General features: G+C 33.5%; 12 protein-coding genes and 1 pseudogene across 16 annotated transcripts in view; 6 read left to right on the top strand and 7 right to left on the bottom strand.

Moving 5' to 3' along the window:
• Positions 1–312, top strand: part of LOC110410702 (zinc protease PQQL-like) — a 9,617-nt gene extending 9,305 nt beyond the window's left edge. Inside the window, exon 21 of the mRNA XM_021420556.2 lies at positions 70–312. Coding sequence (XP_021276231.1) covers positions 70–138 — 69 coding nt within the window. The 3' untranslated portion in view covers positions 139–312. The remainder of the gene's footprint in view (positions 1–69) is intronic.
• A 962-nt stretch (positions 313–1,274) lies between these two features.
• LOC110410700 (Insulinase (Peptidase family M16) protein) lies at positions 1,275–8,521 on the top strand. Of its 2 annotated transcripts, none has more exons than XM_021420552.2 (21): positions 1,275–1,638; positions 1,831–2,077; positions 2,191–2,316; positions 2,696–2,833; positions 2,936–3,070; positions 3,166–3,423; positions 3,526–3,663; positions 3,761–3,830; positions 3,919–4,132; positions 4,450–4,555; positions 4,752–4,985; positions 5,388–5,552; positions 5,637–5,786; positions 5,867–5,958; positions 6,203–6,284; positions 6,398–6,481; positions 6,563–6,679; positions 6,773–6,883; positions 7,159–7,239; positions 7,625–7,813; positions 8,122–8,521. In XM_021420552.2, exons 1-21 carry the CDS (start codon positions 1,430–1,432, stop codon positions 8,188–8,190), a joined length of 3,015 nt encoding a protein of 1,004 aa, XP_021276227.1. In that variant the 5' UTR covers positions 1,275–1,429; the 3' UTR covers positions 8,191–8,521. The 2 variants fall into 2 exon arrangements, with proteins under 2 accessions (XP_021276227.1, XP_021276228.1); XM_021420553.1 differs by having other exon boundaries at positions 1,498–1,638; positions 1,836–2,077.
• Positions 8,522–9,350: 829 nt separating this feature from the next.
• Positions 9,351–11,051, top strand: LOC110410875 (large ribosomal subunit protein eL31). Its single transcript, XM_021420784.2, has 3 exons — positions 9,351–9,500; positions 9,694–9,803; positions 10,552–11,051. Exons 2-3 carry the CDS (start codon positions 9,721–9,723, stop codon positions 10,835–10,837), a joined length of 369 nt encoding a protein of 122 aa, XP_021276459.1. The 5' UTR covers positions 9,351–9,500; positions 9,694–9,720; the 3' UTR covers positions 10,838–11,051.
• A 330-nt stretch (positions 11,052–11,381) lies between these two features.
• On the bottom strand, positions 11,382–14,002 carry LOC110410970 (histone-lysine N-methyltransferase). The gene is made up of 7 exons (XM_021420938.2): positions 13,556–14,002; positions 13,380–13,441; positions 13,183–13,266; positions 12,865–12,919; positions 12,445–12,580; positions 11,914–11,964; positions 11,382–11,844 (listed from the first exon to the last, which is right to left on the bottom strand). Exons 1-7 carry the CDS (start codon positions 13,644–13,646, stop codon positions 11,745–11,747), a joined length of 579 nt encoding a protein of 192 aa, XP_021276613.1. The 5' UTR covers positions 13,647–14,002; the 3' UTR covers positions 11,382–11,744.
• A 153-nt stretch (positions 14,003–14,155) lies between these two features.
• SYNC1 (Class II aminoacyl-tRNA and biotin synthetases superfamily protein) lies at positions 14,156–16,921 on the bottom strand. Its single transcript, XM_021420935.2, has 6 exons — positions 16,344–16,921; positions 15,449–16,039; positions 15,098–15,354; positions 14,896–15,025; positions 14,735–14,793; positions 14,156–14,568 (listed from the first exon to the last, which is right to left on the bottom strand). The coding sequence occupies exons 1-6, from the start codon at positions 16,830–16,832 to the stop codon at positions 14,385–14,387; spliced, it is 1,710 nt and encodes a 569-aa protein (XP_021276610.1). The 5' UTR covers positions 16,833–16,921; the 3' UTR covers positions 14,156–14,384.
• A 1,299-nt stretch (positions 16,922–18,220) lies between these two features.
• Positions 18,221–19,165, top strand: LOC110411256 (small ribosomal subunit protein eS30z/eS30y/eS30x). The gene is made up of 3 exons (XM_021421323.2): positions 18,221–18,352; positions 18,450–18,587; positions 18,931–19,165. Exons 1-3 carry the CDS (start codon positions 18,349–18,351, stop codon positions 18,975–18,977), a joined length of 189 nt encoding a protein of 62 aa, XP_021276998.1. The 5' UTR covers positions 18,221–18,348; the 3' UTR covers positions 18,978–19,165.
• A 2,730-nt stretch (positions 19,166–21,895) lies between these two features.
• Positions 21,896–25,392, bottom strand: LOC110410568 (IAA-amino acid hydrolase ILR1-like 4). The gene is given in 7 exon segments (XM_021420329.1): positions 21,896–22,586; positions 22,849–22,977; positions 23,583–23,698; positions 23,701–23,853; positions 23,856–23,895; positions 24,278–24,403; positions 24,920–25,392. Coding segments are annotated over 7 exon segments (1,329 nt in total). The 5' UTR covers positions 25,280–25,392; the 3' UTR covers positions 21,896–22,181.
• A 6,404-nt stretch (positions 25,393–31,796) lies between these two features.
• SNF7.1 (SNF7 family protein) lies at positions 31,797–35,167 on the top strand. 2 transcript variants are annotated; one of them, XM_021420668.2, is made up of 8 exons: positions 31,797–31,954; positions 32,110–32,213; positions 33,057–33,156; positions 33,864–33,949; positions 34,063–34,154; positions 34,367–34,481; positions 34,595–34,787; positions 34,915–35,167. In XM_021420668.2, exons 2-7 carry the CDS (start codon positions 32,142–32,144, stop codon positions 34,784–34,786), a joined length of 657 nt encoding a protein of 218 aa, XP_021276343.1. In that variant the 5' UTR covers positions 31,797–31,954; positions 32,110–32,141; the 3' UTR covers position 34,787; positions 34,915–35,167. The 2 variants fall into 2 exon arrangements, with proteins under 2 accessions (XP_021276343.1, XP_021276344.1); XM_021420669.2 differs by having other exon boundaries at positions 31,811–31,954; positions 32,113–32,213.
• Positions 35,168–36,907: 1,740 nt separating this feature from the next.
• ATMND1 (Mnd1 family protein) lies at positions 36,908–39,468 on the bottom strand. 3 transcript variants are annotated; one of them, XM_021421150.1, is made up of 10 exons: positions 39,367–39,468; positions 39,077–39,157; positions 38,870–38,986; positions 38,735–38,773; positions 38,552–38,659; positions 38,396–38,458; positions 38,256–38,307; positions 38,071–38,115; positions 37,822–37,901; positions 36,908–37,318 (listed from the first exon to the last, which is right to left on the bottom strand). In XM_021421150.1, the coding sequence occupies exons 1-10, from the start codon at positions 39,367–39,369 to the stop codon at positions 37,211–37,213; spliced, it is 696 nt and encodes a 231-aa protein (XP_021276825.1). In that variant the 5' UTR covers positions 39,370–39,468; the 3' UTR covers positions 36,908–37,210. The 3 variants fall into 3 exon arrangements, with proteins under 3 accessions (XP_021276825.1, XP_021276828.1, XP_021276826.1); XM_021421153.1 differs by having other exon boundaries at positions 37,822–37,878; XM_021421151.2 differs by having other exon boundaries at positions 39,290–39,388.
• Positions 39,469–40,892: 1,424 nt separating this feature from the next.
• Positions 40,893–46,368, top strand: LOC110411171 (putative LRR receptor-like serine/threonine-protein kinase At4g29180). The gene is given in 15 exon segments (XM_089782679.1): positions 40,893–41,013; positions 41,563–41,853; positions 41,856–41,968; positions 41,970–42,600; positions 42,966–43,104; positions 43,181–43,252; positions 43,408–43,479; positions 43,561–43,641; positions 43,827–43,970; positions 44,088–44,310; positions 44,541–44,667; positions 44,770–44,832; positions 45,123–45,312; positions 45,511–46,101; positions 46,268–46,368. Coding segments are annotated over 14 exon segments (2,679 nt in total). The 5' UTR covers positions 40,893–40,937; the 3' UTR covers positions 45,968–46,101; positions 46,268–46,368.
• Positions 46,369–50,833: 4,465 nt separating this feature from the next.
• LOC110411245 (transcription factor MYB36-like) lies at positions 50,834–52,655 on the bottom strand. Its single transcript, XM_021421311.1, has 3 exons — positions 52,229–52,655; positions 51,887–52,016; positions 50,834–51,801 (listed from the first exon to the last, which is right to left on the bottom strand). Exons 1-3 carry the CDS (start codon positions 52,362–52,364, stop codon positions 51,165–51,167), a joined length of 903 nt encoding a protein of 300 aa, XP_021276986.1. The 5' UTR covers positions 52,365–52,655; the 3' UTR covers positions 50,834–51,164.
• Positions 52,656–62,443: 9,788 nt separating this feature from the next.
• LOC110411587 (zinc finger CCCH domain-containing protein 20 pseudogene) lies at positions 62,444–63,492 on the bottom strand (annotated as a pseudogene).
• On the bottom strand, positions 63,428–64,150 carry LOC149527539 (zinc finger CCCH domain-containing protein 20-like). The gene is given in 4 exon segments (XM_089782755.1): positions 63,428–63,502; positions 63,504–63,574; positions 63,577–63,969; positions 63,972–64,150. Coding segments are annotated over 4 exon segments (669 nt in total). The 5' UTR covers positions 64,102–64,150.
• Positions 64,151–68,580: the final 4,430 nt, after the last annotated feature.

Genomic DNA, 68,580 nt, shown 5'->3' with positions numbered 1-68,580 from the left:
GTTTGAGAATTAATGATTGTTTTGATTGCAACTGCTGCAAAATCTGATTTATTCTCTCTTAAATGGCAGATTCTAGCAGGCATTGCTGGTTTCACAGCTTTGGCTCTCGCTTTCCGGAGGTATTCACATAGATCTTAGGAAGCTTTTACTTGGGACCAAAGACCAGCAACATATTTATGTTCATGTAGAGCTCCTATTGGAGCTCAAAAAGTCTATGTTCAATTCTCCATTCCTATAACATCTATGTTTTTTCTACTTAACAAAAATTAAGATAATAAAAAATATACACCCGAACATTTTATTTATTGATTGGTACATGATTTTCATCTTTTCCTTCAATTAAAAAATAATAATAAAAAATGAACATATTCATTTCATAGAAGAAATCAATAAGCATTCTAGTAGTATTACAACCTTTTTTTCCCTTTTTTTTATTTTATTTGCTTTTGTTTGTAATATTTAACATAGAGGACAATTTATTTGAAATCAAAAAGAGTTTAGAAAACATACTATTGCAATAACCAAATCATTTTGCAAACATACTTTGTATTAGTTCAAACTTGCAATTATATGTCTTTTGATCACTTCAAATTTGTAGCTGCAAATGGACCAAATAAATATAATTAAAAAGAACATAAAGTCCAAGTCTAAAGACCACAAGGAAGGAAGAAATGCTTAGTGTTGTTTATTGCATAATGACATAATGTCATTATCTAATATAATAAAATATCATTCAACATCTTATAATAGTTAGTTGTAGATAGTTCATATAATGGAAAGAGGTTTTAACTATGACATTCAACTTGCACGGAACCGAATAAATAAATTTCCTCGCAAAAAAAAAAATATATTTTAAAAATATTTAATAAATTTAAATTAATTTTTATTTTTCAATTATATTCAGTCAAAAAATTTTATTTTTATTTTAAATTAAATAAACTTTTATAATTAATAATTAATTATCATTAATTAAACATTATTTATTATTTTTAAGATGTAAAAAATAAAAATATTTTATAATTATACCATAATGCTATTATAATATATTAATATATTATATTAGTATAATATAAATATAATAAAAAATATTTTAATTAATAAAAATTAACGTTCCAAAGTTAGTGGGCGGAAAATAAAAATCTTTCAACAGCCACAAAATCTACTTAGATTTCACGTGGGCTCCATGCGATGATCGATCAGGCCCATCTTCAAAATGAAGAAAATTTTCTCCACTAGAATTGCAGCTACTAAAACCGAATGCCGTTGGGTTAATAAAGTTTATAATACGGTACCCAGAAAAGATAAAACTGAGTTCGTAAGAAGAAAAAAAAGGAAAAATAAAGAAAAGGGACCTAGAAGTGAACATCGAACATTTTCTTCTCCAATTTCATTGTGTAATTAACGGTTCGGGCGAGAGCGAGAGGGAGAGATGGATTTGCTGCCGACAGAGAACTCGCAGATCGCAAAGAAGCACGGGTTCAGGTCCTTAAAGCTGGTAAACGTGGAGCTGGACCAAGAGTTCCAACACGAACCCTTCGGAGTGGACTACGGCAGACTCGACAATGGACTCGTTTACTATGTTCGTTGTAATTCCAAGCCCCGAATGAGAGCCGCTCTTGCTCTCGCGGTCAAAGTCGGGTCAGTCCCCCTTTTTTTCCTTTCATTATTCGCTTTGTTTTAAAATTTCAATAAACATAATTAGCTTATTGAAGACCTAGTTCTTCTTTAGGGATTTTAGGAATTTTGTTGCTTAAGCCCGGATCATATATTAGTATACTTGTTTACATAGCAAACTCTTAAGGAAGCTGATTTAAATGAGGTTCATGGCAGCTCAGTTTTGGAAGAGGAAGATGAGCGTGGAGTTGCTCACATAGTTGAGCATCTTGCTTTCAGTGCCACTAAAAGATACACAAATCATGATATTGTCAAGTTCCTTGAAAGTATTGGAGCCGAATTCGGTGCTTGTCAGAATGCAGTAACGTCCGCTGATGAGACAGTGTACGAGCTGTTTGTTCCTGTTGATAAGCCTGAGCTGTTGTCTCAGGCCATTTCAGTCTTGGCGGAGTTCAGTTCAGAGGTAAATAACTAACCCTCTTTTTGTTGTTTTGGTGCTTTTTTTTTTTTTTGTTTTTTTATGAAGTTATCTCATTTCTAGTTTTTACCTGTTTTTATCTCTTACATATTGTGCAGATTCGAGTCTCGAAAGATGATTTGGAAAAGGAAAGAGGGGCTGTAATGGAAGAGTATAGAGGAAACAGAAATGCCAGTGGAAGGATGCAGGATGCACATTGGGCTCTGTTGATGGAAGGTTCCAAGGTACTAATAGTTGCTTCTTTATCTACTTTTGTACACTTATATTTGTTGAATTAATTGATTGATGAGGCCCTTCGAGTGGAGATATTTGGCATATTCATAGCTATGATGGGATCTATTTATTAATTACCGATCTTTAGCACTAGTAACATTTGAAATGGAGCTCAGCGAATGCCATATCAGCATGCAATGGGGAAAAGAGTATTGCTCCCATGTATGGTCCTTTTTGAAGTCCTTTCATTCTTCTTATTGTTGAGACTTGAGAGTAAGCTAGCTGGGGCATGGGTTTGAAGTTTTAACAATGATATCACCAATAAGTTTTGATTGGGCTTATGACTAGTTGATCCTAATTTTGAGTTGCTTTCACCCTGGTTGATTGCAGTATGCCATGCGCTTACCAATTGGATTGGAAAAAGTAATTCGAACTGTGTCTTCTGAAACAGTGAAGCGATTTTATAAAAAATGGTACCATCTGCACAATATGGCAGTGATAGCTGTTGGAGATTTTTCTGATACGAAGGTTTGTACTTGTTGACATGCAAGTTCTACTATTCTGAGTTATAAGTCTGTTTATTAGTCAAGATTGCTTAAAAATTTCTGTCATGCTTTCTCTCTTCTGTAGAGTGTTGTTGAGTTGATAAGGACTCATTTTGGGGAGAAAAACTCAGCACCTGACCCTCCAATTATACCATTATTTCCTGTTCCTTCTCACGAGGGGCCACGTTTTTCATGTTTTGTGGAATCTGAAGCTGCTGGGGTAAGTTCATTTCAAGTCTTGCACTTTTTTGTGCATATGGCTTTGTGGTTATTGACAATTCTTAACTCTGTTTTCTTGTCATTGCCTTGTAAAAGTCTGCAGTGATGATTAGCTATAAGATGCCAGCAGATGAGCTAAAGACAGTGAAAGACTATAGGGACATGCTTGCAGAGTCCATGTTCCTACATGCTCTAAATCAGAGGTTCTTTAAAATCTCCCGTAGGAGAGATCCACCCTATTTCTCATGCTCTGCTGCTGCAGATGCTCTTGTTCGCCCCTTAAAGGCTTATATTATAAGCTCATCTTGTAAGGAAAAAGGGACGTTAGAGGCCCTAGAATCAATGCTTATTGAGGTTTGCTAGCCATTTTTTTTCTTCTTGACACGCTTATATATATGTTGCTTTTGGCGTCCTTTCATTTCCTTCATAACAATTTTCTGGTGTACTGTGCTTCAGGTTGCGAGGGTGCGACTTCATGGGTTTTCAGAACGTGAAATATCAGTTGTCCGAGCTTTGTTGATGTCAGAGGTTGAATCTGCCTATTTGGAGCGCGATCAAATGCAATCAACTAGCTTGCGGGATGAATACATTCAGGTATATCAGAACAGTGGCTACTATCTTTTCCATTTATCTAATTTGAGGTTTTGAGAATCTAGAAAGATCCTTTATCTTCACCATTTTCATTTTGCAGCACTTTATCCATAATGAACCTGTTATTGGTATTGAGTATGAAGCTCAACTGCAAAAATCTATTCTGCCTTGTAAGTGAAGATTTTTTTTTCTTGGTATATAGCGATAAACCAGGTGCGATGTTATGTATTTACACTAATTATGAATTTATTTTCATAGATATATCTGCATCAGAGGTGTCCAAGTATGCAGAGAAATTACAAACATCATGTAGCTTTGTCCTAAAGACAATTGAACCTCAAGCCTCTGCTACAATTGATGACCTAAAAAATATTATGTTGAAGATCAATAATCTTGAGACGGAAGGGAGCATTTCCCCATGGGATGATGAGTACATTCCAGAAGAAATTGTTAATATAAAGCCGAGTCCAGGGTAAAGTTGGGCTTTTCTCTACTTTGATGTATCCATGTATTTTATATCTGCAACTATTTCTACCTTGCTATGTATATCTTTCTCTTCTTTTTTAAACTTTGTTTTCTGTTAGTCATAAATGTAATTCATGTTATTAGGTATAACAGAACTTTAGATCATATTATTAAATGTGATGGTTACATTTGTTTTCTAGCTGCATTTCAACTTGCCCTCTGTTGACAATTTCGTTTGACTGTTTTGGATGTTCTCAGTCATGACAAGATTGACTATCTGCTTTAATTGTTTAATCCTAAGCCCAATCAAATCACTCAATTCAGGTACATTGTAGAGCAGATAGAGTACTCAAATATTGGAGCTACTGAATTAACTCTATCAAATGGCATGCGGGTTTGCTATAAGTGTACAGACTTTTTTGATGATCAGGTATAATATCTTTTATTGTTGCTGTATCTATTTTGTGTTCGTTTTCCTGGCTGAGACGACATTCAATTTGTATCTTAATTCTAGTAAAGTAGCCCTAACACTGCTTTATGTGTCTTTTCTTAATTTCAAGGCATGGTAGTCTTTCTAGAGCACTAGTTCATGATAAAAATATGCCTCTTATGTAGCATTTCAACAGGTTCTTTTTACAGGGTTCTCGTATGGGGGTTTATCTGAACTTCCTGAAAATGAGTACTTTTCATGTTCAATGGGATCAACCATTGCTGGAGAAATCGGTGTATTTGGTCATAGACCATCAGTGCTCATGGACATGCTTGCTGGCAAGAGAGTAGAAGTTGGTACAAAGCTTGGGGCCTATATGAGAACTTTCTCTGGTGATTGTTCACCTTCAGACTTGGAAACTGCCTTGCAGGTTTGTTTCACTGGATTTTAAATATAAAATTGTCAAGTATTAGCACTGTTCTAAATTTTTTTCTGCACATGTCATACTGCAATTTATCCACATGCATCTGTTTTATGACCTTGCTTATGGCTATAATCCCAAATAAGATCATAGGACGTAGAAGCACCCAACTTGATTGAAGTAACCATATGTTTGAAACTAGGCTCCCAAATGTTTTATGAAAATTGTCCTTGTGTACATTGTTCATACCTGCTTAGAGCTGAGGATTAGCTTTCTGTCTGGCAGATAAAATTCTGCCCTGATTTACCAAATATTCAATGTGCTAAATATTTGCTATTTTGCCCATCTTTCTGATTTTACTCTTAAGGGTGTCTCAATCATTTAGTTTCTCACTAAAACCTGTTCTGGCAGCTTGTCTATCAACTATTTACGACAAATGTGACTCCAGGAGAAGAAGAAGTCAAAATAGTGATGCAAATGGCAGAAGAAGCAGTTCATGCTCAAGAGAGGGATCCTTATACTGCATTTGCAAACCGGGTGAAAGAACTCAACTATGGAAACTCTTACTTTTTCCGGGTATGTATGATCTAACGTTTTTTATGTCACTCAGTTTCTAGGATGTGCCTTCTTTTAACGTTGTTTTGGTGTCTTCTTTTGCAGCCTATTAGAATAAGTGACCTCAAAAAAGTTGATCCAGTAAAAGCGTGTGAATATTTCAACAGCTGTTTTAAGGACCCATCAACTTTTACTGTTGTAATAGCAGGGAATATTGATCCCACAATTGCACTACCTTTAATATTGCAGTATTTGGTAAGTTAGGATTCTTTTAAGCTGCCAAGTTGTGCATTCATCTTTCCTTTTGTTAACAAAGGTTGCAATTATCCATGCAGGGTGGAATACCAAAGTCTCCTGAACCTATATTCCATTATAACCGCGATGATCTCAAAGGATTACCATTTAAATTTCCAACAACCATAATTAGGTAGGTGCTTCTATGTCTGGTGGTAATAGACAAAGTCAAGATGTTTGACCCTGAGATTTAGGTGGATTCAGTTGTGCTGTCAATGGATTGCCCTTGACTTCAAATTTTAGCATTCTCTGTGACACATACGGACGGATGCAATTTTGCATTAATGTGTGTGCTTATCAATGACTTTTGACATAGGCGAGCATGTAATTTCTATTAGCATTCTACAACCTTCTTGATGCATTTGCTGTGCTTGTAGAGAGGTGGTACGCAGCCCCATGGTAGAAGCACAATGCTCAGTCCAGCTATGCTTTCCTGTGGAGCTGAAGAATGGAACAATGGTTTGTTGTTCTTTGTCATAAATCCATACAAATCTGGGAAAGAAATAAATCAGTATCTTTATCGAGGTTTTCTTTTAAATGATGCGCCTTTCTATTGGAAAATTAAATGGCAGGTAGAAGAGATTCACTGTGTTGGGTTCCTGAGCAAACTTCTTGAAACAAAAATATTGCAGGTTCTTCGTTTCAAGCATGGGCAGGTATGCACTTCTCCTGGAATTTATGTTTATCCGTTTAATTACTCTTTAACTAACGTTCTATAATTTCCCTTCATGTACCAGATCTACTCTGCAGGTGTTTCTGTATTTCTTGGTGGCAACAAACCTTCTAGAACTGGTGATGTTCGTGGAGATATGAGCATAAATTTTTCTTGTGATCCAGAAATCTCCTCAAAGCTGGTAGGCATTATACGTTATGTATTTGCCTTTCTATCTTCCCCTGGTTGTAGTGACTAAGTGGCCAGTCATCTCACAGTTTCAGTTGTGGAACAGGTGGATCTTGCGTTGGATGAAGTAGTGCGTCTTCAAGAAGAAGGGCCTTCAGATCAGGATGTTGCAACCATACTTGAAATTGAACAGAGAGCGCATGAAAATGGACTGCAGGTTAAATTTCTTTACGAACTTTGTGTGTTAAGATTTTTTGCAGAGTCCTTTCTGTTTCAAGATTAAGGATGGTAGCTTACATCTTTTTCCAACTCAAGTGCTAAGTTATAGCAGAACTCCTTATCATCTTCAGTATTTGACTGCTTTGGTGTTCACTGTAGATAAAGATCTATGAATAAGAAAAATGATAGAATATAGTGTATCATTCAATTCTGAATGCTTTTTCTTTGTAAGCATTCAATTCTGAATGCTAATTTGCAATCTCTCTCCTTCAGGAGAATTATTACTGGCTGGAGAGAATTTTACGGAGCTACCAGTCAAGGATCTATTCTGGTGATGCTGGCACTTCATTTAAGGTCGGTTGGCCTGTCTCTTTACCTGAAGTTTGTTTTTAAATGTTTAATTTGTGACTTTCTTATGTCACATTTAGTCTGAGTGTTTGGTTTTTTGATGTTGTCTGAAGCCTAAGGGTACAAGTGTATCCCCAAGTAACAATTTACCTCATATAATGACATTGGCCATAAAGTGAAAACTATTTTTGAAGAAAAGGAGAAGATGATATGTTTTAATATCATGTGGATGACTGTTAGCTATTGTCTTGGCTAATTGCTACTCAAGCATGCCATCCTAGCATTCATTTTTTATTAGCCACTCAAGCATGCCATCCTAGCATTCATTTTTTCTTTCTCTTAAATAGAATAGAGTAAGTATTTACTCGGTTTGATTCTATTTCTGGCGCAGATTCAAGAGGAAGGACGGTCCAGGGTTAGAGAATCTCTGACACCTTCAACAGCTCAGTCGGCATTGCAAAGGATAATGCCTTACCCTTGCAAAAATCAATACACTGTTGTGATTCTTATGCCACAAGCATCTCGGTTTAAGTTGCTGAGATCACTTTTTCAACATACTGCTCATGGGAGTGATGCAAAGGTCAGCTATCTTCGCATTTACTTATTTTTGTGTTTCTGTAATGTATTCAAATGCAATGTCATTATTTGGATTTCTAAAGCCATCCAATGTTTGTGCAAGTTTTTCTTCTAGATTTCTGTTTACTTGTATATTTTAAAAAAAGAAGTGTTTCTGAAAAAGGTCTTCACAGAACTATTTAACCTGCTTGTTAAATGTTTCTTTTCACACAGCTGATGCATTTTTAATCTCCAGTCAAATTTTCCCCATGATCAATTTTTCAGGTTGTTTAGTTCAGAAGTAATACTAACAAAGTTTTCTTTGGGACACAGATTTTAGCCGGCATTGCTGGTTTGACAGTTCTGGCTGCCTGCTTATGGAAATATTCACGGAAGTCTTAAGACACCTTTATGTGTAAACTTCTTTTGCTGGGGAAGCATGAACCTTCCAGCAAGAATTAGGATTGGATTATTTGTTCATTGATGTTCAAGATACAGCCATACAGGTTGCTCGGAGTCATCATGGGAAGCAGCCACTAAACTTACCTCTGGGTTTCAGTATATGCTTAAAACAAACGTATACTCATTTTTATCACCTGCCAATATTACTGTATCATTGAATACTTTTTCCTTTTCATTTGTAACTCAACAATTTTTTGATGGTGTAAGATTAGTCTTGCTGAGGATGTTAAGACCTCAAAACACAGAAATGAAATCATTAGACAATTTAAAATCTCTTCTCCATGGTTACTGCACACTTTACAATATATAGAGCCACCATGCCAGTGGTGAAGTTTTGCTGGAAAGGGTAGGAACATTGAATGTTTTGATCTCATTTTGGTTTTGTTGAATCATTTTCTTCTGCAAAGAGAGAATTGTTTATCCGCTTAAGTTGAATTCAGAATTTAAATCCATTATAGGTTTGCACATAAATAAAACAAATTAAATTTTATATGGATTTTTATTTTTTGGTTTATTAAAATTCCAATTGGTTAATATTTTATATTCTGTTCCTTTTTTACAAAAAAAAAAGAGCAGAAAGAAGAAAATTAATAAATAATTAGCAATTAATAAAAATTAAAAAGTATAATGTTTTAAAAAGTTCTTAAAATATTTAAATAATTTTTTATTCTTTTATTATCAATATCATATTGAAGTGAAATGTGAAAAATCTTATATTGTTATGTTATCAGTAAACATGTCATTATCTATTATGATATGTAAACATTATATATATATTTTTATAAATAATAAAAAATATATATATAAAATGATAAGTAATGTTTTGATTAATAACAGTTAATAATAAAAAATACTTAATTAAATGTAATAAAAAATAAAAAATTATTTAAATTTGCTTAAATAATTTAGGAGTGTTTTTTAACTATTATGTCAAATTAAAAATTACACAAATTTATTTCCTGATAATCTTTTTTCAATCGGCACCTTGATGCTAATAAAATAGAATTTCAGATCTTTGACAATGGATATGGATTTCATAGTTAAGGGCCCAATCTAAGTGGCTGTCCACGGTCCATTAATATTCCTCAACAACACTGCTCTCATCGATTATACACGAAACGGCGGATTTTAATAGAGCTTTGTTAGGGTGTGCAAACTAGGGTTTTGTGTTTCATTTTTATCTCCGCTCCCTTCCCTTCTTTAGCCTCCTTTCTTTTCTGTGGCTTCTGCTTTCCTTCGAGCCAAACCAGGTTTGTCTCTCTTTTGCTTTCTTTCTGTCACCGTTCCCTCTGATTGGTTTCCGAGAAAGCCAACAAGAAACTGGGAAATAAAGAAAAAAAAAACTATACTATCGTTTCCCCTGTTTCTGATTTACTTTTTTTTGATTAATTTTCTATTGATTAAGAGTCGGTTTTGACGTGACAAGTGGGTAAATGAATGCAGGTAAGGGCTACGTCAGAGAGAGTGAAAATGGTTGAGAAAACAAGGGGAAGAAAGGAAGAAGTGGTGACGAGAGAGTACACCATCAACCTTCACAAGCGCCTCCATGGCTGGTAACTTAACCATTCAACTCCTTTTTTTTTTTAATTTCCATTGCTTCGCATTCGTTTTTCCTTCTGTCCTTATTATTGTGCTCTTTGCTTGGTGGGTCTTTTTTGGTTTGGTTTTAAATTAGCTTATTGCTTTCATAGTTCTTTGCTTGCTTTATTATTCTCTTCAATATTCAATGATGTATATCAATCTTATTGTTAATTTGACCTTGAGTGTTTGTGGTATTCACGTTGTTTGTGATAAGTGGGCTAGCTATTATAATCATGAATTTAGTTGGCTAAGGGTTTTTCATGGGGATAAGAAATTGAACTTTAGAGGAGGGTGTGTAAGCAATCGTGAGATTCACGACGCTTGGATCGAAAGGTTTTCTTATTGTTGGGAAATGGGTATTAGTGAAAAGAGATGCCTCAAGGTGGTGCCGCTGTGTGTAAGGCTGATTTTGTGCTTGGTTTTAATTATAGGAAAACAATGCTGAACTGGATGACCATGGCTAGAAATTACTAGTATTTTTATGGCATTGTCATAATTTCAAGTATCTCATATTATAGGATGATATTCTTGTCTTGTCGACAGCAGTAGCTATATGGAATAATCTAACTATACTCCTGTATCGGGTGGAATTAGAAGTTACTTCTGCAGCACAGTATCAATATTTTTGGAAGTAGGTTTAATCATGTACAAACTAATGATGTCTATCAAAAGGTCGAGTAAATTTATTTTTAACTATCTTCTTGTTTATCTTGGAAACAGCACATTCAAGAAGAAGGCTCCCAATGCTATAAAGGAGATCAGGAAGTTTGCACAAAAAGCCATGGGAACAAAGGATGTGAGAGTTGATGTCAAGCTGAACAAGCACATTTGGAGCAGAGGGATCCGAAGTGTCCCAAGAAGGGTTAGGGTTCGCATTGCTCGCAAGAGAAATGATGATGAAGATGCAAAGGAGGAGCTCTACTCTCTAGTCACTGTAGCTGAAATCCCAGCTGAAGGACTGAAGGGTTTGGGTACCAAGGTCATTGATGATGATGATGATGAGTGATTTATTCATCTTTAGTTTATGAAAACTTTCATTTTGTTGCCCAACAAGTTTACATCAGAGTTTTGGCTAGTGTGACTTGTGAGACATTATTTTTCTTTTATATTTGGTGTATTGTTGTTTAGACATTTAAGTTTGGTGCTTCTTACGTTTGGTTGTAGTGGAGATGGGTACTCTAGAGCTTTATAAATAGATTCAAAACTATCTTTAAAATGGATGAATGGTTTTTGGATTCAGGTTCATAAATTTTATGAACATAGGGTGGCCACGTGCCAAGCCAGAGGAAAATTTTATGTATTAACTTGGAGTTAGGTCTTCCTGCAATTATAAGTTTCCCGCAGATTAAGAGTAATGGTTTTCAGCTAAGCTACTATTGTCGTTGAATTGAACTCAGCCAATCCTGTTAGACGTCTTGATATAACCGAGTGAATACCTAGTTGCCTACGACTTACGTGAATTAAGTTAAGCCTACCTGATTATTATGCTCAATGAGGCTTGAATAATGCCCCCCATGGGAGAAAGGAATTGCTCCTGGCACCATTCTCAATGGTACAAAAAGGTTAGAACTGCTTTCAATTTAAACCAGGAGGGTAGAATCTGCGAGGGAACATTGAGGCCAATGAAGATAGCGTGCACACATTTATCTTTATGGTACACTAGCATATCAAATTGGTAAGTCTATAGACTGTTGAAACTTTATGGTAAACTCAACTAGTAAACACCCCAAAACGTTATAAAAAGAACAAGAATCCTCCAACTCTGGTTTTTGTCCCTGTTTGTCCAGTGAGAATTACCGGAGGATGACATTGTACATCCATTCTCCAACCCATTTGACTCACAGTAGCTGCTTCTAAATCCCAATCCTGCAGCCATTATCTTGTGCTGTCTGATACCCAGTTGAAACAGACTTCTAGCCAGCCTTGAAAGCATACATATAACTTCTGAGTTTTCTTACTTCCTCTGATGACTCGGAAATGAGATGGTCCACAAAGAGGCATACCCCAGATCCACTGCAAGTTCATTGCATAAGTAAGAATTTGAGATGCATAGATAAAGAAAGGCAGGAAAATAGAACCTACCTCAAGGGCCCGAGAGGAAGCCATATAACATCCCAACGGAATTTTGGCATTCTACCATGCAAATTAGCATTGCATCAGTAAGAAGTGACTGAGGATATAAGATATTAGAACATCCAGAAGGATGAATTAAAGAACAAACTTTAAGCAAACCAAGAAGATCCCAAGAGCCTCTTCATTACAAAAGAAAATAAAACTGAAAAACTGCCCTAGAGACCAATTTCATAACATTACAAATGCAGCTCCTAAGCTGGAAACTGCTGGAACTAAATGTATTTCAATGTTTATATAGAATCCAACACAAGTGTATCTGATTAAAAGTGACTTGAATCCAAAAGGTTTGATTGGAGTTGATCACCCATTACTTTATTTCATTCCCCTTAAAACCACAACACTTTCACCACCCCCCTTTTTCACCCACAATTAACCATCATATATTGTTCTTTCAAATTTTCATGGCACCAGCAAAACAATCATTATGGATAACAGATATCAAATATATGAAGGAGTTAAAATTCTGAGACTCTGATGTACCTCAGCATGTAATAAAACCAGAAAACTGCAAGCATAAGGCCAACAAAGCATGAGTACTCAATCCATCGTCTGTGATCCTTTGAATTATTAATTAGGCCCATAATGGCCATTGAGCAAACTAAAACAGCTAGCGAATCTGTTAAAGGATAAACTTAGTAAACTTACTATATCTCACAGTTATAAAGATTAAAAACCATATCATCCATGTTGAATGTAATACAAGGTGGTAAATATCTACAATAAATAGCAAATTTGAAAAAAAATTGTAAAACAATATGGCTACATTTCACCTAAAGAATAGCAAAGATATAGACTTTTGGACTAAACTATGTACCATTTCAGCAAAAAATTATAACATGTAACATGCACAATTAGCTACTGAAGGAATGCAAATCAATGAGGATAAGCAAACAGTCAAACCTGCAGTTATTATCATCCATGAGCCAACATCTTCCATGAAATAAGCATGGTATCGCTGTTAATCAAAAGGAAACGAGTTATATTTGATGATTGGTGCTAAGAACAAAGAAATAGTATACAATCAAATGGACACTCAAATGAATTAATTATCAACTAAATACAATTCAGAGCAAAGTGCATTGTGGACCTTGCCACAATCCAATTACATTAGCAATTTTATAATCACGTTCATAATTTTTCCAAGAGAAATGCTCTATAATCGTGATAAGTTTTCTGGTCATATTAAGTAATTGGGTTCTACGAATGAGCAAACCGTACCAGTTCCCATGGAAATAAAGCTTGCTGATAGATAGAGTATAGAAGAAACGCGGCGTAACAAAAGAGAAGTGCTGCAAACACGCTCTACTCAAAAATAGAATAATATGAGTAAAGAAATTAGAATTGCAAGTGAAGGGAAAGATCAAAGGATTTTTCTTTTTTTTGTTTCTGAGTTCACGAAGAACCAAAGATAGTACCTTCCATTGAAGACTTTGCTGAGCATGCATCCTTTCAAGCGATCGGACCACCTCCTCTTGTTCTGCAAATTTCGAAACATACCCAGAATCAAAAGCTTTCTTTTTGTTACTATCATTCAAATGGAACATAAATCAAATTTGTTATCTGGGCTAACGAGAAAGAGAAAAGGAAAGACCGTGGGTATCCATGGGACGAGAATCGTCGAGAGTTGGGAGCGAGAACTTGTCATCTTCAGATTTTCGGAAATTTCTCGCTAGTTTCCTCATTTTCAAACCTAATTCGTAAAAATGAACCAACTGTTAATCTAAGAATAAAAGATCCCGCAGCCGATTCGGAGTTGACAAGCCCGAGTAGACGCCATTGCCAGGTCGTCGAAACTCGAAACTCAAAACTAAACAAGGCAGCTATACGGTGCCGTTTCCCAACTCTGGCAGCAGTCCAGTTATGCAAATGATTAAAGTTTTAGGTATTTGCTTAAGATTTCTACTAGTACTAATTTCCAATATGCGTACTAACGTAGGATTCATAATCAAGTATTACAGTAACTGATTAAAGTTGTTAGAAGTAGTAGTTTTTATCATTTAATTTATTTACTAAATATAGAACTGTTAATTAAAACTGTTTAATTATATTTGGGATCACTTAAATATTTATTTAAGCACCATGGCACCCAATATAAAATCATGGCCACATTTATGTTGGTCGATATTTCAACACTATAGTAATGCATTTATAAAGTAAAGGGATGGATCGCAAGATATGGAGCACACAAACGCAGGACAAGGCTTCTTTGATAAGAAAATAATAATAATGATACTAACATATAAAATATAACAACCAAAAAGTGGGGGCTGTTCCGAAATATAGCAAAGGCAAGAATGATGAAACCGCTTTACTACTACAATTTGTTTCAATCAAAACAAAACAATATAGGAGTAATCAATACTAAGGGAAAAAACTAACATCTTTGTGTGTGTTTTTTTTAGCTGAAAATGAAGACCCAATCAAAGATCAGCCCTCCCTGGATATCGTGGGAAGGGAATAACATCTCTAATGTTGTCGATGCCAGTGGCAAAGAGAATCATTCGTTCAAAGCCTAAACCAAATCCACAATGTTTAACAGTTCCATAGCGCCGCAGGTCAAGATACCACTCATATGGCTCCAGAGGCAGCCCCATCTCTGTAATTCTGTAAGGAATAGCCACCAAAGACAGGTTCATTATTATGTTCAATCTCCCAAAGTTTCATTATCTATAAAAGAATATCCTATACTAATGATATGACTAAGACAAAGCTTAGAGGTACAAAACTAAAATACCATCATGATATAAATCAAGGAAATACTTCCTCATACCTTTCCTGAATAACATCATAACGGTCTTCCCTTTGGCTTCCCCCAATTAATTCTCCAACCTGAAATATTTGACATATATCCACTCACAAATGTGAGTATGTGACAAAGGAAAACGGAAAGATTGAGAATGAACATGTGATGTACAGACTGCAAACACCCACCTTGGGCACAAGGACATCCATAGCAGCAACTGTCTTTAAGTCATCATTGAGCCTCATGTAGAATGCTTTAATTCCCTTTGGGTAGTTATAAACAATAACAGGCTTCTGAAATTTAACCTCCGTCAAGTATCTGTGAGATAACAAGGTATCAGCATCCACATTTCAAGCAGGTAGAAGACATTGATTACACAGACTTGCATACCTTTCATGCTCGGATGCTAAATCAATCCCCCACTCCACCTCATTCTCAAATTTCTTACCACCTCTCACAGCTTCCTCTAGCAGCTCCACTGCTTCTGTGTATGATATACGTACAAAAGGAGTTGACGCAACCATTCTCAGCCGGTCAATGCAACCTTTATCATAATTTTTAGCCATGAATTCCATATCATCAAGGCATTTCTCAAGCAACCATTTACACATATACTTCACATATGCCTCGGCACAGTTCATGTCATCCTGCAGAAGTATTAAGTCTTTGATTTAACTTCAACATGAATATTTTTATAGATCATAAATGTATCTAAAAGGAGTATTACAGCGCTAGAAATACCTGAAGATCTGCAAATGCTATTTCAGGCTCCACCATCCAAAACTCTGCCAAATGCCTTGAAGTGTGAGAGTGTTCAGCACGGAAAGTTGGCCCAAAGGTATACACATTACTAACAGCACAAGCATAAGTTTCAACCTGTAGTTGGCCAGAAACTGTCAAAAAGGCTTGGCGAGCAAAGAAATCTTGAGTATAGTCAATCTTGCCATCCTTTTGGGGGATCCCAGGTTTCAGTTTAGATCTCTCCTCCAGCTTTGAGAGACTCTCCTTCGCTTTATTAAGTTCAGCCACAGAAGCAGTGATATCCGCCTTGCTTGCTTTAGCAGCTTTCAGCTGTTTAACAGCCTCCCCCCTCTCACTCACAAGTAGCCTAGCTGCTTCTATATCCGCTTCAGATGGAGGAGGATTTTTAATCAGCTCCTTCTCCAACTTTTCAGCTTCACTAATCAAAGTTGTAACTTGAAACATTTCACCAGCACCCTCACAATCACTAGTGGTTAAAATTGGAGTATGCACATAAAGGAAATGATGCTCTTGGAAGAAAGAGTGAGTGGCAAAAGCAAGTGCATTCCGAATTCGAGCAATTGCAGCAATCTGGATTTATGCATAATTACCAATAATTACAAAATAAGAAAACAATAAATAGCAAAATAATTACACAAAACTTTAAGGCATAATAATTATATTGATCCCAAAGTTATCGAATTTTTCTTACCAAAAGTTCATACTTGGTTTCGAATTGAACTGTGAAACGTCACTAGTCCGAAAATTTGAAAATCTTTTCCCTCGGCATATTTAATAGCATTAAAATTTTAAGATTCTTTTTATAGGAAATACTATAGTTTTAGAACGTTCCGAATAAGAAAGATAAGCGTTCAATTTGGGGAGAGATCCATACCGTGTTGGTCCTAGATCGAAGATGAAGATGATCCCTCAAAAATTCTAGCGTCAGCTTCGTTTTTGGTATCGGGTACTTAGCAGGATCCACCTCGCCTACATGAACCACTTTTTCGACCCGAAGCTCAATCCTCTGCTTCGTGCCTTCAGGCGGCACCTTCAATATTCCATCAACCACCACGCACGTGCCGGTCGCCACCAGCTTGCTCAGAACAGCCACGCCGGCGTCCACAATCACCTGCAAGTTCGCCGGACAAGACCCGTCGTTCAGTTCCAAGAACGCGAACGTTCCTTTCCCTTGCTCTCTCCCGGTCCTCACCCAGCCAGCGGCCCGGACTCGTTGCCCCGCAAGGCCAGCCCCTCCGTCGGGCCGGCCAACGATGGACCGGATAAGGACGCGGTCAGAGAATGCGTGGTTCTGAACGGCGTCAGTCAAGTCCATCGCGGCAAGTTGGCCAGCAGGCGGCGCCGCCTGATCTGTTTCCACCATTGGCTTTTCGAGCGCGATTGAAGTGAACAAGAGCAATGACGGCTATGGATTTAGAACCTTAAGATAAACCCTAAAAAATGGATTTTATATATGGTCAGTGGTAATCTCTTGGAGCCAGGACTACATTAGTTTGATGTTAATGTTTGGTTTTGTACACGTGTATTTTTTTATTGGGTCTAGTTAATGACTCCCGCGGAATCTTTGATTATTTTGCGGTCTGAGAGGACGAACTGATGTTAGGGATTCTAAAGCGCGTTCTTTTAAAGCGGAATCTTTGTCTCCCGTGGGAGAATCTGAATTTGTCCGAAATGCAACAGCTGTTTTGACCAGACAAATATTTTTTTCATATTTCTATTTTAATTAGTCAAAGTAAAAATCTATTATGTACAAAACATCTCGTGTTGTACTTGGATAATGAAATTTAAATTTTTCTTAAATTTCATATTATAATTTAGTTTACTGATAGAAAATTATTTGAGGTTTTAAATTTTTAAGTTAAGATAAAAAAATATTTTAAAAAATAAAAAAATAATATTTTGAACAAATATAAAAAATTCAAATAAATTTTAATTTTTTCATTATTTTCTATTAAATAATTATATTTTTATTTTCAATCAAATAAATTTTTATAATTAATTCTAATTTATCTATTATTAACTAAAATATACCTTAATTTATATTCATGTAGTGATAATATAATATTTACATAAAAGATGAAATGTCATGTACAATGTCATAATTTACTATAATATGTTAATATACTGCGACAACATCACATAATATAAAAATAATAAATAATTTTTTGATTAGTCATAAATATTTATATGTTAATAATAAGAGTATATGATTTAAAATAAAAAATATTTATTTAAAGATAATAATAAATAATGACTTGTTTGAATTTTATTTAATAATTTATAAAATTTTAAAATATTATATTAAAAATTTATAAAATACATCGACAAAAACATGAGAAGAAGAAGATAAAAGAAGAGATCCGAAAGGAAAGGACAAAAAAGAAATTTAAGTAATAATTATCTTGTTATTATATTTTTCTTAATTTATTTTGATGAATATTTTGATTTACTAAATGTTTAAAACATCTATCTTTTTTAATTTGCTAAAAGATTCTATGAAAAATTTCCTTAATTAAAATTATTTTGATGAAGTTAATTAAAGTTTGGATTTCCCAAATGTTTAACTATCTCATCGAAAAAAAATTATTGCACGTGATGATTGATTTCAGAAGCAAAACACTAGGTGATGGGCTTGCAATTTTTTTACCAGCAAGGGTCCATGAAGGGGCCCAAGCACGATTGATCATGAGCTCAATGGACACAGATCCTAAATATTGTTCACTTTGGACTTTGAATGACCCAAATTTAGCTATCGGGTTTAAACCAGACCCAAAACACTGCATGAGACTATATAAGTATGCCAAAACCCTAACCCTAGTCTTTCTTATTCTCTGCTCGCCGCCAGAACCAACCGACGAGATCAAAGAACAGACGCAGCCATGGGTATATCTCCAAAACTTCCTCACTTAACTTATCTTCGTTTACTAAGGGTTTCGCCCTGTGTTGGATGTTGATATTTTGAGCGCGTTGATTATTTCAGGTAAGGTTCACGGATCTCTAGCTCGTGCCGGTAAGGTGCGAGGTCAAACTCCTAAAGTTGCAAAGCAAGACAAGAAGAAGAAGCCCCGCGGCCGCGCTTACAAGAGGATGCAATACAACCGCCGTTTCGTCACCGCAGGTGATTAATTTTTTCACTCTATTTCATTTCTTTTTGTGGGTTTTCAATATTAGATTTGGATAAGCTGGTTCGATCTTGTATATTATTGTATATTCGATTTTGAGCTTATTGAAGTTCTTTCACGGGTGAAAAACCCTCTTTTTTTTTGTTACTTTGTCAGTGTTATGTTTGTTTATAGTTCATTTTTATTGGGGAACTTTTCCTCTAGAAATGGGATTCGCTTTTGCTCTTTGAAGAACTTTTACTGTGAACTGAATTTCTATGAAATTAAATGAATATAAAAGAAGATATGAATATTTATTAATTGAGACAAGTAATTTATTTTGGTTTGGGGTCTTTGCAGTGGTTGGATTTGGCAAAAAGAGGGGACCTAACTCATCTGAGAAGTAAGAACTGTGAAGGTGAAGAAGGCAAGAATTTGCTAGCTTTGATGGATTAAGTCTTGGTTTTTGTGTAATGTTTTATGATACTTAATTTTTAGCTACCGGTGTCAAGGATTCAGTTGAACTTTCATTTTGTTAGCTAGAGATGATGATGTGATTTTGTTATTAATTATGTTAATTTTTGGTTTATTATGAGTTTTGTTTCTCCTTCATCCAAACCAAATTACTGCTACTGCTATTCCCATATCAATGCTTAAAAGTTAAATCTACGTCTTTCAATAATGAATGAATGAATGATTGTTTCATAGTGTTTAATTTCACATTTGATTCTAGAATTGATTAATAGGTAAGGCTATGGTTAAAAAGGTTAACCAGTGTTATTCCTTGAGGAAGGAATCTAGCTGAACCATTGATGAGGGATTATGCTCTCTAGTTTTGCTAACCTTTTGTCATTTAAATTGGTATCCCATCGAAGAGAAGTATTAAATATGCATTTGACGAGTCTCATTCTCTTTCAATTCCTCAATTTGTGTTTTGCAATGGTATCATGGCGTTCACTTTGTGGGCATGTGCTTCGAAATCTAATAACAAGGTTTTGAATCCCATGGGGTTTATCCACTATTCGCCATACTCAACGGAAAAGGGTTTACACCTAACAGGAAATGGGTAAATGATGTTAGAACAGTGTTAATCTATATCAAATACAGTGAAGCTATTGTGTTTCTCTTAATTTCTTCTCCTACTGGCCTACCGATTTTGGAGGTTTATTTTTCATCCGCCGCAGAGCAAGTCTAGCTATCCTAAAAGAGATTAATCAAGGACATCATACCATGCCATTGCTAACACGTTAATAGTTTTCTTTTTCTCATTCAAAATTCTGACAATTTTTTTTCAAGCCTCCAATATTCAATACGAAGACGAGATGGATTCCATTGAAAAGACAAAGAAACAATAATATTTTTTGAAAAAAAAAAACCTCCTCCCAAATAATCAGTTCTTTTTTTAAAAAAATTTAAACAAGGAAACGAAAAGAAATAAAGAGAAGGAAGTCAATTTTCAACTCCGAGACGGCCGTCAAGCACAGTGGATGCGGTTGCAGTCCTTAAGCATCGCATCATTCCTTCGTCCCTGCAATGAACATGCAGTCAATTGTACCTATACTCGTGTTGAGATTAAGCAATATATTAACAAATGGTTATAACCAAGAGACAATTACCGATTCCATTGATTTGTTGCAATATGTAATCACTGCCTTTAAGTTCTCGTCACGCTCTTCAGCGCTCATCGCACTATATGCATGATCTGGTGAAGCCCTAACTGAATGAGTAGAGCTAGTTTTGGAAGCTGCGACAGAATCTCCTTTGCTTGATTGTTGTTTGCTTTTGGGTTTTGATCTTGCAGGACTGTAACATGTCAAATACTGCTTCACCGCCTTCCAAAAACTGGCATGACTTTTCCTAGACTCTGCCGCGGGAGAAGGTGTGGCAAACATCAGAGCATTGGATAGTGGTGAGAAGGATGAGATGGTATCGGTGGAAGCTCTGGGATGTTGAAGGGTTTTATTCCTGGAGGAGGAGTTAGGACTCAGAACCCAAGCATCATTGGAGGCACCGTGGAACCCCATAGGCCAATCTCTGCGTCTTTTCTAACAGAGAAGGTGTTTTAAATTCTTCTCAAAGAAATTTCCCCGTGTCCTCGACTGCCTATTAAATGAAAATACCTACTGCTAATTTTTGCAAGTTTGAATTTTACTACACATTTATAGGCTATAAAACTGATGTTACCATGTACATGTACATGTTGTTTACTTATTTACTAAAGTCGGCTTCGTTTGAGAGAGAATTATGGGCTGAATCGATTACTGCTCTAGTTTTTGTTCCTGTTGACAGCTCAACTTCCTAATTGGACAACACTTAGATTTATTGGCTCAATGATTATTTCCTTTTGGGATTCAGCCGCTAAAAGGCAAAGAGCCTATGGCTAGCGTGCTCCTACTTGGATTTCAATGAATCTGAATTCTACTAGTAGTAGCCTGCTCTGATGTGCATCCATGAGCATTGGAAAAGTTCACACGATCATGCAATTTTCTTCTTTACTATCTGGAAAAAGAAAAATATCGTTTCTCCATCAATAAATATGTTATAGTCATTGGATTTTTGCTTCCGAACCAGTCTCGTCCCTCTGAGCGGGGCTATTTCCTCGCTTCGTTTATTCATAAAAAATGTTGACCGGTAGGAATGACGGCGTGCCGTTTTTAACAGGGTAAATCAATGGTCATTAAATTAAAACTCTTATTATGGCAGTTTTTAATACTTATACTCACTTATGGTAGATTTAGGCCCGATTAGGTTTTGAGTAGAATTTGGATAGAAGAGTTAAGATATCCTTTATTCGAAGTCGATTATTTTTTAATAAAATTTGATTAATTTTCAAACTAACTCTGTTTTATTAAATCTATTTAATGAATTATAAATTTTTTTTTTGGATTTTAACTCTCATTTCTGTTGATAAATTAAAAGATTATTTTGTAAAATTTAATAACATGTTAGAGTTTTTATTTTTGATATTTTAATTTTAATTGATTTTAATTTTAAATAATTTAAAAATAAATAAATATACAAATCGTTACAAGTCAATATTGTTAAATGAAAGCATTAAGAATTACGTGAATGACGTACTCTCATTTATTAATTGTCATTAGTTATGAGGAATGAATGTTGAGTCAGCATCAAATCAAAATATAAAAATCCTTGTATCATGATCTTACATAAAAAAAACATGAGATGGTTTGAAAATTATAAATAAAAACCTTCCTCCAATTATAAAACTTATTTTTTAAAATTAAAAACGTCTATGACAAGTACTATTTAAACAAAAATCTTCACTAATGTGAGACTTTCTTGAAAGATATCGAGATTAAATAGATCCAGAGTAATGTCAGAGTCTCTTTTTTCTACGAGTAAAAAACGAATACAAAGAAAACGTTGTACAATTAAGTGAAGTAAAATGTCCTAAATCATGTCTTTTTAGTTGCAAATGTGAATCCGTGACACTTGCACTAAGCAATAGAAGATTGGGTTGATCAACATGCTTGACAATGATTCAAACTTAAGCACATAGCTATTGCTAGCATCAAACTCAAATTAGTTCATATTCGTTAGGATGAGTTATACAACTAGACACAACTTGACATCACAAGAGTTTTATCTGCTCAGAGTTCATCATGATAACTTCCTTTTGGTGGTGAAGTATGCTTGGGTGGATTTTCTAAGAGGTACCTTGTTGCCAACGATGCATGTAGGGCTGCACCATATGGAAGTATATCTTCATTCACTCTATAGTAGGGTGAGTGCCCTGAATGAAATTGCCCTTGGGTCTCATTCTTCATTCCAAGAAAGAAGAAAAGTCCTGGAATAGCCTCTGAAAAGAATGCAAAATCCTCTCCTCCCATCTCTGGTTGCATTTCTATGATGTTCTCAAGGCCCAACATGTCTCCTGCAACCTTTCTGAAATATTCATGCAACTCTTTGTTGTTTAAGCTCACAGGGTAAGAAGACTTCTCATCAAAGATGACAGTTGCATTGCATCTCTGTACACTTGCTTGTTTCATAATAACCTGTAACTTTGCTCTGTAAGATAACATCCATGACAGCGTACTCTATAACAGAAACTCCATTCCTTGTTAAATCTCTCTCTCTCTCTCTCTCTCTCTCTCTCTCTTATATAGGAGAAAAAGAATAATCCCTCTGAGAGAACAGTGCAGAGGAGGAAAAGAACAAGAGCAAAAAAATTATGGAAGTATCTTAACCTTTCAACACTCAGTCCTCCTGGTTATCAACAATAAAGCTATTTAGATTAGAAGTAAGAAAAAGACGCACCTCCTCAATCCTTTGTTTGAGTTGAACAAAGCTTTCTTTTGAAAATGCCCTGAAAGTGCCACCAATGGTAACAGAATCTGGGATGACGTTAAATGCACCACCCCCTTGGAATTTTTCAATGCTTACCACCTGCAAGAAAATGTTGTTTTCCTAGTTAATGAGACAAGTATCATCATTTCAAGAATAAAGTATCTCAAATCTATACAAATATCTTAAGCTGAATAGATATTAGAAGCCCAACAAACAGAAAACGGGAATTTAAGCAATAACAGAAATGAAACCTATCAAAGTAGTTACTTGAACAGAAGGGAAATCTAACAAATCTAAGAATCAAAGAAACTGATATAACATGTGCAAGATAACGCTATAAATGAAATGTATTTATTTCAAAATCAAAAGAGGGAAAAAAGGGGAGAGAGGGAAAAGAGAAACACAACTTCCATTACACCACACCATAAACTGTGCTGCAGAAAAATTGCCTACAGGTTATATAAGCTGAAAATTATTAAAATAAAAAGTTGATACATAAAACAATTTGTAGGTGCCCTTTTCTTGAAAAAACAAGGATGGGGGAGATTAAATATTTAAATGGAGTTTGGTAAAGTGGGTTGGCAGCTGCTCCAAGGTGACACTTTTGTGCTTTTCTAATTAACAGGGAGCAAAAGGAACATATACAAAGAAAACTAAATCTAACTCTGAATGTTAGAGCGCACCCCAAGAGTGCGAGAGATTACCTGAGAATCCAAGGGATCAGCTTCACGTGAAATTAGATGTTGCAAGCTAACAATCACATTGGAAGCTGCTAAAATTGGGTCTACTGTATGCTGAAGAATAGCAGCATGGCCCCCTTTCCATTAATTACAGCCTCAAAGAAACAGGTTGCAGCTAAAATTGCGCCAGGACGGGAGGCCACAACACCAACTGGGAATCTAGAAGATACATGGAGTGCAAAGATGGCATCAACATTCTCTAAAGCTCCGGCATCTAACATTTTCTTGGCTCCCCGCCCCCTTCCTCAGCAGGTTGGAAAACAAGAACAATTGTTCCCTATTACAAAGCAATTTTAAATTTAACGATACCAGCAGATGTATCAAACCATGCAGCCTGAGTTCAATTAAGAAATGTCAACCTATAAAACATCGAAACTGCCAATGGATGAATTGCTCATTTATTGCTAACAAAAGGTTTCAAATGATGCATACACCACAGTTCTCAAAAAGAAATCTAGAAAAACATAGAAGCCAAGAAAAGTATCTTAAGTGAATCACTTCAAGTTACGAGCAGTAGGTTGCTCCATCTGCAGGTTTTCCAACATCCCACCCCCCGCCCCCCAACTTAAAGAGTGAGAGAAAAATATGTACAACATATTAACAAGCTAATATTTTGCAGAAAAATATATAAACTAATAGAGAACATTATAGAAAGGAACCTGCAAATCATTTCGATGTTCTTGAAGCATCTTTGCCGCACCAAGAAGCATAGCAACATGAGCATCATGTCCACAAGCATGCATCTTTCCAGGAACCTTGCTCTTGTGCTCCCACTCCACCAGTTCCTACAACATCAATACCCAACAATTCCCTCCCACATTAAATTCATATGAAAGCAACTCTGATCATATGTAAACAATAATCTAAGGTAATATGTTTACCTTTATTGATCCAAGAAAGGGGTATTTTTATCTTAATTGTTAGCTCTTAAACCCAATAATATATGATGAAACCCATAACAACATAAAGACAGACTACCTCCATTGCAAGAGCATCCATATCAGCTCTAAGTGCGACAAAAGGAGGCTGGCCAGTGCCAATATACCCAATAATACCAGTAACAGCAACTGGGAATTTGTAGGGATACCCATCTGATCAAGCTCAGCTCTTATAACCTTACTAGTCTCAAATTTCAAAAAAAAGGGGTAATATTCTCTAAGGAAATATTTTATCTTTATTCATCCTAAAAAAAGCAGGTAGTACTATTTTTATCTCAACCGTAAGCTCATAAACCCAATAAAATATGCTACTTGATGAAAGGGATGCCATTGTCTAAAATAAACAACATTTAAATAGACTACCTCCACCGCAAGAGCATCCATATCTGCTCTAAGAGCAACAAAAGGAGGCTTGCCGGTGCCAATATAGCCGACAACGCCAGTCACAGCAACTGGGTATTTGTAAGTGATACCCATCTGATCAAGCTCAGCTCGTATAAGCTTACTAGTCTCAAATTCTTCAAACCCAAGTTCAGGATTTTCATGTATTTTTCTTCTAAGACCAACCATCCAATCCATAATCTCTGGTTTTTTGACAAACTCAAGGAAGTTGATTGGGATTTGAGCTAAGGCTTCCTTGTTTAGTGAAGGGTTTGAAGAAATGGGTCTTGGCATAGACGAATAAAGAGTGAAAATCAGGAACACCCATTTCAGGAAAGCCATGAAATTGAGATTTGGATTGCAGAAATTTGGTTTTGAAGACAAGGAAGTGAAGGAAACAATGGCTTTTGTTGGGGAACAGAAAGTGGAAGCAAAAATAGTTACTAATAGCTACCTGAAAGGATCAAGAAAAGAGGCTGTTGGGCTACGTGTGAACTTATCGGGGTCGACGTACGGTACTCAACAGTAAACTTTTTTCATAGTTGTGAGAATTTACTGTATCTTTGCTTTTTAGTTTTTACCTACATCCTCTAGAACAAAAAATTAAGACATTTATAAATTATTAAATAAGATCAAAAGAATTTAGATTAATGTTTCTAAAAAATTATAAATTTTAAAATTTTTATTATATTAAATTAAATTTTTATATTTTTATTTTAAACAAATAAATCACTTTAATTAATAACTTTTTTTAAAAAAATAATATAATTAATAGTGGATTAATTATTAATCAAACTATTATTGATAATTTTTTATATTTATATAGTACTGATGTAAAAAAAAAAATTATAATCATATAATCATGTCACATAAATATGTCATGTCATCATTCATATTATATTTATATTAACATCACATAATATAAATCGATAAATATTGATTTAATTAATAATAATCAATTGATACTTTTTTGAAAAAAATAATTAATTTATAATTAATTATAATAATTTATTTAATTTAATATAAAAATAAAAACGTTTGATTAAACCTAATAACATAACTCCAACCAAAATAGTAACAATCCTTCCTGGACTCTACATGTAGAAAAATGAAAATATATAAGTTAAGTTTACTCAATAGCTGACATGCTTATGTTATTTCTTTTGCTAACTCCGCCTTCCAAGGGCTTTTGGTCTAAAAATAACCAGAAAAGGATAAGGTAGTCTCAACTCCCAATTAATTATCAAGCTTAGCTGGAATTGTTTTGATAGATCCGCCCAGTGTCCTCCTCCGTCCCCCGCCGCCTTCCGACCCGCGAGAGTACACAATGACAACTTCGGGACACTCATGTCCGATCGTAAGACTGTCTGGTGCCTTGTGATTAGATCTGTTTGACATGCAAGTGGTCTAGCTATTGCCTGTACAGTCACTCTTAACCCAGATACTGTGACCTTCTTCTTATATTTCAGATCAAAAACTTACTTGAATTTTTGTCAACAGTTTAATATTTAAGTATTATACCTAAAATTTATATCTCTTTTTTTTTTCTTTTACATTTTTTTAAGATTTTTCTTTATATTATTCAATATGCAAACAGAAAGAACCTTAACAAAAATATGTAGTTAAAAACATTAATTTCATATAACACGTACTACAAATGACAAATAATAAAGTATTTCTACTTTTTGTATTCAAAAACGAAAATATTATTGCAAATTGGGTGAAATTCATGTTAGGAGAACTTTATTTGGGATAAGATTTTTTTTTATCCAAAAGAAATAAAAAGAAAAATTATAAGATGAAATACGGTATTTTCTTTTAATTTTGAACTTTCCTTGAAACAAAGTATTTGTCAGTGAATGTAGGTTGTCCGCTGCAATCAATTGACTCCTCTTTTAATTTTTGGCTATTTGTACAATTGGAACAAGCCGTAGTTTTTTATTTGGATAAAATACTCTAATGATTTTAATTTTTGATTATAATTATATGTAGATGTATTAATTTTTAAAATAAATAATCTGTTTTAAAAGAATATTTTCGCTAAACACATAAGTTATGTCGTTAATTAATAATTAATATTTTAATTAATTTAATGATGTGATAATATTTTTAAAATAATTTTATTTTTTATTAATTTTAAAAATTATCATTATATAAATTATAATTTTTAATTTTTTTCTCTTTTACAAAAAAAAATTCTTTCCAGCCACTCGTGGTCGACGTCGCTCGCCAGTGTTGGTGCTCCCCGAAGGAGCCAAAGAGATCTTACCAGATTTGGCATTTCATGGTTTGATTTGGTCGCAAGGTAACCGACTAATGTAAGAGTTTGCCGTCAATTGACTTGAAAAAAAAAAGCATTTTAGATATTTTGCAAACATTAATGCTATTTACACATTTGGAGTAAATTGGTTTATTTAAAAAATTAATGAACATATGTATAATTATGGTCAAAAATTAAAGAGGTCAATATATTTTTTCTTTTTTTATTGTTTAATAAAATGGATCTTCATTTCTGTTTTTTTTAGTATTCCATGCTTTTTATAGTTATAACTACCTTTTATTATTATTATTATTATTTAACATTTTTCATGCAAAAAAAAATTTGGCATGTTATTTTGGCTTATCATGAACTTATATACATACACAAAGTCATTTTCTTCTCATGATTGGGCAATATAAAAAGATTGTATATAGTTCATTTTATTTCTATTCCATTGTTCTAAGCTTATGCAAATTTTTTTGTTAACTCTAGTACCAAATGAGGTATTGGTGAAAATTAATGATTAAATTTTTCATTTTTAATTTCTCAAAAAGCCATGAAAGTTTCTTTTTATAAGGTATTCTAAATTCCCACTGTATAATCAATTCTAAATTAAGATAGTAAAAGAAACGAGATGGAGAGAGTTACCTGAAGTTCAAGCTCAAGTAATCAAAGAAACACTTAATCCTTGGAGAAATAATGATGCACAAGAAAAAAAGAAATTCCTGTGTGCTATTTCTAAATATGGGCTCTTCATACTGTTTTATTTTTTATAAATAATATATGTTCTAAGCATAAAGTTAGTTATAAAGTACAACACATTTATTGGCGTTTTGATACTGATTCTGAAATAAGTTGCTTAGAAACTTTTTTATGCCTATTTGATACATCAATTTTATTTATTAATAGGTCAATTTAGGAATGATTTAGTCATGCAACTTGACTGGTGTGGCATTTGCCTCATTTAGAGATGATATTTTAAATTTACAAAATAAATATTATATATATAATTTAACATAATTTTCATTCAAAATGTAGTCTAAAGAATTTCAAATTCATCAAAACATATTGATTACCTGCATATGTTCGAGCATTACATAAAAAATAAGGTAAATATCGCATGCTGTTACTATACTTATCTATAATAATTAGTAAGGTAAAATGTTCTTACTTTTTAAGTTTTGATGAAAATTATACGGAAGTCCATTAATTTTCAAAATTAATACTTCGTCAAAAGTACAAATATCATTAGCATGAAAAATAAAAAAACTAAAACATCTTTTTTTTCTTTATTAATTTAAAATTATTATTATATTAAAAAAAAGCACCAATCAATGCTCTAGCTCTCAAAAAAAGGGTGCACCAATGCTCTGTTACGGAGACCCAAATCAAACTTTTAATGAAAGTATAAATAAAAAATACAAATAGAGAAAAAAATTTATACTAAAATTTTAATAATAAACTATTAAATTTTAAAATTTTAAAATTTTAAAATTTTAATGAAAACAAAAATAAATAATTAAAAAAGAAAAATTTTGCTTATATTTGTCTTTTGGTATAAATTTTACTAAAATATGTAAAGGGTATTTTTGTTATTTTAAAAAATAAATATTATTATAATAAAAAGATTTAGTTTGTAATTACATAATATAAAATTTAATATTTTAAATTTTGAAATTAATTTGAATTATTAATATTTTAATCATAATAATATTAAATTATAAATAAAATATTAGTATTTAAAAATATTAATATTTAAATTATTAATTATTAATAGTTTACTTAAATTATAAATTATTAATATTTAAAAAATAGAATAAAAATAAATAATCATATATATAATAAAGAGTATTTTTATCTTTTTATTTTTTATTCTTTTCTTATTCTAAAGTTATTATTACTAACTAAACACTGTAATAAGTCATAATAATTATTCTTGTCATTTTTTACTCGTTGTACCAAACTACGTAATAACTATTTTAGTTTATTTTTATTTTATTCTATTTTCATATAATAATTATTTTATTCTATTCTTATATATTCTGTGAACTAAATGTATTCTGCGAATTGCTGACTTTGACTTAGAAAGTTGGGAATAGTTAAGTTTCCTTCCACATTATCTATTTTTTTATATACAAATTTGACTAATCACCCTTAGGATAAATACTTTAGAATTAACTATTTTTTTAAAAAATAACATTATTTTAATTTTATAAAATTATCTTTCAAAAATATATATTTTTATATTAAATATTATACTCAAATTCTAATTGAGAATCAATTTAGATTATGATAAAATTCTATTGGTTGAAAATTACTTGACCATTAAATTTATTTATAGACTAAATATGCTTAATAAGTAAAAGTTGTTATTGAAAAAGAATTTATGATAATCAAGTTGTTAAAATAATTATATAAATTATTTAGTCAGAGTTATTATATAATACTATTATCTAGTTAAATTATAATAGTTATAGTATAATATTATTAGTTAGTTAGATTTAGATTATGAATAAGATTAAAACTAACTTTATATATACTTATGTAATATACACCCTTTAAATTTTTATGTAATTTATACAAGTTTTATATTATATAAGATTTTCTTTTCTTGCAACACATTAAGGAGATAGATAAATATATAATTTTTTTTTTTTGGATTTACGAGGTTGTAGGGATGTGAAAAAAAATAAGAAAGGCAAACGGGTCATGTATTTCATGATTTAAATCCTAGTTAGTATAAAAACTAAATAGTTAAATTAAATAATTAGTCCTTACGTTATGCTAAAGTGGTATTTTTTTTTTGTAATAGGAAAAGAATAAAACAAAACTAACTACACCATTCTAATCTATGATACACAAAGTGTCTGCAAATAAACAAGTAATACACTTAAAATGCCTGAAAAAAAAAGTAAAAATACTATTTGGAGGAGTTTCGAAGACATGTAACCCCGAATATAAGTTTTCAAAATGATAAATTTCATTTTTATATAACAATTTATAAAAATTAAGTCTCAGAACTTTCATTGTTCTAAATTACTGGCAAATTAAATTAGTAATGAAATTACTACTTTCATTTTGACTGTGACCTAAAAAGAAAGGGAAAAAATTATGTTTTACTAAAGCAACCTTTTAAACTGAGTAAATGATGGCAGCTAGGACAGTGTTTGTGCATGTAATCTATGTTTTGAGTTGGAAACATCATTCAATGAAAAATCACAGCACAGCAGTAACTCCCACTGCATTTAGAACACAAAAGTCTGTAGGTTAACAAAAAATGGAGCCTGCAGAAACAAACCCCTCTAGACTCCAAAGCACAAATTTACAACTCCCAACTTGCAGGAGGTATCAAAACCTCCACCTTCCCAGTCTAGAAGTGCAGAAATTTACAAACCAATAAGAACCGTCTATACAAAATCAGAAAGCCCTCCTCAAACCTCAAAATAAAAATTTCTAGATCAATTTATCAACAAAGCTGCTTCCAAGCACTTGCTCATTTAACAATGTCATAAACTCAGTCAAATATGTTTTTTCTCTATTCAACTCGTCACTATATTGATCCACAGTACCTTTTTAATAGCAAGAGCATAAATTTTTGAGAATTCGTCTTTTAGATTGTATCTATCAATCCATTATTCATTTCAAAAGTCAATTCTTTTCCCATCACTTAATAGAGTAATCGACGCTTATAAGTGTTTTACTTTTAAAAATGTGTGACAAACGAAATTAAATAAAATTGTAATTGTTTTAACGACACCTTTAGATATTATGTAATATAAAATAAAATAGAAATATAATAAAATAGATGATATGTAATTTCGTTTATAAAATGAAATGTTCATTTTATTTTTATTTTAATATTTGGTTAACAAAAACGTAAAATAATAAAAGCATAAGGTGACAAACTAGCAAAAATGACCTTTATTATAATTTTGAGGTTTTTGAAAATATTTTTTTTAGCAATCTTATTATTAAATAATAATTTAATCTGTCATTATTAAAATATTAATAATTTATTAATAACTATTAATAATTTATTAATAACTATTAATAATTTCCTATTAAAATACTAAAGTTTATTATTAAAATATTAATATTGATTTTATTTTGTTATATTTATTTTTGTCTATTTTCATTTTTCTAGTTTTTCTCTTTTAATTTCTTTTTTATTAAATAATATTAAAATGTTAAAATTTTAATAATTAATAATCTATCGTTAAATTATTAACATGATTTTTATTTTTAGTTTATTTTTTATTTTTCTCTATTAATTTAATTTTCTCCTTCAATTTATTTTTTTAAATATTAAAAATGTGTTTAATATTAATAATCCCTGATTAAAATATTAATATAATGTTTAGGTTTAATTTCTTTTTTTTTTCTAACTTCATTTTTCCATTTTTATCTTTCAATTTCTTATTATTAAAATTTTATTAACATATTATTGATTTAATAATAAAAATATTATTATTTATTATTAAAATATTAATATGATATTTTAAATATTAATATAAATGTGATGGACAAGGAGATGGGGCCAATCTACATAGAACAGATCAAGTTGACGACACGTGGATAGCCCATGAATTGAACATCATGAGGAAGAGGAGACCAACGCAGAGTCTTTTCTAACACAACACGCTTAAGAAAAAATCCCATATAAAAACTGACTCCCCTTTTTTGCTCTTTCTCTTATAAATTGACAGATCTCCCTCCCTCTCTGAACTCCCCAGATCCCTAGTTTCTCAATTGTACCGGTTAGATTAAGTTTTCCCCTTATCCTATAGTGTTGTTTTGCAATATCTGATGCTTGTTTTATTTTGATTGGACTTGTTTTAGCTGTTTTTGAGTGATTGATCGTCTGATTAGGGTTTCTTCTGATCTGATCGTATTGGTGATTGTTGTCACACAGAAGATCGGGGGTTTAATCGCGTCGAGTTAATCATGTTTAACCGGCTTTTTGGGAAACCCAAGCAGGAAACCAATGCTTTAACCACTTTAGACAAATTAAATGAGGTATATTCGCGATCTTTATATTTTTTATTTGTTTAATAGGAAATTAATTATTTGTTTTCGATTTTTTTTATTGTTCCCTGTGTGAATTGTGGAATTCGAAAATTGCCTTTGGTGAATTCGGTGGGTTGAATTTAGCATTCATAATTGCTTGGGACTTTTGGGATATGCTTGAAAGAAATGGGTTCCTGTCTGATAATGGTAACCCTTTTTTCTGAATTATTAAATTGTTTGATTAAATTTGGAAGGGTTGTTGTCAATCGCAGAAATATAATAAACGGTTGAAGTGGAATACAAGTTCATAAAAAAAAAGAAAACATTTTAACTGGCAAAATTATATGAAGTGGAGTCTTGGTAGTCCATCAGTCCATCTTCACAAAGTTGGCCACTTGTGGAGGGGGTGTTTGACGACTTGGCGGTGAAAATTTTGTAATAAATGTAATAGTTTCTGCAAAAAATGGATTAATACTTGTAATTTGTTCCTTATACTTGTATCAAAATTTATCTAGTAGTGTCATTCAGATGAAGTGAAAGGTCTTAAGGATGAAATTAAGGAATATTTTTTATTTCATATGCATATTCCTTGCTGATCTTTGCTAAAGTTTGACAATACAAGGGAGTATGAGTCGTTGTTTATAAAATTAGAAGTTTGGGTATATAGATTGTGTATTGGGAATGCATTCAAACTCCAGAATCTTAATTGTTATACTAATTCCAGCTTTTTTTATTTCATGTGTGGTGCCGGGAAATGCAATTGCTCTCTTTATTTGTTTCCACTGATTGAATTACATTGTTGCTCTTTATATTTTGCTTAAACTGAACCCTATATTGATCTCCATCATGTAGACCCTTGAAATGCTAGAGAAAAAGGAAAAAGTACTTGTGAAAAAGGCTGCTGCAGAGGTTGAAAAGGCCAAGGAATTTGCCAAAGGGAGAAATAAGAGAGGTATGGTTGCCATGCATATGCACAATTGGTTATTGCTTTTCCTAGTTTTACATGGCTTTCCTTGTTGAAGAAAATATATACCAAGTTTCAAGGGAACTGGATGACTTCACTTTGTTAACTATATAGTTCTCATTTTGGGTTTCTTTGTGCTTGATATGTGATATAGACCATAAAAGCATATCTTGCTGCAGACACATGTGATGGCTTGTAGCTTAGTTATGCCTGAGCTTCATGATAATCTTTCATATTTTTTTAGTATTTATATTAGAAATTTTTGCTGGTTCATTTCCATAATATCCCCTTCCCTCACAATTTTTGTTCATTTTAATTCCCAAAAGAAAGACAGGAACATCATAGAGTGACCCCAAAAGAAAAAAATTCACTCTAATGTTTTACAGCATTGCAAGCTTGTGGTTTGGTTTCCAAATAACTTTTGAGTTTTAATGTTCTTTGGGCATTGAGTGGTGTTCTAAAGCAGATTAACATTAAGATGCTTAGATATGATTGTAATATTCTGATGTGTAATGTGCTCATGTCATGTGAACTTTCCACACTCAAAAGATCTTGTCCTCATGTGGTAAAAAAGATTAAATAGTTCAGTATGGTTTATCATCTGATTTGTGACTCAATTTAAAACAATGTTGTGTATGTTGATTGCCAAATTTATATTGTTTACTCTTAGTACTCATTGATGTACTCTTGTGCAGCGGCTATACAGTGCTTGAAGAGGAAGAGACTCTATGAACAACAAATAGAACAGCTTGGAAACTTCCAGCTTCGTATTCATGATCAAGTGAGCTTGGAATACTGTTATTTTTAGTGCTTTAACAATGTCCTAAGAGGCTTTTTGAGTTTTTCGCTGTTTCTGATGATGCTATACTTATTCAAATATATCAACTTCTACAGATGATAATGTTAGAAGGTGCCAAAGCCACGACTGAAACTGTGGATGCATTGAGAACTGGAGCTTCTGCAATGAAGGCAATGCAGAAAGCAACGTATGTAACCAATATATTTCATGTACCATTTTTATCGTTGGCCAAAGTTTTGCTTTTAGGGTTTTCTTCATTGTATTTGTCTTTTTGCATCATCATTCACCATAGTGCTGAAGCATGCTGACATGCAGTTTGTGATATCTAAATTAGCACTTATTCTTGGGCCTTCATGTGGTTAATACTCACTGTTTTACTGAAAATGGCTTTATTTACAGGAATATAGACGATGTTGACAAAACAATGGATGAGATCAATGAACAGACTGAGAACATGAAACAGATTCAGGAAGCATTGTCTACTCCTATTGGAGCTGCAGCTGATTTTGACGAGGTTATTACTCTGATGCACTCTTTTTTTCTTCTTGCTATTATTTACACTTACAAATTATCATGTTTGGCATATACGCACATGTAACAATTAGTCCAAAACTTTTGATGCTGTAGGATGAATTGGAAGCGGAACTCGAAGAGCTTGAAGGTGCTGAGTTGGAAGAACAGCTTCTCCAGCCTGCAACAACTGCTCCTGCAGCTCCAGTACAGGTGCCTGCTGGCAGGCAACCAGCTCGTCCTGTTCCTCAAAAGCGCACAGCTGAGGAAGATGAACTTGCTGCATTGCAGGCTGAGATGGCACTTTAAGGTAAATTCATTCTAGGGGGAATTAGGGATGGAGCTTAAAACATTGCTAATTGATCTGATAGTTGCTGCCATAATTGGACAATCCTTTGGTTCTAATTTATTTATTTGTTACTCTTTTTGCTCCACAGGCGGCTACAGGAGAACTGATTTTGTTGCTTGGACTAGCGCAGGTCATGTTGCAAAACATGAAAAAGAGGCCATATTGTATTATTGAATCGTCTACTTTAAATTTGTGTGCATTTAAGGTTTGACAGACAATGTACATAAAGATTGGATGAACTAAACAAAGCCCCTTATTTGTACTCCGCTTTCTTGAATTCACGCCTTCATTTCACTCATTTTCTTGTTCTTGTTCGTTCAATAAACACTTATTGTATTCCATGAATCCTTGTAGAGATCTTGACTCCCTACTTAGTGACTTTATGTCACCTCGAAAAGAAAATATGGTGTTTTAGTCCCAAGATATGTGCTCTCAACTCACAATGTTGCAATTATTTTCTCCATTATGTAAAAAGACGACGGGCATCAATTGTGATAACCCAACCTAACGTGTCCAAAGAGGAAAACCAAGGCAAAATATGGTGACTTATTTCTTTTAGGCTGAACAAATATAGTTACACTTGAAATAAGACTAGGAGGGTTACCCCCTGACCGTGATCTTTCTATACAAACTGTCATATTGGACCAATGCAAACCTAGGCGATTACAGTTAAAGATTAATTACATTATGTTTTTTGGTCTAGATGACAAGTTTTCATGCGGTTTCACCCGACAGTCTAATCAAACATTGCCCTGTTGGAGTGAGTTGCGGGGTTTGGTTATATATTTTTTAGTTGGGTATCAGCGGGATAGACTTCAGCATGGTGAACCGCCGAATCGGGTAAAACTCGGAGTCAGGACTCATGATTCTTTAGATGATTCCTTAGTGGAAGTTGAGTGGAGGAAACCGCTTGCCTTTGGTCATTAGAAGAAAAAAAATATTTGCAATTGCAAAGAAACAGAAAAATTACAAGCTAGCAACTGAATAAGAGAACGAAATTCTGGATAGAAAAGAATTAGTACAAGACATATAACACATTAATATCATATAATTCATGGCTCAATCACGACATATTGGTATCTTGGCATGATGTCAATGAATGATATACGTGAGCACCAGAGCTACCAGCATTAAAATATAGGCAATCCCCTGATCAACTGCTACCCCTGCATATCAAATTTAAATGATAGACTATATCATGTTACCATAGAAACACCAAAAGTAGTTTCTTTACTAGATATTATGAAAGCTCACTCAAAAGAAAAAGAAAAAATAAAAACCACGAGTAAACCAAAAAAGAGAGAGAACAAACCGTCGCTTGTAGGAGGAGGTGCAGGAGCGGGGCTTTGAGCGTTGATGGAAGGTATAAGCAGGGCCAATATAAATGCGAAAATGGCCATTACTGCAAACTGAACTCTTAACATCTCAATTCTATCTTCAACCTCTAATTCTACCTCTCTCTTTTTTTTTCTTCTCCTGACGAACTTTTGGATAACCCCTGCTGCTGCTTGGAAACTTTAGACTTTGGGGCTTTAAAACGAGAAGCAGAGACTTGAGAATCTTAACGAAGAAACGGCCGCTCTGGCTTACAATAGCGTTAGACAACACAATTTAACAGGGTTGTGAAACCCCACTTTTGGCCGTTGAAAGGTGCCACGTGCAGGACCAATAACGGCTGCACGTTCAGAGTCCAGGTGTCGTTGGGCTGTGTTCCTTAGACTCGTCCAATGAATGATGATTCCTTTTCATGCAAAAATGATAGAGTTTTGATTTTTTTCGTTTCTTTTTTAATAATCTGTTACATTGATGCATGTTGGTTTTCAAAATTCAAAGAGGATTCTGCTCTGCCTGGGCCTTGGGCGGCGATAGCAACAATGGGATGGGGTGGGATGGAAGTACCCCCAAACACGCCACCACGATTTCGGCATCATATTTCGCTGCATCCGTTGCCTTATGTTTTGGACCTATGCGTTTAAGTGCAAATTCATACAAATATATTCCTTCTGACTTCTGAAAATAACGAAAGATCAAGGTGCAAAGTTTAAACCTTCTGACCTTATAATTGAACAGGACAAAGAAGCTATAAATCAAGTGCAAATTGTTAGGGAACACACTCTGAAAGCTTAGAAGCAATTGAATCTAGATCGAGCAAATCACGAGAAAAGGAAATTTCTTGTTCCTACCCAAGTCAAACTCGGAATTAAACAAGTCATACACTATTTTTATGACCAACTAGGTCTTGGGGGTCATGTTTAGTTCAATTAAGCCTTAGATGAACCCATTGTCATCTTGGCCACTATTATGGTTTGATCAAGACAGCAGTTGTTAATGTTGGGGGAAAAGATGATATTGCAGACAGGGGGTCCAGTTAGGAGAAAGATGGTCTACATGATGCCATTTGAGAATTGTCTTTCTAGCATCTGATCACCAACTGCACGGAGTGGAATGGCTGGTGACAACTCCACATAATCAAAATCATCTGTAATTCCTACCTGGAGTAAGATTTGAAAAGCAATATCTTTAGTGCACAAATTGAAACAAGTCTAACAAGAGGACTAGCCTAGAAACAAGTATATGTTCAATAAGGAAAACAGAGTGGTCATTCTGTAAAAAATATTCTGAAATATGTACATCAGTCTCGTTAAATGAGAAGTGGCCAAAACAGAGTAAAAGTCATTCTCTTTTAACTATAAAGTCTAAAATTATTCAGTTTCCTTGGTTCTATGCCCACAAACTAAGGTACATGATGAATTAAGGCAGCCATAGACAGAGCTTTCTGTGTCATGTGTAACTCCCCACACCCAACAAATTTCCATTGGATTTAATTCACTGTCAGAGATTTGGATTCGAGCATTTCCCACTGGGTAGTGCACCCTAGAGAAACTGTTGAACACAGCGTAAATAGAAGGGATACCTTTGCAGTGGTGGTTGGATTTATTTGCATGTCATATGGTAACTTTGTGCATATGCTTAAAGAGGAAACTAAAACATATACCTCCTTGTACATGTGTTCTAGCTGCTCTTTGGCTTCAGGAAAGTTGTTTGAGCACCACTGCCGCAGAGTGAAGATGTTGTCTATATAAATATTGCCATTATGATTAAAAAATATATTGAATGTCACTCCAATTTAATTAAGATGACCAACAAGTATTGCGCATAACAGTAAAAGTGCAAGTATATACATCTATGCGGCTCATAAAAAGGAGAAAAAGAAAAGGAAACCCGTTATACGAAAGGTAAGAACCTGTCCATCTATTAGCTGCTCCATGAGCAACTTCAATTGCTTTCTCTGCCAACATTAAATAAAATGATCAGTGAGCTTTGAACTTATTAAACTGTAGAAAACACTCAGACAATGCTGAATCTCAAAGATGAGAGGTCCATAAGGAAACTATCAGTTCAAGTATCAATGCAAAATAAGCACTAAACTCATTGCTTCAAATGCAGCCGGATCATTGTCCGCATACTGTCCCATCTCCTCCTGAAAATTTAGACCATGATTGTCACAAACTTGAATGGACGCTACATATTTTCTTGATACACAACAAAAGTTATGAATGTAATTCAACCTTAAGCTCATTATACTTCAATTCAATGGCTTTTAATTCAGCCAAGGCCTCCTCTCTTTCATCCTGATAAATACACAAAATTTGAGATATTACATCCAACAGTCATCCCTAGAAACAAAATTGAAATGTTAAGTGATTGAACAAACTTATGCTTACAGATTCTTCGCGCCCCTTCTTTAATTCGTTACACTGATCAACAAGTTCTGTGAACCTCTTCTTACTGCTTTGGAGATCTGACTCCAGTTTCCGTCGCACATTCCTCAACTGTTCAAATGCTTGCATCAATATTGAGATGAAAACTATAATAAGATAGAAAGGTATGCTAGAAAACAAAACCACCTGATTTCCAGCACAGCTAGGAAGGCTCCAAAAGTATACCTAGAATTTCATCATAAGAGCAATTAATTACCTACATATAGAGATAAATTTCTCAATATGAATTTGGGAATGGTAATACAATCAATTTGTACTTACGGATGTTCCAATTTTGTCCTTTGAAACAAGGTCATCATCCACCAGACTTTGGACAACATCTTTGACAGATTGGGTAATCACACCTTTCTTGGGACCCAGTTTTTCAAGCTCCTTCAGCTAAAACCATTGAAAAATTTCATGAAATTAACAAAAAAATTCAGTACTTAAACAGATTTACAACAATTTTTCAAAAACTGACATACTCACAAGGAAGAAGTCTTGGGATTCATAAAATATCTGGAGCATTTTCTCCCTCTTTTCTTCCAATGAAAGACCTCGTTTCTTTGACTGAATCACAGTTGAAAGATTAAAAATCTTAAAATGTTAGGGGGTTCATTTTCCATAGGAAATTACCATGTACCAACAAATTTAAAGGAGATTATAACTTTAAACCTAAGACAAGGTTAGATTGGACTATACCTAAGTTTGGCAGCTGAGAAAATGAAGGAAAATCACAGAAAAGAAAAACCAGGAGGTTTCAAGAAAATCGAAATTACCATGGCGACGGCGATCTTTTTCTGAAAGGAGACTCAGCTGAAATACGAAACGCAAACCGGTAATCAAAGGAAAGGTGTTTGAAATAAGGCTCCGCATAAGGCGTGTGCTCTTTTGGCGGGAATTTGTCAGTGCTATTGGCATTGGATGACCAAGTTTACTCAAATACCCTTGAAATTTTACATATTTACTTTTTTCTGGGGTTTTCAGTTTTCTTTTTATTTTTGTTAAATAATAGTATAATTTTACAAATCGATTGTTCATCTAGTAGCTGTAGCCTCTTGGTCCGTGAGGCTTTCTAGTAATCAGGAATGACTATCAAACCTTACTATTTATAGTCCAAGGACTAATAAAGATAGTGTCATGTCTCTTTTCTTATGCTTTTTTTAATTAAATAAATAGATACTTATATTTATTATTATCCTAAGACACATAAGACATATAATATGATACGATATTAATGAAAAATGATACATATTTATAATTATATTGTATTTGATCAAATATAAAAAATTTGATGTAAAATATGCTATACATATCCTATTATACCGGACATATAGAATAATATACTTGATATATTTTTTATAAGTTAAATTATAATTAATTATTAAAAATTTATTTTTATTATTTTTTGAGTTGAAAGATGAAAATCATATTTTATAAGTTTCAATCTTTAAATTTTAAACAAAAGAAAACTAAAAAAATCAAATTCCTTTTTAATTTTAACATGATAGATTTTTTTAATTTTAATTAATAAATTAATATAAAAATATATATTTGATTTAAAAATCTATATTATTGAACAACATGTTAAAAGTTATGTCTTATAATTTTTAATTCTGTTAAAAATATAATATTTTTTATTTTTTTCATTTTACATGTAAAAAAATGTTATTTATAATTAATTTTAAAATATTTTATCCTTTTTTATGATAACTAAGCAGGTATTACTATTTATCTTTCTTAATGCTATTATCATTTTTTATGATTTTAAATTGGATAAACTATAATTATACTTATTGTAAATTTTACTTCTTTCACACCTTATAATTCTTTTAATTAGCATCTCATGAATATTTATTTTCTTCAATTAATGTTTTGTTGACAACTTCCATTTCCCCAAGAAGTTGGGTTATTAATTTTGTTAATAAAATTATAAAAATACCCTTAAGTGTGAATAAATAGATTCATTTCAAATTAAAAATATTTTAATTATTTTATTGAACTTAATTAATAATCGATATTGACAAGATGATGTGAGAAAAATTTCAATCATGAGAGGAGTATAGATGAAGTTTAGACTTCTGAATTTTCACAAGTTGTAACAACTTGCATGACCACTCTTTTTTTAATATATATATATATATATTTGGAGTGGCACTAAGAATCTCATTCACATAAATTACTAATTATTTATAAATTTTTAATTATTTTCACATTAAAGAATTCAAAATGAACAAATGACTGAGTCGAAGCGAAAGTCCACAAGGGCTTGCTTCAGATATTTATGTTCTCTAAAACATATCTTTATAATTTCAGCGTTAATCTCATTCACCTCGACAGAAAAAGGAAGATGTCTCTCGGCTTCGTTGTTCCATTATTTCTTTCCCTTGCTGCTCTTGTTTTCGTCAATGGGAAACTCCAAACAGGTTAGTAAGTTCTCCTGGACGAATATGGTTAGCATAGACATAGAACTTCTTTTCTTTATTTTGCTCAGCCAAGATATAGATTTCATTAATAAACTGCATAAAGCAGCAATAGTTACAAGCACGGCATGGTACCAATAAAAGCCACCACCATATACCAGTGAAGGCAGTAGGCTGCATGAATCACACAAGCTAAAAAAGGTGTATGACAAAACCGAAAAGCTTGAATGAAAAAGAGATGCTTAATGACATGAGGGCCAACAAAACAAGAGATAGACATAGAACTTCTGTTTAAATCTCTTTGATATTTCCTTTTGAGCTTGTCTTTTTCAAGAGAGTTGTTTTTGTAGGATTGGAGATTAGAATTAGATTCACCACCGTAAAGAAGTATGACATGATTCATAATGATTAACTTAAAACTGTTACATTTGATGGCTCAGGATCAATTTCCAAGTTCAAATTTGAAGAATCTTAGATGATAGAGCTTGTGTTAGTAAACAGAAAGAGAAAACAAGTTCATTTTAATGAAATCATGGAAATTCTTCTCTTCAGGGTACACAAGCATTGATTGCGGCTCACCTCAGAATTTCAACTATATAGACTATGATACTGGCATAAGTTATGCATCAGATGCAGCTGACATGGACACGGGGATCAACAAGAACATTTCTTCTGAGTATGCGTACCCTAACAATCCAAACCTAGCTCTGCCACTTTCAGATCTTAGAAGTTTTCCATATGGGAACAAGAATTGTTATACCTTGGCATTTACAGGTGGCCGAAAGGGCAGTTTATATTTGATTAGAGCCTCGTTCTTGTATGGAAACTCTGATGGTGAAGATAAGGTCCAGAATTTGATCTTTATCTTGATGTTAATCTCCGGTCAGTTGTTAAATTCAGGAATGCTTCTGACGTAGTAACGACAGAGATCATCACTGCTGCAGTATCAGATACTGTTGAGTGTTTGCCTTGTGAATAAAGGTCTAGGAATTCCTTTTATATCAGCATTGGAGCTTAGGCCACTAAATAGTTCCGTTTATAGTACAGAATTTGGGAGCAATGGTTCATTAGTACTCTTCAAAAGATTGGACATTGGTTATGTAAATGGAACTGGTCGATAAAGTAGTGATGATATCCATGATCGCATTTGGTCTCCATACAACTCTCCTTCTTGGGACTTGGTTAGCACTTCTTCGGCAATTAACAGTAATGAAAATGGATACAAAGCTCCATACCAAGTCATTCGCACAGCTGCAATGCCTCATAATGCTAGTGATCCATTGGAATTATCGTGGACATCTGATGGAGACACTTGTAAATTTTATGTTTACATGTACTTTGCTGAAGTGCAGCAGCTTGAGAAAAACCGAACAAAATTCAATATATCCTGGAATGGGTCTCTAATCTTCGGACCTTTAGTTCCTCGTTACCTGTATGCAGCCACAATATCTAACTCAGAAGCCTTTATAGGGAAAGAACATCAGATTTCTATTTATAGAACACGAGATGCAACCCTTCCACCTATTCTGAATGCCATTGAGATTTACATGGCCAAACAACAGGAGGAATTGCCAACATTTTCTGAAGATGGTATGATTTCTGCAACTTTATTAGCTGAATGAAATGCAATGCTTTACCATAGTTTTTTTTTTTTTTGGTTAGTATAAAAGAGGGATTGCTTGGATATATTAGCAGATTAACTTTTCAGTATTCTGTTATTGCTTCTGGTTAGTTACCTGGCCTTGTTCTACTTTAGGCTGAGTTAGTTAGCTGCTATTGCTGTGCACATAGCATGTTTATCCTACTATGATGTTTTAGGATTAATCAAAATCAGGTATCCAGAAAATCCTCGGATAGATTTTGATGCTGCATTTTATTTCTTCTGCCTTTTAATTTGCTCAAATTTGAAAGCTGAAGTTCACACCCTTGCAATTTTAATAAATCCTTCCACACAGCTGATGCTGTCCTTGATATCAAAAGAACATATCAAGTAAATAAAAGCTGGGTGGGGGATCCATGTGGACCAAAGAATTATAGCTGGGAGGGTCTGGAATGCAACTACAGTGTTTCACTTCCTCCTCGGATCATTTCTCTGTGAGTTTTCTAGCAATAACCTTTCCTCCTGCTGAAATTCATTCTGTGTTAAGAATTTCTTTCACAATGTTAGCAGTAACTTGACTTCAAGGGGACTAAGTGGCATGATATCTGCTTCATTTGGTAACCTATCATCAATTGAGTCCCTGTAAGTATACATGTCATAGAACTCATATTGTTGAAATATATTTCTGCACTGTTCCTGAGCAAGACGTTCTCATAGTATGAAATATATTTCTACACTGATCCTTAACAAGACTTTCTCATAGCTCCCAATGTTTATTAAGCAATATTTTCTGCCAGGGATTTGTCAAACAATCACTTAACTGGACCAGTTCCTGAGTTTCTTAAAGAACTTAAATCTCTGAATTTCCTGTAGGTTATGGAGCATTAGGAGTAATAGCAAAACAACTAAGGACAAACGGATGTAACAATAATTACATTATGCATTTGTAGGAATCTAGAAGGCAACCGGCTCTCAGGTTATGTTCCTACAGAGCTTGTAGAGAGAGCAAGGGCTGGACTTCTTACCCTGAGGTTTGTATTTCCATATCTGCTAGAAGATGTTTATGCTTTCGTTTATCTTCTTTGATTTACAAGTGCTATTGTTTAGGAGGAAAAAAGAATGCTTGAAATTCTGATACTTAATGATGTAAAACAATGAACTGAAGCAAGATGGACACATGTAGAACATAATCTAACCACCTTTTCCTTGATTCCAGAGTGGATGAACAGAACCTTTGTGCCTCAGGTTCATCCAGAAACAAGAAGAAAATTGTTGTTCCAGTTGTTGCATCAGTGTTATCAGCTCTGGTGCTGTCAGTTGCTTTGATTATGTTGTATAGACTACGAAGAAAAAGAAAATCAGGTAATTTTAAACTGTGTCGTAAAAATCCTTGTTCAGGCATGAATTTCATCAAGATCTAACTTTCTATCAAATTCCATACTGCATTCTGAACCTATGTTTTTGTTTGTACTTGCCTGGCTGAGGCTGATTCATCCAATGGTGAAGGATGACCATTGCCATCGAAGAAGTGGCAGTTTACCTATCCCGAGCTTTTAAACGTTACTAGAAACTTTCAAGATGTCATTGGGAAGGGAGTAATTGGGACTGTGTATCGTGGAGACATGAAAGATGGCACTCAAGTTGCTGTAAAGATGCTTTCTCCCTCATCAACCCAAGGGTCAAAAGAGTTCAAAACTGAGGTATGTAATTATTCTCACATTGCTTTCTTTTGTGGTTGGCTAAGCAATCTGATAAAACTGACTCCTACAGCCAGAAAAGAAATCCAACAAATTTCTGTTTCTGGTCCTGCAAATAATAAACAATTTCTCCAAATAGTAATGTTTGTTCTCTATCTTGTTAAGAATAAAATTCAAGAAATGCAAATGCTCTACCATAAACAAGAGTCCTATGAGTTTTTGTGAATCTGCAGGCTGAGCTTTTGATGAGAGTCCATCATGGGAATCTGGTTTCCTTCATTGGATATTGTGATGATGGAAGCAATATGGCACTCATCTATGAGTATATGGCTAACGAAAACTTGAAGGATTACCTCTCATGTATGCTTATTTTATTTCATAATCTGGATATGTAAAGGCTATATATCATTCCTTAGTTTAAACGCATGCCCATGAAGATACATGACAACTTAATGCTTGCAGATAAAAGTTCAAATTCATTGAGTTGGGAAATGAGACTCCGGATAGCAATAGATGCAGCACAAGGTTTGTAAAGTTTCAAAATGCGTACTTGCCCCAATGGCACCGTGTCAAAACACATGTTGATTCAACTTCTTGATTGAGCATAAAGAGGACACTGTTACAAAAAGTTTCCAAGCTTGTAAATCAATGAATGAATAATTTTCACCTATAACACAATAGTGACAATATATGCTCCAATTTTCCATAAACTGAATCTTTACGCTCATTTGGTCTGCAGTTTTTATAAATCAAAGTTCCAATAGCTTTTTGGGCTTAATTTACTAAACTCAGGATGATAAGTTTTCGATTTGTAGGTCTGGAGTACTTACATCATGGATGCAAACCACCCATAATTCACAGAGATGTGAAGACAGCCAACATTCTCTTAAGTGAAAACATGGACGCTAAAATTGCAGATTTTGGTCTCTCCAGGGATTTTCCCAGTGATGGCCAGAGTCATGTAGAAACTACAGTTATGGGTACCACAGGATATCTAGATTCAGAGTATGTGTCACCGCTCCCCCTTTTTCCCCTCTTTGGATAAATATTTTGAATATTAACTTCCTAAGCTGTTGCAGTCGCAATATCAGTCATGGGTGAAGAATTAATGTTAATATTTAAGAAGGTTAAAAAGCAAAAAAAAAAGAAAAAAGAAATCTTAAATTTTTAGATGAAATGTTGAACATTTCCCCATTTGTCCAGGTACTACAATTCTGAGAGGTTAAATGAGAAAAGTGATGTTTATAGTTTTGGGGTGGTCCTGTTGGAGCTGATCACTGGACAGCATGCAATCATAAGGAAAGACGAATCAATCCATATAGTTCAATGGGTGAGTCCTCTGATCGAAAGAGGGGATATAGGAAGTATTGTTGACCAAAGGCTGCATGGAGAGTTTGATGTGAATTCTGTCTGGAAAGCTTTGGAAGTGGCAATGGCAAGCACTACACCTTGCCACTACACCAAGTTCAGTTCCATGCATAGAGCTACAATGAGCTCTGTGTTAACAGAGCTAAAACAGTGCTTGGACATGGAGTTGTCTCACAAGAGGGAAAGAACGCCAGGGTTCAGTGAGGAGATTTACATAGGATCATACAATTCACCTGAAATGTCTTCCATTAGCACTGCCACGGAACCCATTACTATGCCATTTGCAAGGTAGCATTCGATATTTCTACAACTTTTTTTGTAGCTGAAGAAGTTTGTTTCAAGCAAACTAACAATGAACAGCATGATTTGCACCAGAGATCAAACTGGAAATTTCTTTCGAATAACTAATTATCCAGTTTAAAAAAGGTTAGTCAAATCACGTGATCTTGATTCTAATTTTCACTGTTTCTGTTTCAGTCCTTTTAAATGACATGACAGTTCAAAATTGGTATACATGGTTTTTATTTTCCAAGTTCATCACTGGCATCCCCATTACAGATGTTATTGAAATTGACAACCCCCTCCCCTCCAGGCTAATTTCCGCCAATTTGACTTGACAAAGTTTATAAAAAGACTTACCCAAAGGGACACCCCCATTTCAAATTGGAGGACAACATATAATTAGCGAAAAAGAGTAGAGATGATCACAGAACCAGAAGAATAAAATATGATTCTTTAGTTGACTTGGAGTCATGCAAGTACAGCCAAGTGATATTGAATCAAGCTTTTCAGATTCCCATCAGGTAAATGGATGTCTATTTTAGAAACTGGGAGTATTCCTTGGAAATCTCAAACAACAGACAAACTTCAAGGCGTTCATATATTTGGAGCAGATGGATTCACAAGAGCTGAGCCTTTTTAGTCTGAACATGTAGTTTAGGTGATCGTTTCCTTGGAAAAATAGTGCTATTAGTTGAAAGTTTACCTAATCATTTGCTTTTAAGGATCTTCAAAACAATAATCTTGACTCTTTATAACTATTACTAATTAGTTCTGAGTTGAATATTTATTCTTCAAAAGCTATCCAATTAATCTTGTTCCCCATGCCGGTAATTTCAAAAGAATCCTAGACCCCTTGGTTGGGAGAATGAATTCTTATGTTTACATAGGGCGTGACGAAAATGCATGACAGCCATAACTGAAGCTTCTGTTCTGTATGCCTTGTAGAAACTAGCACCAAATATGTCCATACAATGGATCATGGCTGCTTCAAGAGTCAAATTCACATGGTGAATATATCTATAAATGTGAATATAGTATATGAAATGTGGTAAATATGTCAAACACACTGACTCAGATGCTGTAGAATTCTTGGTCTCTCCAGGAACTTTATTGCGTGCCGGCACATGGAAAAGATTAATGAATGGTCAAACAAATCCGGATGCAGTGCATTAAATTAAAGTCATTCAAATATTTGATGCGCAAGGAAAGACAGATTGAAGGCTAGTATACTAGTATATATACACAGGGCTACGCTAGAAAAAAAGGGCTTTTGACAGTTCAACGTTTCAGATTGAACCTTGTAATTAATAATCCTGGAAAGCAAAGTGGTCTCTCTGCTCCCCTCTCTCTTCGATTTCTCCTTCACCATTCATAAGTTTGGGAAAGAAAACAAAATCTCAAAATTCAAAAGGTTTAATTACCCACAATGCCAATTTATTGTCCTTTAATCAGCATCCTTCGTAGAGAAGCGCTAAATAGTCCCCCAAGTCTTAGCATCTAATTTATATGATCTAGTTCCCATCTCTTAATTATAATTAAAAGTTTTTAATTAGATGGAGTTCTTCCTTGAATAATCTTTGCTACATCATATGCAAGTCTTCTACATTTTTTCAACCTTTTCAAATTCATCATATATACAAGACACAAAAATTTTACTAGAATCACATGATATCTAACTATATTAAAATTACTTTTTCGCTCAAATTAAAAAACCTTAAAAAAAATTGAAATACTTTCAAGTTATAGTGATTTTAGAGTGGTAAAATTATTCATATGTCAAGTTGGAGTATTTTTGATACATAAATATAATAAGAATCACTCTTTTTATTATGAAATGATTTTAGATTAAATGCATGTCGTAAAATTTAAACATGATATCAGAACAAATATTACGTTGTTATTATTTCTTTTGTGGTAGTGCTTTTTGTGATAAGTTGTCACATGTTAGATTTGTTGTCCTTATACGTAAAGGTAAATATTAGAGTGGTGATTAAAAAATTACATTTATGTTAAAGTTGGAGATATAGAGATACATAAATATATTAAAGACCACTTTATTTATTAATAATTGATTTTAAGGTAGATATCTATTTTAAAAGTTAAATGGGTGGTAGTTATATAACAGGGGATTCCGAGATGCATAAAAACATCAATGTGTAACCCTTCTTTCCAAGTTCACATACGTCTTAATATTTCTTTCAAAAGAAGGAAAAAAGATCACACATTAATTCAAGTCAAACAAGTTCATGCATTGCGCGAATCAATTCTTCACCGTGACATAAAGTTGCAACACATACCACAACTCTATTCCGTAGTGCATGAAGGTTTTATCCAATTGTATTAAAGTGTTCAAAACAAGTTTTAAGGATCTTACCTTCACTTACATTAATAGAGAGGCAAATACTTTGATTGACGGGCTTGCAAAAATTGAGATTATCAAGTTCAATCGTTTTTTAACTTTGTTCTAATTCTGTTTCAGAAAATGAATGTGTTTAGCCTCTATTTTGTTCATCCTGTTAATTTATTTTGTTGAGTTGATGAATTTCTGAATTTATGTTAAATTTTTTCCTTTCTATTGCTATAACATTTTTGGAAATCAATCTTTTAAACTGTTCTTGACAGTTTTTTTGTATGGCCTTAACTGGTTTTGTTTTTATGATCACTTGCCATTAAAAAAAAAAGTGCAACTCATTCAACAACAAATTTTTGAGAAAACAATCAAAGTATTTCAAGGAGGGTAAAGGAAGCAACCACAGCAGAAGTTAAGAAAGCTGTTTCTCTCTCTGCTTTTTGTTTGTATGTTGATTAATTAGTGTGGAGCAAAGGAAAGTTAAAGGAAGCAGGGTCCAACTTCCAAGTGGGGAAGGCTAGACAGAGAGAGTTGGGGTCTACAGCATTGACTCGAGGCAAAGTAGCTGCAAGTTGTCGCTGGGGGTCACAGTTTGTCTACTTCAAAGTCAAACTGACCTGCTAAAAATGAAGCAAACATGGTGAGGCTAATTCACGAGAAGGAGACAATCACATTTCTTATTAATAATAGATAGAACCTTCAAACCTTCTAACCCCACCTGTCTTTTGACTTGCAGGACTTTGGGTTTTCGTTCATCGTGACCAGTCCATAACGAAAACTAAAGTTTTTCCACTATGAAATTATAAGTCAGGAGTTTGAAGAATGTGGCTACAATAAATAACTTTGATGCTACATTAGACACTTTGTTGGGGATGAATTTCCAAAACAGTCATTTTCCTGATTTTTCTACCACTGATAATTATTTCTTAGATAATTGGCTTTGAAGAGAAGGATAAGAAAAACTTTGGGATATGTGTATTCAAATTTCGTCCGCGCCAGACGAATATTCAGGAGGATGATAAGGAATATATGAGTCCTTTAGAAAATCTGGCATCCTTTGAGACCATAATTCACGACTTGACTACCGAAAGTTGCCCTTGATAAGTAATTTCTATAATTTTTTTCTCTGGTAAAATTTTCTGGGTTTAGCTAGGTAATGGACAGCGATTTATCAGAAGACCTACTCTTAATTTTATGGCTTACACTAAGCTTGCCTGAACAAAAAATCTTAACTACTGCATTAGAATTTTTAGTCCTTGATGAAAAATATATTGGCAAAACTTTTGAAGTCTTCTGTGTTCAAATAAGCGATGGATTGGGCGGTCTCAAAAATTTTTATGAGTGATGTTAACCATTAATAATTTGACAAGTTTTTATTTATTAATCAAATCTAAGTATAAATATCCATAAATCATATAAAGTTAAATTTAAAAATTAAATAATCGAATAATTTATCTAAAAAATAAATAAATAAAAAATTCATAATTTCAAAATATTATTTGACATACAATACTATTTTCTATTAACTAGATTCTATTTGAGTCCTAAACTATCAATTAATCAAAAAATATTTACATATGAAATATTTAAAAATTTAATTTGAATTAAAAATTATTAGATGTGTTGTTTTGAGAGAATGAAAAACATAGTCAAAGATTGAGAAGAAGAAGTCTTTCTACATGTCTCAAGACTTGAATTTTTTTGAAGGGATAGAGAGAGTAGTTTAAGTTTTGATTTTTTTTAATAAAATTTTAAATTATAGAAAAAAATATCTTTTAGTATTTAAACATTAATAGATAAATTATTTTTTGATAAATTTATTTAAAATCTTTAATCTTTTTCCTACCAAATTACAACAAAAAAATAATAAATTTATTATTGTCATTGATTATATAAAATTCTAATTAAATAATATATTTATATAGATTTTTAGGAATTGAGTACACCACTTCTACAAGGCCGGGTCCGGGAGTTGCAGCAGATATGTGTAGTGTATATGGTAGCTTAAATGGTGCAAAGATGATTGTGAGGCTTAGAGAATGTCGAATATATTGGTTTGATATGGGTTTTAGGGATATTCCAAACAGTAGCAGCCCTAAAGGTGAAGAATAGTCATCCTAATCGAATCAAATACTAACAATGTTGATCAAGAAAATGTCATAGTGATGTTGATGATGCATGACTGACTCCACCCCGAATTTGTTACGTTTATACATCACATGCATGCTTATCGATCATTGACTCATCCTATTAAAAACTAGTCTTGCTTGAGAACTTGGGTGGCCGATAGCAGTATGATGTGTACTTGCATAAAACTGATTTCGATGACTCCCTAAAGACCAGAAAAAGAAAATGAAAATTATCCTAAAAAAATGAGTGGGGGTGTATCATGCATCGGCTTTATGTGATCACTGACAGATGGAGACGTTTTCTTCAACTTTGAATTGGCTAAACCAACGCAACTTTCGTGACGACTGACCAGTCAGAAGCTAATACTCACCAATTCCGGTGACTGCTTTCCCTCAAACTCATGAACCTTTCACCTTAGCAATCAAGCAAAGCTTAGTAAAACTGAGGCTCCACTGACGAAGAATCCCCATAAACAGTGTAGTAGGAAATAGTACACCCCACATGACTAATTAATTACAAGCTGCTGATTTCATACTTTCCACCGGTTTAACTTTACTATCAGTTACATTGAACATAGCCTGGTAAACATCCAATTATAACTTATAAAAGTTATTGTCTCCACTATGTCCTTAATTCTACCACTACTTAATTTCTCCTTTATTTAAAAAAAAAAAAAAAGCTTTTTCCCATCTTCAACTGTTCAACATTGATTTGGATTACATTAGGGTTAATAACTGTTAGACAGAGAAGTTGTAGAATAAAAGTTCCCAAAGCATGGAGCATCTTCTTCACTACTTTTAGCTTGGAAGGTCAAGCCACTGAAAAGATCGTGAGGGCCGTCAAAATCAAGGTCCGGTACGAGTCCTTGATCTTCCGCGCCTCCCTTGCCTGACCAAGTAGTAGCATAACTCATGTTCTCCATGGGAAAAGAAGATGAATTGGAAAGACTTGAAACTTCTTGAGAAGATGACATACTGTAATTGTTATTGGCTGTACTCGTGCTATAGTCTGGAACTTCCATGAGCCCTGGAAGGGGAAACTGATCAATTTGGTCCAAGATTAAGCCGGGATAATCATAATTTTGTCGGTGATTCATTTCTGTCATATATGAAGATGATGTACTGCCATTTGCATTCAAGTAATCTGAATTCCCATAAGCACGAGCTTCAGCTTCAGAAGGAATTGAAGCAGAAAATTGCCCCGAGTTGAGATTACTGGTAGAACTGTCAGTGGTTATTTCATTGTTGCTAGTTTTGTTGAGTCCAACTTTTCCTGCCAACAGCTTTTTCTTCAACTTGGTGTTCCAATAGTTCTTTATATCATTGTCAGTTCTTCCTTGCAGTTGGGCAGCTATAACAGACCACCTAAACCAAGAACATAGTTTAAAGTTATTCAGATATAATCAAAAAGAAAATTAACTAAAGATATAGGTGTTGAATTGGTACTTGCCTGCTTCCTATGCTACGATAAAAAGAGCATATAACGTTATCTTCTTCCTCGGTAAATCCTCCATGCTTGATGTCTGGTCTGAGATAGTTAAGCCACCTTAACCGACAACTCTTGCCACAGCGTTTAAGCCCTAAAAAAATATAGAAATTAATTATCAACAAACAGAAGCAAAAGTACATATATAAGATACAGTCTGCTTTGAGATGCATATATATGCCACGAAATTAAATTAAATATTTTATGAACAGATCTCATCGCTTGTTTTTGTAGAAAATCATCTTTGGCGTTGACCCCTAGGTTTAAGAAAGAAGTATAGATCGATGATTAGGAGAGGAAAGAGACCTGCTTTGCGGGGTAGAGCAATCCAATTGCCTCCAGTCCCATGTTTCTCAATGAAGTTTCTGAGGATGTTATCTTCATCGGGTGACCATGGCCCTCTATTCACGTTGGCTTTGTCACAGCATGGAGCTCGCCCCATCGAGCCACTTAGTCACACAAATTCAACCTCACCAAGAGCAAAGAAGAAAGAAAAACCGAGAGAGAGAGAGAGAGAGAGAGAGAAGGTTAAGAGAAATGCTTGAGCTACCGATAATGGCTAGGTATGCGTTATGATATGGTCTTATTCTTAAAGCTGGATACGAAACTTGACTTTTTCTGACTCTTTCATACAAAAATACCAATAGGATCATTTTCTAGTATTGATTTCTTTTTGTTTGAGAGCCAAGTCAATGCAGGTGTTTGAGAGAACACGGAGATTTCATGCTTTTGCTGTCAGCTGCAAAGCCCATTGGCAGTTTTTTTCCTTACATATGCATATGACTCAAACAAATGTGAAGTACTCTTGCCTTCGATTAATTTTCACGCGGTTTCTGCTTGACCCCTCAATATTGCCCATTTCTGTGAGAATCAATAATGCCTTGCTTCGTCCTCACTAACATTAATCAATTCACTCTACTTTCCTCTCTAACTTCCAGATGAATTCTCTATTAGTAAAAATCAAAGTTGATTGGTATTTATAAATACTTACTGAAAATAGTTAAAATATTATTTCTAGTATTCAAAGGGGAACTTCAATCTGTCTACAGCCTAAATAGGATGTCCTTTTAAACCTGAAATTTTCTGCTTTTGTTGTTACAAACGCATTGGAGTGAGGCGAACTGCATTAACCCAATGATTGCCATCTACCCAAAGCCCGAGGGGAGGGGGGCTAGTAGGGCCTGTCTCTCAAAATTTTTATAATTTTTATAACAATATTTATTTTTTAAAAGTTTTATAACTTTATCTTTACAATAATTTTATAACATATTCTTATTTTTGAAAAATTTTATAATTTTATCTCTATAATAATTTTATAATTTTGTTCCTTATTTTATAATTTTCATAACATATTAATATGTGATTTGAATTTGTGTTTGTCTTACATTTTATAAGGGAGTTATTAGAGATAATAAATGATCTATTAAAAGCTTTATAACTTAAGTCTCAAGACGTACTTAATGCAATTCATTTAGTATTGCTTACTAAAAAGCATATCCAACAATTGAGAAAAGATAGATAGGAACCTTTGCTTATTGGTTGGTGCATGATCTTTTACCTAAAAAATAAAATTCGAGTCCCCTCTCTCTTAATTATAAAAGAAAAAAAAATTATGAAAAATATGAAATTGAGATTCATGATATGGGGCTAGATACAAATTAAATAAAGGTTGTCTTCAAAAGGATCATACCATAATTGAGCACGATTGTCAAATTTACTTATTTCTAGCTGCTATTTACTCACTCTTGCAAGAAGCAGATTCTAGATTTACTAAGAATGTGGTAGAGTTGCTTACTCTTGGTACATTTTTCAACCTTCACAATGATTTTAAATTATTTGATATTGAAAGTATTTGCAACCCTGCAAATAAAAATTGTCCTAATGACTTTACTAAGCATGATAAAATGCATCTAAAATTAAATCTATTCAAACTTGATATTCTTCATAATCACGTTTTGAAAAATGTATTTACACTTTTTGAATTATGCAAGTGTTGAATGAAGACAAACCATCAAAAGCTTAGTTCCTTATTGATAGATTACTTTGGCTTGTCTTGACTTTTCTAGTTTTCACTATAACATCAAATGGTGCATTTTTTGTTATGAAACTCGTTATGAATGAGATTCATAATAAAATATTAAATGATTTTTTTAAAAATTCGTTAATCATTTTAATTGAAAAGAAAATCATTCGAAATTTTGATATTGATTCAATAATAGATGCTTTCAATTTTATAAATGATCATTGATATTAATTAAAGATGTTCAATCTTAGCACGTAATAATTGTTAAAAATATCTTTATTTTGTATTTAACACTTATTTGTGTAATTTTTACATGAATTGTTTCTATTCAAATTATTTTATATTTTTGTCAAATATTAAATTTTTAATATGACTATTTTATAGACATTGTCTATACTCCAACACACAAAATCCTAATTTCGTAACTGTATCCATCCTGTAGCATGCCAAAAGTGCTAAAGCATTGATTAGTAGCCTCTTACAATTGGATTTCTACAGCCCAAGTTTCCGATCACGGGGCTCCTCTCCATGTTCCAAATCAACATCCTCTTTCTCTCTCATTTTTTTTTTTTACTCTTCTCTTATGTCTTTTTTTTTTTTCAAAGCATTCGATGGAATTTCATTCCTTAATGGATGTGTACAAAAGTTACCTCATTTTGGTAGTATTGTAGTAAAAACATATAGGACATGTCCCTAATATGAGATAAATTACGTATAATGAAACAAAATACACCTAAAAGTCTACTAGTATGAACAACCAAAACTCAGAGCCATTTCCTTATTAAACACATGGCTCCTGCACAATCTCCATAGCTCTCTGGTTTACAAAAAATCTCAACAAGCATTGTGTGTCATTCTTACTGGACATACCTCACTTTGACTATACATCAATACCGAAAGAAAAATCAATTTATTTCTCTAGTATTGATTTATCAACTAGCACAGAGAATCTCTATTAATTGTTAAACCAACAACATAATGCATATATACAAGTCTTAATGGGTTGCACATGTTATGAAGTTGGAGACAATAAGCATTTTTTTTATTATTATTTTACTTTTTTCTTTATAACTCATTACTGAAATACATTTTATTCTTCAAATGTCGAATACAACTTTCTTAAAAGACTATTGTAAATTTTTTTTTTTGATTTACATATTATAAAAAATTATCATCTCTTATAAATCTTTTGATTGTTGGTTAAATTCAATATATTAGTTTTAAAAAATTTTAACTTTTATTCCTCTTCATCTTTGACCCTCAACAAAAGTTGTTTAGCTCTGCCCTTGCGCAAAGCAGCTTTGTAACCTGATTAAACAAATGTTTTGGAGGACCAAATGTATTAATTTCTTTGTAAACATATAATAAAAAGCAATGCTTAGTTTTTGAATTCAAATTATACATGACACTTTATGGTCACCTTGGATTTTACTAACCAAACATTGAATATGAATATGTAAGATTTGATTAATTGATCAACCTAATGAAATACTTTTAAAATATTCATCCTATTAAAAATAAGTATTATAAAGAAAATTTTTCATATTTTTAACCTTTAAGCCAAAAGTTGACTGAATTCTTCAAAGCAAGATTCAATTGATTAAATCAATGAAACTGAAACTTTTCCCATTTTTAACCATGATCCTTTGACAGTCACTTTCATAATAAAGAAATCTAATAAATGGATTGAATGGTTATTAGAAGGCCAAAGTGAAAAGCCAAATTTTTTAAATATATTTCAGCCATCAAATTAGTATAGTTTTCATTATATTATATTCATTAGAATTTGAAAAATAAAGGGATTCTCGAAATGGAAATGTTGAATTTCCATTGTTGAAAACTTTCTAAGACTTCCCTTAATACTATATAGTAAAGATATAATATAACAGATTGTGAGGATGAGTAAAGTCAAACTTTGGACCAAATTGTAGTTGGGCCCAAGTCATTGGTCCCAGTCTAAACTCATAGATGCTTTAAATTAATGAAGGAAGCTTTCTACAAAAAGGTAAATATTGGGCCATTAGCCTCTCTCCGACCTTGCTTCTGGACTCAATTGGGCCCGTAAGTCCATACCGAAATACCGACAAACTTTGTGGAAGCTGGAGGGAGAATTTAGTGCATTAGATGATAACTTCGATGTTTGTTGATTGGTTATTGGTTAGAACAACTTCTTGTTTTTGTTCCTTATTTGAACTGGTTGTTGTTGTAGCAATAATCCTTTCTCGTTTTCGGATCAAGGAAAATTTCAGTTATCCAAGACGGAGCCCTCTATCCTTTCCTTTACATGGTCAGGGTGACCAAAGGAAAATGCACGAAATTTAACTGTTAAATATGTTGATTTCTTTTTTATTTTTTTAATTTCAAATGTTATATATATGTTGATCTTTCCAAATATTAAGACTTCTAACTTAAAAAAATGCCCAAAGTCAATTTCTTCTTCAATGGTTTTAGTCTTTTTTGGGCCTTGATGTAAGTCTATTTCCTTCACCAGCTGCAAGACATAAGATGAGTATGAAGCACAAACCCATTTCATGAATCTCACTAAAAATAGCAAAAGCAATTCTCGGGTATTTCTTTCTTTCTTCATTTAAAAATCTAAATATCTTTATCTGCGCACTAATTATTGATTTATAAACAAAGCGAAAAGTTCCGAAGAGCTATTTTAAAAATAAGAATATGAGATTCTCTTTTAAAAATCTCGAATTTAAATTCTGAATATAATAAAATTGGAGAAAATTATTTTTTATTGTATAACTAATTCAAAATCCTTATATAAAAAAACCAAAACAAAAAAAGGTAAAAAATTTGCTATAAGCTTTACCAACTCCACCTAGTTCTTGAGCATTAAGGTAAAATTTTAAGAGTGTGTTTAATTGAAGGAAATGAAATAGCTATTCTGTGCTTATTCTTATTACTAACTTAAAAATGTATTTAATTCAATAGAATCACTATTCTTCAAAATAGTTATTTCAGCAAAATCCGAAATAGCCATTACCGAGCTCTCTTTTGGTAATTGCCACTTCAGGCTGGTGATAATTCAAAAAAAATATAAATAGGATGAAAATACCTATTTAAAATTTTAAAAATTACTCGTATATAATATAAAATTTTTTCATTTCTCCAGTTTTCTTTCTCTCTTTCTGGACCCATCTTTTTTGTCTCTTTTTACATTCCCTCTATCACCGAAGGCCAACGAAGGCGACGACGCTGCTGATGAGAAGCATCGATCTGGCACTTTCCCAACCATGCGGAGCGTTGATCTAGCGCTCTTTGATCAAACCATTCGCGGGTAGTGTCGAATTTAACGCTTCCCAACTAGATCTCATGGTCGAATCTGGTGCTCCACGGTCAAATCTGATCATGGAAAACGTCGATTTGACTCTCCTTGACTTTATTGGGCTATCGTGAGTGCATATTAACCCTCTCTTACTAGCCAACCACATCTCTGGTGGTCGATAAGAAAACGGAAAAGAAAATTAAAATGAATTTAATATAAAAATGCTTAATTTTAAATGAAATATAAATTATTAATATTTTTAAATTAAAATAAATAATCACATTAAAATTCAAATAACAATTCATTAATATTTCTAATAAATGATTAAAATAGTAAATATTTTAATTTAAAAATTAAATATTATAACAAAATACATAATGCTCAAATAAACTCCTAAACTATTTAAGAATATTCAAATAAGTCTTTATTCTTTTATTGCGTTCAATCAAGTTCTCGTATTTTTATTTTGAGTCAAATAAATCTTAATTATTAATGATTGACTAATTGTAATTACTAAAAATACCATTTGTTATTTTAAATTCACATAGCACTGATATGATATTAATGTAGACAGTGAAAAATTTCATATGATCATATTATCTTATCATATTAATATGTCATATCACCATTAATTATGATACGTTGGTATGCCATATCATAATCAATTATAATATTTTAACATATCATGTTAGCATCACATAATTTAAAATAACAAATGATATTTTAATTAAGTCAATCATTAGTGCTAAAGGTTTATTTGACTTAAAATAAAAACTATAAAGCTAATGGCTTAATTGAACATAATAAAAGTATAGGAGTTTTTTTGAATTTTCTTGAATAGTTTAAGAGTTTTTCATATATTATGTCATAATAAAAAATATTTTTTAAGATAAAATACTCTTATCTCTTAAATTTTAATCAAAATTACACGAAAATTTATTAATTTTTAAAATAAATACCTTATCCAAAAAAAGATTTTTCGTTAAACATATAAGTCCAATCGTTAGTCAACTGTAAATATTTTCGTCAACTTGCTAATATAGTATTTTTTTACACTTAATTAATTTTTAAAATTATTATTATATAATTTTATTTTTATTATTTTTTATTTAAAAAAAAAAAAACCTCCCAAGGTGGGAGCTCCATTGCTCCCTTGTGGATCCCGATCAAGACTCCTAAGAGAGTATTAGATCTAGCTCTCCCTTGGAAGCATCCGTGCTCCCCTTGGAGAGCTCGATTTAGGGGGGCCTTTTCCCCGAAAGGAGCACTGATGCTCCCCTCCGTTGGGAGCACCGATCTGGTGCTCGCCTCCCTTGAGAGCATCGATAGATGGTACTTTCTGTTTTTTCTTTAAATTTTTAAATATAAAAATAATTTTTTAATTAATAAAAAATAAAATATTTGAATTTTTTTAATCTTTATTAATAAATTTTATATTTTTTAAACGAAATATTTATTTTAAAAATTAATGAACCCACTTATAATTTAACTAAAATTTAAAAAGAGTTGAAATATTTTACTTATATTTTTATCTTTTATCACTTATTCTTTAATTATTTTTAAAACGACCTCTACTAATTAAATATTGAAATAATTCATAATAATAATTACTATCTTATTTTATTTTTATGAATTAAATTAAATAATAATTATTTTTTTATTCTATTTTGATAAAAAATTATTATATTTCTTTTATATTTCATTATACGAACCAAACGTACCTTAACAAAAATTAAACAATTAAAAGACACGCCATGATGGTAGGGAACTAAATAAACGACCAAGACTTCACCACGGGTCTCCTGAAAATGAGAAAGACTCCAAGAGGAACTAATAATTAATGCTGTTCATTGCGTACCTAATCTGCTGCCAAAGATTCCCAGAAAATTTTTCATTTAAAAGTACTGCTACAATTCTTTAATCTATAAAAAGGTCCAAATAAAAAATTTACTATATATCCCCAATCTATTCCAATAAAGAAAAATCTACCCAAATCATGCTTCGTCTTAATTAGCTATATCTAAATTGCACAGCATCATATAACTCCAATTCCAAAAAGTCTAAACATTACTAGTTGTTTCTATCAAAGTATCAGCATGCATCAGATTATACAAAACTTTTCTTTCCCTATCCAAACTGTTTGTTTCTAGGCAAATATTCTAGGTTAGATTAAATAATAAAGCCAAATCTTTGCAAACAAAACCTAACAGTCTACCCTAAACCATGGGATAAGTTTGAACATTTTTTCTTTTTTTTTTTTAAATTTAAATGTTCAATAGCGAAAAGTCAGCTAATGAAACCATTGATTAGCACTTGAAAGGGACTTCCATTGCTTGTGCACTCCGAATTTTACATCAGTTACTTGGATTTGACGGTAACCTTGATTTGTTGGCAAATCACACTACACGAAACCCCATTTTAATTTTGTTTGTGCTTATGATTTTGGCTTTGCGTTTGACAAAACCATATCCCCACTCCATCTTGTCTTTTTCCTCTCTTTTTCATTTCCCTTAATATTTAATGGTTTATATCAATGAATATGGGCCCATTCTTGCCTTTTTCTTTTTTCAACTCGGAGATTTTGATCAACGTCGACCATGATTAAGATTTCACATTGACATTGTAAGAAGATATCCGAGGACTTTAGGCAACACCCGGCAAAAGTCATCATCCTCACATGTCCTAGATTACACTTTCTTATACAATAAATATATTAGACAAATATTTAAAATTAATTTAATTACAAAAAAATGATAAAAGAAAACATATAATACGCAACCACCAAAATATATTTTTCCGTAGGGAAAAAAAAGGTTGTTTTTTATGAAAAATCATGAATTATTATATTATATGCAATATTGAGATGAAAAGACAATATGGATAATTAAGTAGTCCTAGTATTATGTTTCGAGAATTGAGAGCAAACAAAATTATTAAAACTTTGTGATTAGTTTTTAGCCTAGGGCTAGATATATAATAGACATAGCACATGTGTGTTCTTTAAGTTAACCACTCACTGTAGGCCGGTCGTCGGTTGAAGGGACATCATGAGTCTTAGAATCCCGGCTGCGGACTAGCTTAGCCCTAGAGTTTACAGTCAATAATAATGCCACATCGATCCATATGTCTTTCTCGATTCAGTGGATTGATATCACGAAGAAAAGTGATCGCCAGCGACTCAATAAAGTCTCCAACTTCAAGACTATGTACAGTTGGAATAGTAAAAGAAACAATGGGAGTTAAGATGCAATTGGAATATTTTAAAATTTCATTCGATTGGTATTATTCATTAAAAAATAAAAAATATAATCAAATTGAATATTCTGGTTTAAATAAAATTGATTATGTGCTTTGTTGGGTGAATAAATTTGTAAAAAGGAAAAAAAAAAAAACCTTCGTCCAAAATTGCTGCATATGCGAGAGATATATATTGGTTTGAGTTCATACGGGATAGCCATGGGGGGAAGGAATTAGCTTCGAACGCGACGCTGTTTGTTCTAATTTTTTTATTTTAAAGTCATGTCCCCAGTCGAAAAGGAATCATTTATTTTATTTTAGGGTAAAACATAGTACAAAATTGATGCATATTACATATTATATGATAGAGGGCTGAATGCGTTCGGCAGCCATGCAGAGGCAGCGCAAAAGTTTATGAACTGATAGATGCCAACTGTCGAGTCTCTAAGGACTAGAATTTATGAGCAGTACCTGGTTCATTTATGCGTCTTGGATACTTATATTTTTCTGATACAAATCTTTCAATAGTAAACTGTGATAACGAATTTTCATCTTTGTAAACTACAACTCCATGCAAGTAATTACTAAAATTTTTGTGCATAATAGCTTTTAACAATATTTTGTATATCAGTTCTTTTCTTGCTATTGCAAAGTGAAGAATGAAGGTGAGAACAAATATAATTTACCCTGGTCAACTGATGAAAAGTTAGTTTATGTTTGGAGTCTAAATACTTTGCCTATAAGCTAATGTAACATCACTATTTGTTTCTTTGTACACGAAAATTCGGCGGATTGACAGCTGCAATTATATTCTTACAACTTCCCTGTAAAATTCCACTCCTTTCTTGCCTTTTTCTTCTTCTTGCCTCCTTGCCTTTGGCGCAACCAGCTGTGGGGTATCTCTCGCGTATCTATGTCTTCGGATACAAATTAAAACGTCATGACTCATACCCCAATATGCATTTAGCTTTCACAGGACAGATATATATATATGATATACATATCAAGATCTCATCTTGAAATGGCTTTTGCAATTAATTTAGTTGACCATTTTTGTTGATGGCAGAGCAATTAAATAGCACTTGCTGCTACCGACTCTTGACTAAATTTAGTGTTTTAAAGAAAAGCCTTATGTTGGTTGACAAAAAGAAAAGTAGAGAGCTGATTTCAACCATTGAATTAATAAAAACAAAACCATCAAATAACTGAACCTACGAGTAAGGAGGGGGAGAAACATTATTATATGAGCGGTAAACAGGACCTACCCAAAGCGCACTCTGTTAACAATTTCAAAGAAAGGGAATTACAGGGGTAAAATCCTCAATGTCTAAATCAAGCTTTCATCAGTGTCATTATTATTTCAAGCCCCATCAAAGGGCGGCCTACATCAACATGATTTGGTCTAGTTTTGCACGTCCAAAATCATCCAAAGTCGAAGCGCTAACGATCAACCGGCTAAGACTTCATCACTCCCCAACAAACGGACGTACCATCGTTCACCTTGTCAAAGCCGAATAGAGATTCATGATGTTGCGTGTTGGGAGGGTTAAAAATAAAAGAACAAGTAAAGTCGAGGGCAAGTCTGGTTGGTTCCTCTTTTCAGAGATGTTTCTTTCTACACTTAATAGCACACTCTGTCTGTGTCCCACCTTGACTGGAACGGGGAAAAGAGTTTTCTCTTCAAACTCTTGGACCATAGTAAAGGAAAACATTGCCAATGTTTGGTTTCTTTCCCAAAGCACTGAGGAAAACCATTTCAGAAAAATCTCCATCTCCTCCTCCATTCCACTCAGATATTGCAGCCCAGAATGACTTTTTGAGTGTTTTGACTTTGCTTAATTTCCAGTCTACTCCAAACATCATCACTCATGGAAGTTTTGAGAAGAAAAATAGCTTTAAAACAGGTTTTTTTTATCAATACTCACATGACAAAGTCTATGTTCATAGCATCATTCACAGATATGGTGTCATTCTGAGATCCATCTTGAACAAAATATACATCGCATAAATCTGTTGCAGGACCACAAGAGCATAGGTAGCTCTGAAATTTTACAACGATAATTATAATAACATTACTACTAGTTAATAGAGATCAGCAACTTGGATAATCATAATTAATACTTAATTAAGCAGAAAATCAACCATTAAAATAGAGAAAGGGAATAATCCATTGCTGCTACCTATACAAAAGCTTAAGCCTCTTTTTTTGTGAGTTATGATCTTCGGAAGTTCATAGAAAATTCCCCAAAAAGGAGATTCTAGTCTTCACCAGTTACCACCCCACCTCCACCTCCATCACTTGTAGGAAATAATATTGATATTTACACAGAATCTTCAGGTTGGTGCAGGACAGTTACCCCAAATATATTCCAGATTTTTCAGATTCCTTCTGTTTCCAGATACTATTCACAGTGAGAAGAACACCCAAAATCTAAAACCCCCAAAATAGATTCAAATAAATCGGAAAATAATGGAAAAGATTCACTTGAGAGAGCTAGCCCACAACCACCTTTCTTTTCTCACTGCACCAGGTCAGAAACCCAATCCACATCCGGACATCCAGAACACTGACCCGGGTTAACCCTACCCAAAGAATTCTCTTTACTCAGTTTCTCGAACATCTTTGCTCGTAAATCCCTTCCAGACTCAACTCTTTCCATCACCGGTTCCTCTTCACACCCGTTATCCCAGAAATCCAAGTATCCAATCCCAGGACGGGTCAAGTTGCGGGTGGGAGTACTGGGCAGGCTACAGAAACCGGGTCGGATCACCGATCCCCTTGGAGACCCAAACCCGGAAGGTGAACAGCAGCCCACTTGAGACGGCCAAGAGGAAGGCAAAGACTTAACCTTTCCCAGCTGCAGGTTCCTCAAGGAAGCGACCATCTCATTTATAGAGGCTGTACCAAGAGAACGACTCAGCGACTGAGCCATAGGAGAAACAGGCGGTGAAGACTCAGCCCGCGGACTCACCGGGGGAGACCCGAACCAGGAGAAGACCAAAAAGTCAAAGTTTTAGCACAAGAAGGCGAAACATCATAAGAAATCAGCAGAGTTCACAACCCTAAGCTGGTCCGGCGTATGAGCAAAGAAACAAACCCGACGCCTACAATTCGGCCATCTTTGCATGGCTGGGTCCGGTAACGAGCCGGGTGGAGCCAGCACTCGAAAACCCCATGAGCGAACTCGCAAGAGTCACCTTTTCGACAGTTTCCTTTCCTGAAATCAGGGCAAGCCGTACCAGAATAATGATATTTTCTCGGATCCCTCCGGCGAGCTTTTTCACCAGGATGAGCGTAAGGACACTCAGTCCAGTCATGCGACCGGCCACGTGCGCATCTCCGAACTTTGAACTCAAACATCCTGAAATGATCACAAGAGTAAGCGTCCACCGGAGAATCGGGGTTGTCCAAGCCCGAAAGCTCTGAATCCGACTCGACATCCGGTTCATTCGATGGCAAGTAACGTTGTAGCGCTGCTAACGCTTCCTGGAGGTAAAACGGGTGCCGCTATTGTTTAAGTGGTTGTCCGCTACATTGTACTTGAGAGGAGAGTAAACCTCGGGCGTTTGATCATCCTCGAGGTTAGGCCACGGTGGAACGTGAACCGTTGGATTGGGACGATGAGTTTCTCCTAGCATCATTTTTCCTTTTTTGCTCTTGGTTTGGTAGTGTTTGAGGTTTTTGAGATTTGTATACAGAAACACCGGCAAGGTTTGGTTGCTTATAAGCAGAAGCTGGTCATGGTAGAAGGGGGGATTTAACCGTGGTTAGGTTTGTAGTAACCGTAGTTGGTTAAAAATCTAGGAGCTATATTTTGTATGTTTCCGCTTTCAACTGCGGTAAAAAAATATAGGTTGGGTGTGGTGTTGTTACCGGCCTGTTGCATAAACAGATTCGAAAGTGCCCGTGAAGCGTCTCCACGTGTTGGAAGAAACGGAATTTTTAAGACAAAATGGAATTTCTAGTGCAACGTGGCTTAACGATGAGAAAGCTTGGAAATAGTGCGGTGACAGGTCTGTGAGGTGATCGATGCCTGGGAATATAATTAATCCAGCTAGGGCCCTAGTGTTCCAAAGGCGGTGGAGCTTGAGATCCGAAGGATAAAGATGAAAAAAATTTCAATTTTTTTTTTTCCTTCTTGAGAAAAGAAGAAAAGTAATAGTACTGTTGTACAAATAAACATATTGATAAATGTCCATCTACTTCTCTGACAAAACAAGAAAAAGAAGGATAAATATCAACTCTGAATTCTTTATAAAACTAAACAATTAATCTCACAATGTTAATACAAATTAAACATATTCGAAGTCTCAAAACCGCTTATTAAGTATTAACCCAAAATAATAATATGGTACACTCATTTACACTGATGTTTTACCTAATCGAGAATTTGTTCCACGTAATTTCATTTGGTCGGAAACAGTTTTGATTTCCTCATTGTATTTTCCCCTGTCCGTTGTTGGCTATTTCATGAAATTTTCCCTGTCTCCCATTTAGAAAAGGAACAGCGAAAAAGGAAGTACTGGAAAGTAACATTTGAATTGCCCCATTTGAAGTTGAAGCAAATGATTGTTACAAGCACAATATGTTCCATCCATTCTTTGTCATCACTCTCAACAGCTAACCTTGTCTTTATAGCCTTCACTTGGTTTTCCTCATCACCATTTTTCCAATCCTTCATTCTTCGTTAATTTACTCGCTATCCTAACTTGGTCTTATTGAATCGAATAATGAAGCCACACCAACATTGTATCGTATGTTACGTAGATCATCTATTAAAGAGTTGACGGTGATTTTGATTCTCAATACTCGTTTGTTGTGATTTAATTTTATTATCTTATTATTCTGGTTGTTAAAGTTGATTTTGATGAGTTAAATTAAAAATTTTGTCAAGCATGTCAATTTATTTGAAGTAATTTCATATGTTATCTTTGTCTATTTTAAATTGAATAGTCATTTTTATTTTTTTATGAGTAATAAAAATTTAATAAACAAGTATTCGAAAATTATTAAAATTCAGACTTTCCAAATATGTATATTTTAATTTTAATTTCACATGCAAACACAAACAAATTATAGTTAAAATTAGTTAATTCGATGAACTCTTAACTTATTGGCGAAACCTTAGCTTCTAAAAGACAGAACAGCCGATTCTTTTGCTTTGCTCCTTTTGCAATTTTTGGAATAACGAAGGCAGGAGCTTTAGTGCCCTTACTAACAAAACCCTTTTTTTTCTCCTTTCTTTAGGGCAATTTGTTTAAGTCACCTACGGTTCCTTGATAGGAAGGGCTTCCAACAGAAGGGCAGGTAGGTTTCCCTTTCAGTACGTCGGACATCAAAAAAATCCTTATAGAGGGAATAACTTGACCTTCGTTAGCTCTCGCATTTGACTCCCGATATCTCTTCAGATTTTCCGCTGTTTATGGAAGTGATTCCCCCATGTGCATTTTCATTCAACTTTCTGATACTGACCCAAACATTTTTGTATCGAAACCTTTTGAGTACCGAAGGAGATTGTAATTGCTTCTTGAAACGTCTAGACAGGGAGAAAACTAAAGCTGCTCAACCTCGGCCGTCAAGCCTCCATTTATTCTCCACCCTCAAAACCTTGATAAGAAAATTATAATCTCTCACTTCATGCTAGCTAGCTCTCTAAATTTAAACAAGCTTATATTTCCATTGTACTATTGTTTGTAAGAGAAGTGAAATATGTATGTATGTATGAGCTATAAAAAAACCTACAAATCAGCAATAACTATTGATTTGGTCAAAATAACTGATTAGTTTAAAATAAAAAAAATTAAAAATTTATAAAAATAGCTCAAGAACAGCGAAACTTAAAGTATTTAAAAAACATAAATTCAAAAAATTAAAAATTAACTTGAATTTTTTCATTAATTTGAATTCAACTCAAAGCAAATCATTATGTGTTAAATAATTAAATTATATAAATATCAATTACTTAATCTATTTAAAGATAATTTTTTATGTATGTAGATCACTGGAATTATTAGGGGACGGAGAGTATATAATTTAAGTGTACAGGTGGAGGCTAGATGGGGCTTGAATTGGGGTAGTAGCCATGTGCTAAAGCAGGGGATTCAACATTCAAGGACAAAGCATCAAAAGCTCTGCCGACTTTAGGGAGGACCCATAAATTTAAATTTTAGAAAATAAAAATAAAAATGTTCTGAAAATGCGCCAGAAAAGAAACCCCATGCCATCCTTTTCTATTCCAACACCTGGCACTTTTCTGGAATCCTCCTAATCTCCATATTTTCCCCACTTACCACGGAATGAATTTTACCACCTAAAGTACTAGACACCTCTTTTATTTTTCCTACCAAATTATTTAATTCCCCACGTAAATTACTCGTAATGCCACGTTCCCTTACGTTCCTCGGGAAATGAGTCCCGCCACGGTTTTTGCCGACTGTTTCTAGCGCATTCCAGAACCGTTTCATTCCCCTCGCCTAACGTGCTCACATGGTGGCAATTAATTTAATGAGAATCACTTGGCTTAGTTTACATGTAAGCCCCTTTGTCCGGGCGGTTAATTACAGCCATTTATTTGACGGTAAAAATTAGGTAAGGTTCATTAAATCTGTTATCTCAATTTTTTTCTTTATCAAATATTTATAATATTTAATCTCATAAAAAATTACTTTACATTTTAATAAAATAATTATTTTAAACACATAACTTCTTTTCACCAAATTTTTTTAAAAGAATATGTACTAAGTGTATTTTATGCTATGTGATTATATGTATGTGTAAGATATAATACTTATTTGATTGGTTTTTTTATATTTTTAATTTATTATTTATGAAATGAATATTTATAGAGGAACGGTAAGGACTCGGACTACTTTTTTTACAAAAGTACATTTTAGCTCCAGATGCATCCATATATCCTCCCCGAAATAAATGTGATCATGTAAGATAGGGACCATATAACTGTAATGATGGTTACGTTCAATGATGTTTTTCCATTCTGGGGTATGAAACTTTCGAACCAAAAATTGATTTGAAGGGATGGAAGAGGAACTTATTCAAGTACTACAAATAAATTTACAGCACCATCCTCGGAAGGACAAAATCGTCAATCTGTTACCTAGTCAACGACCGTCACGTGAAGTTTGCTAAACCAGAATGGAAGCCAAAAAGCGTAGCCAAAACGGAGCTACACGTGGCACGTCATGGTGAAACCTCTCGCGTCCCGACAAAACGCAAACGGGAGCTCGGCGTACGAGAAAAATCCCCTCTGCCCTGCCACCCCCCCCCCCCTTCTCTCTCTCTCTCTGGGAAATGTGAAAACAATACCAATTTTTATTTGTACGGACGATCTCAACATGCCTACTTTTGTTTTGGTTTATTATTTTGGGGGGAGGAGGGTGAGTTGAACCGTACGCGTGGCCTGGTCCTTTTATACTGGAGGAAACAGAAGTGACACGACGGTTGCACTATGCGAACGCCAGGAGACATGGGAAACGACTCGTGGCACCATCTTCGTGTCTCCCCTTCGTCCGCCTCCCTTGTGCATCAAGATTCGTGTGATTTTGACGCTTGCTATTTTAATGTAATTTAATTTAATTTTAGTTTTTTTATTGGTTCTACTAATGCAATGTCGATGAAAATTGGATGTTGGCCTGGCATAAATTCACATTGTAATAATTTTTTTCCAGTTTTAGTTCGTGGTTAATGGTGTGAGTACTGGCTCGTACGTTTTTATTCAAGTTATTCACCTTTAACTAAGCTCAGATTATAGAATACAGATTAAGTTTTAATTTTAATTCATATATAGCCAAAACCACAAAGTGAAAACAAATAAGAAAGAGAAATCCTATAATTGCTTTTAAAATATATATATATATATACTATAATTAGCAGCTAAGTGTTTGTTTTTAAATTTCTAAATCCTAAAATGATTCCAATTAGCTTTGTATTAATTAATTGTGTTAATTAAACAGTAACAAAATTACTTTTATTTTAGGATAATGTTGACCTGTTTTCCATGTTTTACTCTTAATTAACAAACTCATTCATGATTTGATCTTCTCGTGTCAGAGACTCAAAATCAAAAACACTAAATTATGAAAACGAAGGTTGTTTATTGAATT

Source organism: Theobroma umbraticum, unplaced genomic scaffold (genome assembly GCF_002168275.2).
Source record: "Theobroma umbraticum cultivar Fairchild unplaced genomic scaffold, ASM216827v3 scaffold_56.0, whole genome shotgun sequence".
Classification (NCBI taxonomy): domain Eukaryota; kingdom Viridiplantae; phylum Streptophyta; class Magnoliopsida; order Malvales; family Malvaceae; genus Theobroma; species Theobroma umbraticum.
This window is presented reverse-complemented; position numbering and strand designations above follow the sequence as displayed.

Coding starts and splice junctions, on each gene's coding strand:
- LOC110410875 (XM_021420784.2), top strand. CDS start 9,721: ATGGTTGAGAAAACAAGGGGAAGAAAGGAAGAAGTGGTGACGAGAGAG. Junction 9,804..10,551: donor CACAAGCGCCTCCATGGCTG/GTAACTTAACCA, acceptor TCTTGGAAACAG/CACATTCAAGAAGAAGGCTC.
- SNF7.1 (XM_021420668.2), top strand. CDS start 32,142: ATGTTTAACCGGCTTTTTGGGAAACCCAAGCAGGAAACCAATGCTTTA. Junction 33,157..33,863: donor CAAAGGGAGAAATAAGAGAG/GTATGGTTGCCA, acceptor ACTCTTGTGCAG/CGGCTATACAGTGCTTGAAG. Junction 34,155..34,366: donor AAGGCAATGCAGAAAGCAAC/GTATGTAACCAA, acceptor CTTTATTTACAG/GAATATAGACGATGTTGACA.
- LOC110410970 (XM_021420938.2), bottom strand. CDS start 13,646: ATGAGGAAACTAGCGAGAAATTTCCGAAAATCTGAAGATGACAAGTTC. Junction 13,442..13,555: donor TCGTCCCATGGATACCCACG/GTCTTTCCTTTT, acceptor CGAAATTTGCAG/AACAAGAGGAGGTGGTCCGA. Junction 13,267..13,379: donor AGCAAAGTCTTCAATGGAAG/GTACTATCTTTG, acceptor ATTTTTGAGTAG/AGCGTGTTTGCAGCACTTCT.
- LOC110410700 (XM_021420552.2), top strand. CDS start 1,430: ATGGATTTGCTGCCGACAGAGAACTCGCAGATCGCAAAGAAGCACGGG. Junction 6,285..6,397: donor AGCTGAAGAATGGAACAATG/GTTTGTTGTTCT, acceptor ATTAAATGGCAG/GTAGAAGAGATTCACTGTGT. Junction 6,680..6,772: donor CAGAAATCTCCTCAAAGCTG/GTAGGCATTATA, acceptor GTTGTGGAACAG/GTGGATCTTGCGTTGGATGA.
- SYNC1 (XM_021420935.2), bottom strand. CDS start 16,832: ATGGTGGAAACAGATCAGGCGGCGCCGCCTGCTGGCCAACTTGCCGCG. Junction 15,355..15,448: donor TAGCATTTGCAGATCTTCAG/GTATTTCTAGCG, acceptor ATACTTCTGCAG/GATGACATGAACTGTGCCGA. Junction 14,569..14,734: donor TATGATGTTATTCAGGAAAG/GTATGAGGAAGT, acceptor TATTCCTTACAG/AATTACAGAGATGGGGCTGC.
- ATMND1 (XM_021421150.1), bottom strand. Junction 38,774..38,869: donor AGGACAAAATTGGAACATCC/GTAAGTACAAAT, acceptor ATGAAATTCTAG/GTATACTTTTGGAGCCTTCC. Junction 37,902..38,070: donor AGCAGCTAATAGATGGACAG/GTTCTTACCTTT, acceptor ATATTTATATAG/ACAACATCTTCACTCTGCGG.
- LOC110411256 (XM_021421323.2), top strand. Junction 18,588..18,930: donor CCGCCGTTTCGTCACCGCAG/GTGATTAATTTT, acceptor GGGTCTTTGCAG/TGGTTGGATTTGGCAAAAAG.
- LOC110411245 (XM_021421311.1), bottom strand. CDS start 52,364: ATGGGGCGAGCTCCATGCTGTGACAAAGCCAACGTGAATAGAGGGCCA. Junction 52,017..52,228: donor TGCTCTACCCCGCAAAGCAG/GTCTCTTTCCTC, acceptor ATATTTTTTTAG/GGCTTAAACGCTGTGGCAAG. Junction 51,802..51,886: donor TATCGTAGCATAGGAAGCAG/GCAAGTACCAAT, acceptor TTCTTGGTTTAG/GTGGTCTGTTATAGCTGCCC.